Source organism: Sturnus vulgaris, chromosome 15 (assembly GCF_052056855.1).
Source record: "Sturnus vulgaris isolate bStuVul1 chromosome 15, bStuVul1.hap1, whole genome shotgun sequence".
Taxonomy (NCBI): Eukaryota; Metazoa; Chordata; class Aves; order Passeriformes; family Sturnidae; genus Sturnus; species Sturnus vulgaris.
This window is the reverse complement of record NC_142257.1, coordinates 2,862,053-2,934,141: the sequence shown is the minus strand read 5'-3', so window position 1 is coordinate 2,934,141 and position 72,089 is coordinate 2,862,053. Positions and strand designations below refer to the sequence as shown.

General features: G+C 44.0%; 1 long non-coding RNA gene across 1 annotated transcript; it reads right to left on the bottom strand.

The window, feature by feature from the left end:
• Positions 1-59,132: 59,132 nt before the first annotated feature.
• Positions 59,133-63,768, bottom strand: LOC148221949 (uncharacterized). The gene is made up of 3 exons (XR_015807059.1): positions 63,689-63,768; positions 63,289-63,363; positions 59,133-59,434 (listed from the first exon to the last, which is right to left on the bottom strand). It is a non-coding gene; the product is annotated as an uncharacterized LOC148221949 (long non-coding RNA).
• Between the last annotated feature and the right edge of the window lie 8,321 nt (positions 63,769-72,089).

Below are 72,089 nucleotides of genomic sequence, written 5' to 3'. Positions count from 1 at the left end.
GGATCCTCCCTTCAGCTCAGAGAAAAATGTCAACGAAATAAAAAGAAACAATTTAAAACTTAACCTTAATATCAGAATCCAGCTCCTAGTGGTCCAGGATAGACAGTAATTAATTTAATCATTCACATAAAAGCCACTTGGGAGGAAATTAGTCAGGGAGGGACAAGAAGAGATAGCTCTGATCACCCAGAGGAGTGATAGAGGATAAAAACAGCACTTAAAACACTCATCTCCAATTAGTGTAATATTGTCTATCTTTTAATAATGAGAACAACACACCAGGGAGGTGCAGGAGCTTCTAATGACACTCAGTAAATGAGCTGCCTTGCAAAACACTGCTCCTCCTTTTGTGCCTCTAATGGCTCGACAACATTTTGTCCAGAGGGCTCTGAAGTTTTCCTGGCCTGGCCCGTTAATCTTAAAGGCAAATGTTGCTTTTCAGAGAGAAAACTGCTGGGACAGAATCTCCCTGCAGTGCCACAGCCTGAGACAGGGGCTGGGGCAAGGGCTGGCAGAGCCCTGCAGCTCCAGAGTCACCCTTTACAATTGAAATTGAAATGGAAATAATTGAAATCGAAATAATTGAAATTAAAATTCATGAATCTCAGCAGCTTCTGAAAAGCCCAGCCTTGTTCAGGTGTGGATCTCTGGGGTTTTGCTGTTGAGGAGTTTGAGGAGCCTCTGTGCAGCATCATCTGATAAAAAACTCACACTCTGGGCTTCTCTGTTCCACTTGCAGGGCTGTGCAGTAATTTCCTCTTTCAGAGGTGACACTGGCTCTAGAGAAGGTTTTTTTGAGAAATTAAAAAAAAAAAAAAAAAAAGGGAGGCTCCATTTGCAGAGAATATTCCAGTTCTAGATAGCTTTAGAGATTTAAACATGCACTGCCAGATCTGGGCTCTGAGTCCAAATCATGATTCATATGCATTCATGGGAAAGCCCATAATAGCATTGCCCTGGGTGTGTTCAGACTGATAGAAATTCTAATGGATTTCAAAATTAAACTTGACCTACAATCCTACTCCAATCTCAGATCTGTACAAAGGCATTAATTGGACTTATTCAACTAATTACTCGTTATTAAACCTGTGTAGAGACTGTAAAGACTTGGACAGGCAATTACTTTATAGAGACGACAGCCTGAGTTTTGGCAATATTATCTGAACTGGGATAAAAGTTCTGAAACCTTCAGAGGCTGAGCCTGGGGCAGCCAAGCCCGTGGAGCCAAGAGGTTATGCCAGTGTTCTCATGGGGTTCATTTTGTTGTGCAGGATGAAATTAAGGCAGAATTTTGGGTCAGGAGCTGTGTGTATCTTCTGTGTATGGAAATATGAGGCTGCAGCAGCCCCTCCAAACCTGAGCAGCTCTGGGCTGTAGCTCCTCACTCAGTAACCCAAATGCTGAGAGAAATGAGGAGCTAAGAGTTCCAGAAGCAAAGATTTAATTTGTCGAGGGAATGGAAAAAATAATTCAAAAACCCACCCAGCATTTCCAGCTCAGGATCAAGCCAGAAATGTTAATTCTTTATTTTAACACGTGTTAAAATGTTAATTCCTTATTTTAACACGTGCTCACCATGAGCTGCTGACAGCACTCCCAGGTGTAAAATGAAGTTGGTGATTTTAGTTTGTGCTCAGGTAATTCCTCTGGGTGTCTTTGGGGGGCTGTGACTGCTCAGAGGGATGAGAACCAAACCTTTGTTCTGTTGTGGGGCTTAGTGATGGTCCTTTTGTTGAGGACAGCAAGAAATCACGTTTTCTTTTCAAGTGAAACCCTATTTTAAAAGTTAAGTTTTAGCCACTTTAAGGAATGCCCAATGGCCTGTAGAAGGATTAAAAAGCTGAAGGACTCGGCTCTGATCAAATCAACACTGCCCTGAGAGTGGTACAGCTGATAAATGAGACATTTAACTGCACTGATACAACCTTGAAGTGTTTCAGAGCAAAATCTTTGGCAGGTTTTTCCATTCTAAAACAGCAAAATCACTTCCACCAAACCTTTTTGGCTGCAGAGAAGCAGAATTTCTGAGAGAAGCCCATCTCAGCTGAAGGCTGTGTGTGATTGAGTCCTCACAACCCTGTCAGGTTGTTTTCTTCAAAAGCCAAGCAGCTCATAGTTGCTATAAAATTATTTATTGCAGAAGCACATCAGTCTCAAAGCAAAAGTCACAGACAGTAAAATTCATGTTAAGTTTTGGCTCAGAGTCCCAAACAGAAGCAGGAGCTGCTCCTGGTGCTCCCAGCAGGGCTGGTGGAGCTGGGCAGCTCCTTTCTTCTTCTTGGGTGTTGATGATGGCAGGGAGAGAGCAGAACAAAAGCAAAGCAAAGCAAAAGCAATGGCAAAAAGCAAAAGGCAAAATACAAGTGGCAAAACGCACCAGCTCTCCCTAATGTGTGTTCTCATATAGAAACTTTCCAACCAGCTAAGACACAAACTCGGACCACTACTCCTTAACCTGTTAGAAATCTGATTTCTTAGCACACCAGGCTGTGTATAAACGATGTACATGGTCTGTCTTGTTCTAACTGAAAAAAGTAAACAATATTCTCAACTCTGTTATGTCTGAAGCGAGGTTCTTGGAGCCTCCATGGAAATTCTAGTGTCCAGGACTATGTTTTTCAGCCTTCACTAGAACATGTGCTACTTCTCTGGCATCTAAGACCTTTTATTTACTAAAAGCACTTCAAACTTATTCCATTTACTTACTTACTTGCTTGCTTGCTCACTCCTGATAAACCTAAACTTTCACCTCTGCCTTATGTGTGAGTGGCTTAACATCCTTCAATCCATCCAAAGGCTTTAATTCAATCCCTGCACTCTGATCTCTCTCTGAAAGAGTCAGAGAAATTCCTGACTCACTGACTCCAAAGCTGTTCTGCTGCAGGGAGGAGCAGGAGTTGCACCTGCTGCTGACCAACCCCTGCATTTCTGCAGCTCCATCCCTCCCTGCGTGCTCACAAGGTATTTTCTCATTTGGCAGGGAGGAAACTGAGTCACAAAGGTGCTCAGGGATTTTCCTGAGGGGAGCAGGAAGTCTGTGAAAGGGGCAGGAACCCAATCCTGCCTTCCCAAGCTCATTAACTTTGCTCTTCAGAGGGAATGACTTCTTACTAAGTGGACTCAAAGCAGTTTCTGCCTCTCCAAGCCGTACCTTCACTCTGTGTAGGGATCCAGCTGAACAGCTTTTGAACATTCAGAGTTTCAGAGCTCTCTGGCAGGAGTTTTAGACCCTTAAAAATATAAAAATCCACTTAAAAGTGGAAAGCTTTTTTTTTTTTTTTCTTTGCAGCCTCTCTTTCCTTTTTTCCCCTTCTGGAGTTTAACAAGTTCCAAATGTTCTGGGGTGTCTATTTTTGTTGAGTTTTGGATTGAAAGTGTTGTTCTTGTACATTGCTACAGTAAAAGTGTTTACACAGAAAACAGACTTGTCTGGAAAAGTAACAATTTGTTCACAGGATCATATAACATATTTTCCCAAACGGGCTCTGGAGAACGAGAGCAACTAATCCATCATCTCCCTGCAGTGAATTTGCAATCTCTGATTTCTCTTTTCACCCATGAAATCTTCATCCTGCTCCCAGTGCCAGCTATAGCCTGCCCTGCTATTAACAGCAACAGCAATAAAGGCAAAATAAACTCATTTTAGCGTGCAGGGCCTGTGGAGAGCAGTGCAGAGCAAACAGCTCATTATGTTTGCGTGTCAGGAAAATGCTGGCAGCGCAGGGAAAGAAGGAAGAATCAAAATCCCATCAGAAAAATATTCCCTGCTCTGTATAATCCTTCTTTGCAACTCCTGAATTTAGGCTCCTTTATTAAAGGGAAGGAGCAGTGCCCATGCAAAGCTGCCCGTGGTTTCCCTGTTTGTGCATCCAAGGTATGACACAATAAAGGACAAATATCCGGAGGCAGGCTCAGAGACATTGAGTCTAGATCTTTAATTAATAGCTGGGCATCAATTACATAATACCTGAGCAAATAGACACGTGCATTTATTATCTGAAAACAAGAACTCTGCAATTATGGTCATCAAGAAAATGTCAGAAAACAAGAAGCAACAAATACCCATTGTGGAATTAATAAGAGCAGTAGTTCCCCTCCAGTGGTCACTGAGTAAGCAAACATTCTGGTTAAATAAACTGAAATGGAGCATATCTGGGCAACGCACTCAGGTGCTGGGTCAAAGCAGAGGTTAAGTAAAAATTTGTTTTAAAAAGACCCAAAAGAACACGCTGTCAGTCCCTGCCCCACGCAGCACATGCTGTTAGAGCAGCGCCGGGCAGGTCCCCAGCGTGGCTTTGAAGTGGAGCTGTGTGGAAAGCAGGCAGAAACTCGTGTTTTCCCAGGCTCCTAGCAACTCCCCTGCTCCCAACCCATCCCTGGCACCCACGAGGGGTCGGTGCTGGGCAGCCAAACACGAGAGAGCCCTGGCAGCACCATGGTGATGGGTGAGCCTGGCACCGGACACCAGCGCTGGCCTTTGCGACAGGGCAGCTTGGCAAGGGCTGTGCTTGCTCCCTGTAAATCCACCTGAGGTTTCTGAGGTGCTGATCCTTAATTGGTCATTACAATAAAAGCAGAGCAGTAATTCCATGTTAAACTGGTGTCTCAGCACCGATTTAGGTCGCTTCGTGACGTTTTGGGACTTTCAAGTGCGTGCTCGGGTGTCTGCTGCACGGTGAGGGGCACCCAGCCACTGCTGAAGGACTCCTGGTGCTGCATTTGAATAAAAAAATAACACAAACTGGCCTCTAGCAGATGAGTTGGGCAGATTTACAGCACGTCCTCTGCCAGCTCTGTGGTGATTAATACGGACACTGATTTTGGGAGCCCCCAAATGTGAGCAGGAATCACATCTTGGCTCTAGGTTCCCTCAGCAGGAATGATTCACAGAGGTAAGAAAAGGGGGGTTTGTCACCCTGAAAAAGGCTCTGCCCAACCTGAGTGCCTGCTGAGGCTGAAGGGAGCCCGGCTGCACACCGAGGTGTAAATTCAAGTGATCAGCCCTGAAAAGTGCTGTTCTTTACACAGATTTCCCTCTGGGTACCCACAGACATCCTGCACGCATTTACAGACACTGAATCTCTCCTAACTCTACATCTCTTTACATTTCCAATATACTTAACTAATCCAGTAATTAACCATAAAAATAAATGACTTGTATAGATTATGTAACAATAACAAGGCAGCATGAGTCACTTTGCTTTGTTCTCGCTCACTAGCGAGCAACAACCCGGGCTCATTAAGTAGGTACCAGAAGTTCAATATGGAGAAAACTCAGATCTCAAGGCGAGATAATTTGGCCTCCATTTGTTTGCCTTTGTTCTCTTTTGTTTCCAGATTAAAAGGGCACCACGTACTTTTAGTTTCTGCAGGTAAAACAGACAGGGAGCTGTTCCTTCAGTGGCAGCTGAGCAGAGATGGGTGAGAGCCACACAATAGCTGCTCGCCCTGTGCTTGCAGTTTCATTTGGATGGCAGAGCTGGAATTTAATTTGCCTCGGGACAATTAGGAAACTGACCCCACTGACATGCAGACAATGAGAAACTAAGTCACCAATCCTTTGCCACAAACATCCCAAAGCTTTCATGAGCAATCAGGAACTTATTGTGGAAAGGGCACAATCTCAGGCTCTGTGACCACAGCCAGGGTAATGACTGCTCCCAGCTCCGGGGTGAGCTGCCCAGCCTGTGTGTCCTTGGGATTTTGGGAATGGCCCAGACCCTGGCTCCCTCATCAGGAGTGTGGGGTCAGGAGTTTTGTGCCTTTCCATCCTGTTCACACAAGTTTGAAGTAGTTCTTCCCAGCTAAACAACAGCTGGGAGAAGCTGGTACTCAATTTCTGCTAAAAGGTGGAATGGAACACCATTAAAAAACATGAAAACACCATTAAAGCCTCCATTTATTTTCACATCTTGCTGGACTTTGCTTTACTCTGGATGTCAAATGTCAGATAACCACTCCAAATTCCTCTCTGCTCTTAGGGATGACTATTCCAAATATGAAGGCTGAAATATTAATTTCCCTGCTACAACAGGTACAGTTCTTTATGGGGGAAGTCAGTCACTACTTAATTTTATTTCAAGGAAGGCCTTTTAGACAAACTTTAAAGTGAAAAGTCAAGTCTTGAAAGGTCATTGTCTTTCTATCAGGGTAGACTGCTCCCAGCTCTGGGGTGATCTGAGCACATCTGTGTGTCCTTGGGATTTTGGGACCCTGGCTCCCTCATCCCTCCACACCATCCTTGGTACAGGTGGGCAGGAGCAGCTGCATGGACACAGCTCATCCTTCTCTTGGGTGGGGAAAGGATGATTTGAGCTCTTGCAAGTCCTTTTAGGGACTGAATCTCTCATTTGTGGACGAATACAAGATTGCAGAGCCCCAGGAAGACCTGGAGCCCCCAAAGGCTGGCTGGTGCTGGGGAGAGCTGTTGGACAGCAGTGGGACCCTGCAGAGCTCAGCACCAGGAGCAGTTTGGGCATTAACTCCTGTCCTTCCTCTTCCATCCCACTCCTCTTTCCCATCCTGTGGGAATCACCTTCTTCACTGTGCCACAGCAGTGCCTTGGTCATGGAACGAGATCAGGGAATTCACTTGAATTAGGGCAAAAGTGTGAAAAATATGGCCTTTTTATTTATTCCAGTCAAATATTTTCAGTTTCTTGGGAGATATAACTGGGAGGAAGCTGCAAGGCAAAGGGATGAGTGAAGGCAGAGAAGGAGAAGAAAAGGTGTTTTAAGATTTCCACTCAAGCCTGTTTTTCATGGCCTCAGGAATCCTAATGGAGGTTGAAGCTCTGAACATTCCCAGTAAACCTGGCTGTGATTCGACTTCAATTTATATTTGTCTCCCTGCAGATGCTGCTCCCTCAAGTGCTGCTGAGAAGGAGCCTATTAAAACATGAAGCTTATTTCAAAATGAAAATTCCCAACAAAAAGCAATCCCAGAAATCTTTCCTTGGTGTCGCTGACTTAAAATAATTTAATGTTTGCTTTAAAAACCCAAGACAAAGAAGGAAGTGCTGCATTTTCACTTTCAACCAAAATGCAAATTTATTTATATGTAGAGATGAACCAGCTTGGTGATGGTCAGATTAAACACCTGGATCAACTTTCAGTGACGTTTTCAAAGGTCACTTCACTGAAAATGCAGTTCTTAGGACAGGTCATCACCAAGACAGCAGAAATCTCATTTTTAGTTGATCCCACAGGTTTTCCACCACAAGAGGAATCTGATTTTCAGGCCTGGTTTAATATCAGCTATCAAAATCAGGTCACTTGAAGGTATCTTTATTTAATCATCTGGAAATTGAAGTGCCCAAATTAATTTGTTATGCTGAAAATTATTGTGCTTGGAGCTGACTTGGACAGGAGTTTTATTATGAAATATCAGAGTTTGAATATCTAAACTCCAAACCTGAGACAAGTTATCAGAGAGATGTTTCTAAACCTGATGTTTTTAACCTTTATTTCATCTGCACTTCCAGCTCTGTGAAATCTCAGTTCTCTGAATCAGAATTACTACATATTTTATGTAAATGAAATGGCATTATGGTGCCAATTGGCTCCTGAGTCAAACTAACTAGCAAAGAATTTAATTATATCCATTATTAAATGTTTGTGCTCCCCGGATCCAACTCCTTAAAAACAACAGTGATGAATTTACAGATTCCTATTCCCATCTCTCCAAGTCTGGCAGGGGGTGGAAACTTTGCTGAATTAAAAATATTGCTATTTAAAGTCTTCCACAGATTCATTTCCTTAGACAGTGAGCTTACTCAGTGGAGTCTTATGTTCCCTGAATCTTTGCTGGCTGCTGAACTTGGAGCCATTTTCAACCATGCAGTGGATTCTCACAAAATTTATTATTTTTGTTTTTAAGCTCTCAGCCACGGACATAAGTGGGCAATCTTTTTCCTTTTTTTTTTTTTTTTTTTTTTTTTTTTTAGAATGCAAGGCTTGAAAAGGAGAATGGCAGGAGTAAAGAGATGGGAAGAGGTGACTTTGCCAGAGTTTCTGCCTTGGCTGCAGTGTGCAGTTGTTGCCTGGGCGATTTTGTTCATGGGAGGTCTTTCCCTGGCAAAGCCTGCTCAGCTTCACAGGCGCCACAGCTATTTCATCAAAGTTCATTATGCTGGGGAGGGTACCACCAATAAAACGAGATTACAAGTGTCTCCAACCAGCCCTTAAAGACAGAACTCCCGGCTTTACCTTTTGCCACATCCCTGTCTGTGGTCCTGTAATGCACAGAGAGATTTGCACCTAAGATAGGGACGATCCCACAGCTTAATTGAACTGGAAAACTCCTGGAGAATTTCATTCAATTTGTCTTGCGACAGAACCTTCTTTTGTTTTCGGTGGAGACAGAGTTCTTCATCTAAAACAGAAATCAGAACAGTTTAATCACATGTTTTCAGGGAGGTGGGAGTATTCAGGCTAAAAGAAATTAAGCCCAGCCTAGATCTCTATCAAGGCTGATCTATATTAAATGTTGATCAACGGTATTTAACGCTCTGAGCACTTCCAGGGAGGATTCATTCCAAGTCGAGGGGGAATCAATGATCAGGGAGCATTTATGGCTCAGGGTTTGGTGATCACACCTCCACACTTTGCTTTATGAACTGACACCTCCAGCAATCTCCTTCTTTTACGTCTGTCTGAACCCAAGTTCAGGGTACGTTTGGCCTTGATGGAAAATTATGGATACCCAAAGAAAGACAAAACCAGATTTAGTGTGGGGTCAGGAGTTTTGTGCCTTTCCATCCTGTTCACACAAGTTTCAAGTAGTTCTTCCCAGCTAAACAACAGCTGGGAGAAGCTGGTACTCAATTTCTGCTAAAAGGTGGAATGGAACACCATTAAAAAAACATGAAAGCACCATTAAAGCCTCCATTTATTTTCACATCTTGCTGGACTTTGCTTTGCTCTGGATGTCAAATGTCAGATAACCACTCCAAATTCCTCTCTGCTCTTAGGGATGAATATTCCAAATATGAAGGCTGAAATATTCATTTCCCTTCTACAACAGGTACAGTTCTTTATGGGGGAAGTCAGTCACTACTTAATTTTATTTCAAGGAAAGCCTTTTAGACAAACTTTAAAGTGAAAAGTCAAGTCTTGAAAGGTCATTGTCTTTCTCTACCTCAGTTTTTTTTGTGTGTGTTTTTTTACACTCTAAAATAATGAGAAACAATAAACAACCCGACTATGCTGGATTTATTCTGCTCCAAGGTATTTTTGTGTTTGTGCAGAACAGATCTGGCATCAACAGATTGGCTCCCAGGTTTCCCTGGCAAGATCAAGAGCATGATTTTACCTATTTTATGAGCTAGGTGAAAATTTTATCCAGCCCAAGATGTGTAGGAAAACTCAGGTCACACCATCATAACAGCATCCTTTTACCCCAGCTTCCAACAACACCTCCTAGAATTACATGGGACAATAATAAAGAAGGAAAAACAACTTCAGATGGCACTCTCTGAAACACCTCCACTACAATTTATTAACCTAAACTGTGTTTTGCTTATGAACTACACATCTACAATGAAATTTTATCTGAAATACACTTTATTAGAATGGATTGTGCATCTTCTCCAGGCAAATCCATGGAATTTTCTGCACGGGCTTTCCTTCTTTTCCTTCCAGTGCATCAGGCTCCTCAGGCTTTTCTGAGGACTCTGAACAATCACATTTGGACAACATTGGACAATTTATATACATCAGGAAACACAGAAATCTCTGCCCTGGAGGGCTGCTGGTCTGAGGTTGTGATGTGATTAAAGGAAGCTCAGATCTCACCAGCAACTGGAAAATAAGGAGCAGCAACAGCTCCAAGAGGGCACATTTGCTCTGAATGCAGGGCACAGGTCTTTCTCTGAATGACTGGGTTAACCACAGCTATTTCTGATTCCATTCTCACTGCTTCAGCTCCCAAATGCATGTCCAGGCAATGAGGCTGAGCAGGGACACACAGGGAGCTGCAGGCTGCTCCAGTGCATCCAGCAGCTCCAGGAATGGTTCAGGTGAGAATTAAAATTGGCATGAATTCCTGAGGAGGTGAATCACTGCCCTTGTGGGCCCCAGTGGCTGCTTTGAATCATTTGTTTACTAATATTTGAGGCACGCTGGTATTTTCCTTTATTAGAAGGGTTTGCTTCAGGAATGCTTTCAGTCCTGGAGACTTAAAAATGCTGGATGCTCTTTGTTCCAGCAGGCACCAGCTCTCCCCATTGTCCATCTGCCAGGGAGTGGGGATGGACCAAGATACAACATCCCAGAGGTCACCCAAAAATGTGAAAGCTGACCTGGCCTCGCTCTGCCCTGTTTTACCCTAAAACCAGCCCTTCCAAGATGTGGTAAGGCAGGTTTTTCCCTAAGTGTTTGACATTTATCCCATATTTTATCTCATTCTCCACCGGTGCCGTTGGGCAGAGTGCACTGGGTTAAGTTCACAGTTAAGCCTTGTGTTGAACAATTAATCTCATTTTTCGTGTACCAATAGAAGAGAAATAAAAGCTGCAGTGCTGGAACATGTTTTGGAAGGGTTAAGGTAGATTTTACTCCCTTTAGTGCCTTCCCTCTTCCCTTGTTGTCCCATGTCCCCCGAGTTCAGGGAGCAAGTGAAGTTTATTTCCCAGATAAATCCCCAAGATCTCAGCCATGTGACTTCAGGAGTGTGTGTGCAGAAGATGACACTCCCAGACAGACACTAAAACTATTTGTGTACCTTAAAATACAAATCCAGCACTGCCTGATGTCCCAAAGTCAGGGCTCTATTTTCTAAACATCTTGGCATTACTGCCCCGTTCATTACTGGATGATCATTTCTCTGTTTTCTCAATGTATATATATATTTTATTTTTTTTTTTACACAGGCTATAATTATTACAGCCCAGCTTCTTCTTTTTCATTTTGATCCTTTGTAAACCCAGTCATTACCCTGCCTCAGCCTGGCTTCCCGAAATGTCAAGATTAAAATGGGGCATGAAAGCTTATGCAAGAGTGAGTCAGTGGAGCAATTTGAACCAATAAATATCAAAGCAGTCTCTAAGAAGTAAGCAATTCATTTGATACCACATCTTTCAACAAGTCTTTAGAGGATTTTCCTCTGCTGGGTTACACCCTGATATTTATGTCTTGTTCTCTCCACTGTGCAAAAGTCGGAGTTTGCCTCATTAATGTGATGCTCCGTCAGGAAAAACAGTTCTGTCTGCAAAACACATCAGCCCAGCCTCCCCTCCCAGTGCTCAGCACTGCTATCAGCCACCAAAATAAATATCCCACAACGCTGGTTTGCTCCTCTGCCTCTGCAATTAGTGAGATTTTATTAGTTAGTGAACCAGGAACGCGCCAATATCCATTTCTTATGGCACTGGAGGTAAATGAGTTGTCAGGGCAAGAACTCCGATATAAAAGTGCCAGTGAGAGGTGCTGAGTCTAACAGGGCACCAAAACAAAGGCTCTGTTTTCACAGCTATGTCCTGCTGCTACTGCTTTTTTCCTCACTGCTTTCAATCTGATGAGTGTAACAACTCCTGCCTTTGATTTTTTGCCATGGGCTCCTGCACCATTGTCTTTTCCTCTTACGTTATCCCCTTTCCCTGCCAAGGCCATGTTTTATTTTGCTCCTATCCAAGGACCATTCAATAAAAGCCAAGACCCCCTGAAGCAAAGTTGAAGCACTGGAAAATTCCAGCTCTTAAGAGCTCCTCCAAATCCGAATTTCTCAAACGGAGTTGCTGCCTACAAAAAAAGCCCAATTAAACCCCGGCTTAAACTCTGCTTAACTTGACTCAGGATGAGGATGGAAAAATATTGTTTTCCACATACCAATGTCTGTTTATGAATAAACAGACCGTTCACTCAGCACGAGGTGTGTCCTGGGCCTCATTTGCACCTCACAGTCATTGACCTCAGGTGTTTTATTCTGTGTCTCACAGCTTTTACTGCCCTTTATGGGCTGCTCCTCTGCATCTTGAGGTTGGTTCAAAGGGATGACATTTTTGTGACCCCTCCTAATTTCTTTCTGCTTTAATTAATAGACAATGTAAAATAGTCTGAATTGTTTCCTGCTTGCACTTGGATCCCATGCAAGCAAATTACTCTAGATACACATGATATATTTTATAATCAAAAGCAAGGAAGAATTATCTATGAGAAAATCTATTTCCTCAAGTGGAAATGTTTGAGAACTCCTGACACAGGATCCCTTTTGTAATGTGTAAACTGTGATTTATCCCATCTAACAGTATCACACACCTAATTTCAACCCTTTTGCACAAACATTTGCTTAAAAAAAAAAAATCCTATTAAAAAAAATTATTGCAGTGTTTTCCATACCAAACCCCACATCTCATTTAATGCTATTTGTGTATATTGCTTTCTAGAGAAAGACGTCTGCAGTTGCTCTTCCTATGCGTGTTTATTCCTGCATTTCTATTAATTGTTGAACACATGAATTAATTTCAGATATATTTTACAGAAAGGTGGAAGGCTGAAAGGTAATGACCCCCAACAAGCATTGAGAAAGTGGATAACCAGGAAAAAAAAAATCCCTGTTAATAAAAAATGTCAGTGTGAGATTTCACATTTATTATAACTAAAGTCCCCATTCTTAGAAAATGAATTTTTTTTTTTTCATGATTAGAGAACTTTTTGGTTAACAAATATTCCAGCACCGTGAGGGTTTAGGTTTCTTTTAGGATAAAAGAATATTCAATATCCAAGATAAAAAGGTGACAACTGAGTAACCCCTGGAAGCTGAACGTGCCAGAATTCAGGGACAAGTGTCCTGTGGGCACCTAGGAAGTGCAGCCATGGAACACTGGAAGCTTTTTCCCATTCTTTGTTCACTCTGTGCCTCACATCCCACCCAATAATTAGTCCTGGCAGCTTCATGTTGGTGCCTTTGCTTTGCCTCTTTGTTTACCTATGATGATATCACAAAAAACCTGCACATTTCATCCTCTCTCCTTTATTTTTATGATTTGGCTCTGGGCCTGGGGTGCTAACACAAAATCACTAATTGTAGAGTAACAAGCCAAAGCCTTTGAAATGCACTTTGTAATAAAAGAGTTTTATTATTTTATTATTTTTTTTAATCATACAAGCAGAAAGAAATAGAAGAAAGTGATGTGGATCTCTTCAATTCCACAATTCTGATAAGAGCTGCCTGACTTAACAGAAAATGACAGGGGTGGAAATAATGTTGCTGCATTTTAAGAAAATCAATCCCATCCAGGGAAGTTAAATGAAATCTCACCTGAGCAACTCTGAGGAAGGAACAAGTTTCTAAAATCGTGGAGTCAAGGAATGGTTTGGGTTCTAAAAAGGAAAATTTGAAGATAGGAGTCAGTCCTGCCTTGCCAAATGTGGGACAGACAACCCATTGCCCCAAAAATGGGAATATTTGACAGCACTCAGTGATTTCCTCTGTTTCATCACGTGTGGAACAGCACAGACACTCACAGATGTTTGTGCACCAAAAATCAGGGAGTTAAAGGAAGTGTAAATACCTCAGCTTCTCCTCCTAAATGCGCTCCCATCACAAGGATTCTTCAGGATGTTTCTTAAACCTTTAAGGTGAAAAAAAAAAAAAAAGAAAAAAGAAATTATCTGTGCCTGCCTTGATGCTGCAAGGGGCTGAGTTGATTTCTCCTGGCTGAGCACAAGGGCTGTGATGTTCAGAGGGATTTCAGCAGGAACTGGAACCCCCCTGGATCCTGGATGGGCTCACAGCACCAACACTCACTCACTGTACTCTCCTCCCTTCACTGTATTTTTGGAGAGTTTCTTCCATCTGACTTCCCCTGGAAGGACTTGCTGTGAAAACAGGGAAAGGAATTCTTGAAAACAGCAAGTCTGAAGGCAAATTATTATTTCTGCTCTGTATTGAGACTTAAAAGTCATGTGAGAAGTTCAGTGCCTCCCTCCTTCCATAAATACCAGAAACACTTCAAAATCCCTGCCATGAAAATGCTTTTCACTGTGAAATAAATGATTGAACTTGGATGCTTCATATGAGCACAGGTTCATACATTTTCTTGTGCTTGTTAAATCTTTCTCCCTGTAAATGCAGCAATTACTTTTTGATGGCAGAATTAACTTTCCAAAAACTTACAAGGGAAGCAGTTAATCTTGTGGAACTTAAAATAAAGAAGGAATCGATTTTTCAGTAAATTTTGCCTTCCACATCTGACTTCCCTTGTCCAGAAACATTTACTAGAACATTACAGACATTCCCCATTAAATTAAAATTCCTAGAAATCTCACACAAGGGCTATATTTGAATTCATTTTATGGCCCTAATGGTCATTTTTTCCCATGTTTTTCTTAGTAACTGAAAGTTGGTAGAAGCTGCCAAAACAGCAAATACAGAGAATTCCCTCGGGAATGCCCCACGAATTCCACTTCTCAGACTGGCTGCCATTTCCTATTGATCTCAGTCATGATGAAGTATTAATTTGTACACAGTTGAATGCCCATGATTTTTTTAAAAAAATCTGATTCAAATTGCTATGAAGCCTTGGCAGCTCTTAGCAGAGCTGAATTCTTGCTTCCCTCTCCTGTGAACCAGCTGTTGGCATCAGTTGTGTCATGGACCAGGAGAAAGATCTCAGGGGTCTTTTACCTCAGCTCAGAATAGTCACAGGAAACCTCTTAATATAATTAAATTGAATGAATTTATCAATCTGTACCTTAATAGTTAAACTTGTAGCTTCCCCTTTCCAAATAATTCAGAATATTGCTTATTTTCCCTTCTGAAATATTTCAGAATATAAGCTTATTTCAGGATGTCAGTGCCCTGCCAGCAAGGATCCTCCTCACTCAGAGCTAAGTTCACCCCTGGATAATTTATTTCCATTCTTTCTTGTGTTACCATCGTGCTTTAATGCCCTTCCCTGTCTGTAAACTGTGATGTTTATAAGGAACAATCATATCCTCTGCCTAAATAAATCATGCTTGATTTACTCTGATCAAACATAGAAAGTTCTTTGAGTCTTTTCTCATATCAAAACCTAATCTCTTCTCTGATTATCCCAGAGTTTTTTAGTGACAGCAAACGTTCTCTTGAGAGAAAATGATAATGACATTCGATGATGACTTAAAAAACCAGCTACTTCACATGAGAATTTCTTCTGAAGTTGGCAGAGCCAGGAATGTTTGCGTGGAATTTCCATGCCATTAATAAATGTTTTCTTTTTTCTGTAATTTTAACCTTAATTTTGACCTCTTGGATTTTAGCAGATTTGCTTTAGTGATACAGTGTTTTTAAGGCGATTGGTATTACCCTAAATTGCTGTTCTGTAAGGTCAGCCTTAACCCCAATTTAACACAGCTTTTTTTTTTTTTTTTTTTTTTTTTTTTTTTTTTTTTTTTTTTTTTTTTTTTGGCTTGTGAGAAGCAATAATAAGGAACTGACATTTTGCCAATTACAAGAATAATCCTTGGAGATAAACCCTGAGCCAGCCCCGTTGTCTCAGGCCTGGCAGAATCAATTGCACGATTTGTGGATTTCTGTTCAAGAACTTCAGTCTTTGAATTATCCCTGCCCACAAACCATTTTCTAAATCAACCCTGAGAAGTGGAAGAAATCAGCAATGATTTCTTCTTAGCAACACGAGCTCTGTGAGCTCCTGCTCCATCCAGGGGGGTTTTTCTGCTCCTGCCTCACTCTCTGCATTGCAGCATCACATCAAATATTTTCCTTTACAGTGCCCAGGATCTTCTTCTTTCTTCAGCAACCTGCAGCTGAGAGAGGGAAAAGCTGTTTTTATTCCCAAACTCGAGTTTTGGATAGGCAAGATGTGACTTTAGGAGCTCTGCACCTGTGGCAGCATCACTGACTGAAGCTCCATCCTGAGCAATACCTGACAATGACATTTTGGGTGCACGTTGAATGATCTCAGTGATGATGTGGCTTAGAAACAAGAGAAGGGGGTTCTTTCCTGAGATCTGTTTCTTCAGCCACCTTTTCTCAGTCTATTTCCCTTTTTTTTTTTGGTCGTGGCAGGGCAGTGAGGGAAACCTGTGTCTCATTATCTTGTTGTACACTGGCCACCACTGGGGCCTTGATCTCAGCTGGGGCCTCAGGCACCACAGCAGTGCAAATACTAATAGCACAGGGGAGCCCTTTGGTGAATATTTTCTGTTACAGATTCTCTAAGATGCTTTAAGGACTCATTTTCTGATGGGACTATTTTACAAATTTTACCAGCAAATCAAATAAATATGGCAGTAGGGAACAGGCTTTAAAAATGACACCATTGTGGGTAGAGGAGTCAGACAAGCATGTGGCAAATCTGATGCTGCTCAGTTGTAGGATGAATTTGTGTGAATACAATTAGAACAAAGCTGCTTTTTGAACTGCCTGGTTATGAGCTGGTTGTGAGTAATGCAGGCTCGGTGTGTGCAAGAACATTAGAACAAAATTAATCATCAATAAATCACTCAGCAAATAATTCTCCCTCTCTGACATCCCATTCCTAATTACCTCGCTGTCTTTCATTTGCTAATGGCACTTAAAGCTCCAATCAATTGCCTAGCAGGGAACCTAGTGAAGAAAAAAGTATCTGTGGAAAGAGGTTGAGAACATGTGATAGCTGAAAAAAGAGTCTGAGGAAAGTTTTAGTGGCTTTTTTCCCTTCTTTTCACCCTCCGCTTTTTCTGGATTTCAGTGATTTTGTTCTTCACTGATCTTTTCTTTGCTGCACTGTCCTCGGGTGTGAGAGTGGTGGAATTGTAGTGGCAGAAGATAAAAAGCACTTCATGGATCCTACTGTCTTCTCAGCAGTGCTTGAATGTAGATAAGCAAATCTTTTTTTGAGGCTCACTTTTGAAAAGATTGGACTGTCAGGGCAGAGAGGCACTTCAACAGAACGTGGGGGGAATTCTTGGGAGCAGCAATTTTATGAGTGATGCTTCCTGCACCCAACATCTTCTTTTCCTGACTTCATATCACATTGTGCCCTGAGGCTGGATCACATCTGGCAGCTGCCTGCCCCCACCTCACTGGGGCTCTTTCCCTTGAGGAAAGGGGAAAAGCTCTGATTGAAAAGGAGCAGCAATGGCTGTATGTGTGCTCTTACTCTGTTTTCCACACTCCCAAATGCTGCAGACAAGATGCTGCACAAGGCAAGGAGCTGTAATCAAACTGGAGTGGCTTTGCTTTGGGCCAAGCACGTGCTCAGTGCTGTTACACTCATTAAAAAACTTCCCTGAGGATTGAAGGGACTCCTTTGCCATCAAAATATCAATGTGTGGTCACTGTGCTGCAAGGAGAGAGAAAGGACAGCAACACACACGGGGCTCTTTTGGGGAAAAAAGGCCAATTTATTGTACAGCCAGCCCGGATTTAAAGTGTGTCAGTGCAGCCAGGACAGGACAGGAGCTCATGGGACAATTGGGAAAAACATCCTTGGGACAGCACCTCAGGATGTGTCCCACGGGAAAGACACCAGGGGTTAATCTTTATGATGAATTCCACTCTGTTTTTTACCATATTTTTACCTTGGGAGACTCCTCCCTAACTGAAGCTGCAGTCAGCTTGTCAGCCTGGGAATGGAGCTGAGAGTCAGGAGAAATCCAGGCCTGGAGAGAATTTCCAAGCTGGAATTCCCCAGCTCTGTGAACGTGTGTGTCCACATCCATGTACTCCTCCTGCTTCCTCCCTGTATGGCAGGAAAGGCATCCAGCAGATTTATTCTAATAAAAACCCCACTCCTTTCTTTCTCCCCAGATGCAAGCAGCACCTCAGAGCTCTGTTTCCTTTCCAACCCCCTTAGGATGGCTGCCCTGTTTCTCTTGGTTTCTAGGCACCTTTCCACCTCAGCCTGCCTTGCCAAAACCATCAGATATCTCTGTCATGTGAACTGGGCAGCGAGCCAGCAGGTCAGGGCTTACACAATTTGTGGCGCCTACTTAAAGTGTCTGAGATTCTTACCAAGCAGTCTGAACCTGGGGGCAAAGTGTAATTCTTTCCCTCTTGCCCCTATTTATAAAATCACACAAAGGTAAACCATAGCACTGGTGGGTTGCTCTGGCTTTTTATTTTTCTGTGGTGGGGAATTCAGAGAAATCCTGCATCTCTTTGACTGCAGGTTAATCCTTGTTTTGTGGTAAAGGTGCAAAGCAGCTCCTGTGACAAATGTCAAAAAAAAAAAAGCAGGTTGGGTTAAAGGAGCTGTCTCTAGAAACAGTGTATGAGAGCCTTACCCAGGCTTTAATTACTCCTTTCTCAGGCAACATTTTCATTGAGCTGAATTGGAGATTTCCTGTCACCAAAGAATTTTTAGACACGGTGCAATACAGACTGGCTACATTACATTTAATTACAAATATACACATTTTCCTAAGCAGGAATGGTATTACAATGCTTTAACCAAGGTGAAGGTGGAAAAATTCAGTCGTTCAAAAAATGACCTGGGGAGAAAGAATTTTAAAAATAACAATTCTTCCAGTTCCTGATGCATTTTCTTCCTCGTTAGCTGCTGTCTGGCTCCACATAGTTTTGGTGTGCTCCTCCTCAGAGCATTGCCACACCATTCCTGCTCTGACCCAAACACACCCACGCCCTCAGCCAGGTTCTGTCTGTCTTCCCAGCCTGAATTTTTACATTTTCTCCTCTGCAACGCCTACCAGCCCGTTCCCTCATGGCTTGAAAGCAGAATAAAATGAAAGAATAACCCTCTGCCTGCCTGCCATCTTCTTCCACCTCTCTTCTGTCTGAGACCACAGGGGACACTGAACAAAATGTGCTCCCTGATTATTCTATGGCCTCCCTATGGCAGGAGCTCTGTGGATGATACAGTGCAATGCCAGAATTTAGCATTGGTGTTTTATTAAATGTTCCAGGCACATTTGAGCTGGATTTTGGGGCAGCTGGAGCCAGGGTTTGCTGGTGCAGCAGGTTCTGAGCAGCCCCAGCCTTGCTGCTCCCTGCAGATGCTGGGCTGCCCTTCCAAAGCAGGGCTGGAGCTGCACAGCAGCAAAGAAAAACCCCAAAAAATGCACAATCACTCGTCTTTTCTTCTGCCAGGAGCTGCAACACACAGCATGACCTGGGCAGGGATCTTTCCTTACTCCCCTTCCTCCAGGACAGAGCTGTGAGATCACTCTGGGCCTCTCTCCCCATTCCAGAGGCAGCAAAATTGGGAATTGCTGCCAAGGATGCCCCTGGGTTCCCATCCCTCATGTCTCTGGATGGCTCCTTTTCCTCCTGTCCTCACCTCAGACACTTTGGGTGAAAGTGAATTCCCATCTAGCAGCCACTCAATAATTGGAATTTCAGCTGCTGTACATTGCCACACTCTTACACATGCTCAATGCATTTAATCATAAAAAGAGCTCATGTATGGAAAACACATGGATACTGTGGGCAGGCCAGCATGACAGCTCCGAGTGAAAGAAATTGTGGATATACCCCACAATTCCAGGAAACTTTTTCTTTAGGATACACACAGAACACATAAATGAAGTTATAAAAATCAGCTGTGCCCTTTTGCTTCATTTTATGCTTTAGTTGTTTGGGTTTCTTTCACCCACAAATGAATATTTCCCTGGGCCTCTAATAGTTTATCCCTCAGAAATACATTTTTTCCCTCAGCAGCATTAATTTGTGCACCAGAGCTGTGTTAGCATTGGGACACTGGATGGGAGCCACAGCAGACTTGTAAATTGGTTTTTTCAGACATCTGCAGGAAAGGATCACACTTCTTCAGTTTTCTAGGAACATATAACAGCTTTTATGACTGGAAAAAACCACCAGGAGATGGTGAAAGCTGGGATTGAATGAGCTGAATGGAGTCTGGATGAGGGTCAGGGTGTGGGGGCTGCTGCCAGGATGGTGTCAGGGGGAGCAGAGGGGACAGAGCAAATAAAATGGGAAATTCAGCAGGTTGATACCCAGCACTGATGATGTGCTGCATGGTGCTGGTGATGCCACAGCATCACTGACACCTCCTGGTGCCTTTGAGCCCTCCCTGTGCCAGGCTCTGGGGGTACCTGGACCCAGCCTCCTCCATTCCTCCATCCCTGGAACAGCACTGGGAGTTTTGCACCACTCAATTAATGGTTTGTCTCAGTCTCTTCTGCCTTCACTCAGAGCCAGGGTTAACAAAAACACGATGGAAATGGATTTTCTTGTGTTCAGGTTTGGTTGTTTATTAAATTTTATCTAAAGCACAGAGCATTCAGCAGCACTTCCAGCTACCTGCTAGAAGTGAGGAAAATGGAGCAAGATGCTACAACGTCTCTTAAAACTAAACAGTCCAATAGAGAATTAACACCTATATTATTTATCCTTTTAACCCAATAACTAAATTCCCATGACCCTCAGTGTGGCACTGACTGACCAACCAGAAACTGCTGCCTGAAACCCATGAAGATAAACAACAAAAGAGTCACCACCCCAAATCCTCCATATTGTCCCATACCTGTTATAGAAACCTCAAATTTCAAACCCTTTACCATGTGAAATCACACACTCCTATTTACACACCCGTGATTTTAACTCCATCACTCAAATTTGGAGCCTTCTCCAAGGCCTCAGCTCAAAAGCAGTGTTCTGCTGGGGGTCAGTGCCTGACAGCACAGAAAACTCAAAAACCCCCAGGTTTCTGGGATCCAACACATCCCAGCATCAACTGGCTTGGAAAAGATTTACTTGTCTTGTGCAAAGGTGTTGTACTGCCACAGACACTCTGCCCTGAGGGATTTAGGAGGGATTTACAGGTTAATTAATAAGGCTGACTGGTAGAAATGCCAATTTAAAGGCCATCCCTGAGCCCTGGATGGGGCAGAAAGCTGTGACACACCAGGGATGGCTGCACACAGCGTTTTTGGGCTGCTCAGTCCCTCAAGCATGGCCAGAATAGGAGCATAAAGTTTTACTAACTCAGCTACAACCAGAGTGCTCAGAGCCAGCAGTGCAGGCCTGGAGTTACATCATCTACTCTCATGTTTTTCTTACTCATGCCCAGAAGTATGAGGAAATACTCTTCTTCAAAAGAATATTTTGCATCTCAATAAGCTGCTTCATGCAAGATCTCAAAGGGCTCTATATCCAGTCATTAAGAGCAATTCCTATCACACTGATGCTCACAGGGAAGCTGGTAACTGAGCTCAGAAGGATGCACCCAGGAGACCTGACCCCCCTGCACTCTTTCCTAACCTGCAAATTACATTTTCCTTCAAAACAAATAAATGGCCCTAAAAAATCCCTAAGAAGCTTTAGTTACAGAGAGAACAGCGAGGAGCACGGTCTGGGTTAGTGATACCACAAACCCTCACGCTTAGGCTGGAGCTGGTGGAAATATCCAAGAGCCTGGATGGGAATATAACTGCAACCATGTGGCTTTGGGAAGTCATCACATGCCCAGCCTGTTACTGGCTTCAGGAGCTGGGTGCAACTCCTTGAGTGTGTTTATAGAAACAGAAAGCTGGCTGGGAAACAAGGCTGCGTGAATTCCTGGGAGTACAACACTTCTCCAACTTCTGATATTTCCTCTTTGCTGATATGATGATATCTGAGGCTGGAAGCCTGGAAAGTCTGGCACATGGTGCTGGCAAACTGGCAATGTATGACAGTATTCTTTTGATTCTGAATGCAGATACCTTGATAGTGTGGAAGTGTTTTAATCTTCATAATAACTCAGAGGATGGGAAAGCAGAGGAGAAGAAGGAATTAACTGAAGTCAGAAAACTCTGTCTTTTGTTCCAGTCCTGCTGTTTTGGTGGTGGGAAGGAGCAGTAAAATTCCCTCCTGACGAGGCTGGCACATTTGCAATGGAGAGTCTGGGAGAGGAAAAGCAAACTCGGTGTGTATGGCAGATGAGCTCATGCCAGAGACTCCCTGGGACAAGGTGTGCCCACCTGTCAGTGGGACCAGGACACTGACTCCAATGAGCCTGTGTGACTCTGGAATGAGCCCCTTCCAGGTTCCTGGGCCACAGTTCTGAATTTCAAAACTTCAAACCAAGGGTCTGCCTGTGTTATAGTTCATACATGAAGATTGTTAAAGAGGATGGCTGTCACTGCTAAAATTCCTGAAGAACACAGGTAAGAAATCCTCTTTGTGTCTGAGGTGTCCAAGTTTACCTCAGCCATGTGAAGGTTTTGCTCCCAGATCTGTCACCCTTACCAGCATTTGCAAACTCTTTGTCTTTTTGCACATTCCCAGAGGACTCCCCATAAAACAAAATCACCACATTCATGCAGATGACAATCCTGAGCACTTCCAGCTCCTTTGTTTCTGGATTACAGTGGTACCTGAATCGTGTCTCACACAGCAGTGGGGGGATGTGCCATAAAACAGACATAAAATAGACTTCAAACATCTCTGCATGCCTTCTTCAACCAGCACGATGATAAAGGATTTGATTACACAGACATTGCAGAATTTCTATCAAGAAGCTGGGATCCCAAGCCTTACCTTTCCATCCTCAAGGGGAAAACAGGACATTTGTCATCATTTCAGTGCCACAACCCCCCACCATTCTCAGTGAGAAGGCTCAGCTTGGGCACCAAGGTATGAAAGCCATCTCCTGGGCCTGGAAGCTCCACACAGGATTTTGAAATGTTCCTCCTAAACAAAGTCCAGATTGATGTTATGATGTCCCTGGCAGTGTCTGATTTTTCTGATACCTGACCCACTCATAAAATGATATAGAGTAAAAATGTCATGTATAAATCCCAAGTGAATAATCCCAGAACCTGGAAATCCAGGACTTGTATCATGATTCCAAAATCCTTGTCCCAGTGCCTGGCTGGAATCTTAATACTGAGAAAAATGACATTTTTCTAGTTCCACTGACCTTTCAGTGCCCTCTTTGTCTGCTGACCCTGAGGACTTTCTTTTCATTTCATTGGTGTTAGACACAGGTTCCAATCTCATTCTTTCATCTTCCAAACCCACTCCTTAGCATTACTCTATATTCCAACCCAGATTGCTATAAAATACAGTTTTGGTCTTGTTTCTCCCCTTTCTTTTTATTTTTAACTACAAAATTCAATCAAAGCTTGACAAATAAAAGTTTAGCTGCTTGATTGATGCAAAATATGACTCAGTGGCAGATCTTAAAATGAATATGCAATATTTCAAGCAATTTTCAAGGCTCCCCCTTTTTTTTTTAATGCAGGAAACCAGCAAAGAAGCAAAGTGAAATGAAATGGTCCCTTCATAGAAAGACTCCCATCTGAAAATTGTTTTAATTCAGGGCAGCCGTGGGTATAGTTTACATAATAAAAAGCAGTTTTACTAAAGTGTCTGTGGTTATACTTACCCAGTGTAGAGGTCCTGATCAAAGCTGCCTTGCAGCCAAAGTCATCAGCATCCCGACAGCGTGCTCTGCTGAAAAGAACTTTCCTTCTCAGCTGGGATGGCTCAGACCCACTCCCAAGAAACCCAAAGCTAAGCAGAAAAGATGGTGTAAAACCAGACACCTTTTTTTTTGCTGTTTCAGTATCAGGAATTAAAGGCAGGGAGAGCTGGGATGGAGATGTGGGTATTTAGGGAAACAACTGAGTTTCAGAAGCAGAGTCAGGGCTTGAGATCTTGGGGATGGTCCCTGCTCCTCTGGTTCCCTCAGCAGCTGCAGGGAGAGACAGTGCTCAGATGGAGCACACCTTCATTTCAGAGCTCAGGATTTAAAGGCAGAACAAAACCTCCTCATCACAAAACTGACTCGTTTCCCAACCTGGCAGCCTGCTTTCCCTTCCCTCATTTCCCCAGCTGCACTCTGCAGCCTTGCAGAAAGGAAGGTGCACTATTCTGTACAGTTATGGGACAAAGAGAGCCGAGGAGGGGCAGATATTGAGTGTGCAAAGCTTCCCCAGGTGATCCAGGACTGGGCAGATCTCACCCCATAGGAGCCTTTTGGCTTTGGGTTGCCCCTTGGTCTTTTCATGTTTCCTCCCTCCCCATGGTATGTCACTTCTAAACATCAACCAAATTCTTCTCTGGGCACAAAATGAGGCCACTGCAGACCCTGTTCTTTTGAACTGGGATCCAATTTGATTGGCGTCTCCTGACTTTTGGTAAACTGTGTGTTCTGAAGTGTGAGAGAGATCCCTGCAGCAATAATGTCCATATCAAATCATAATTAAAAACAGCAGTGAGGAATGTGCTGAGATTTGAACTGTAGACCTCCCAGGCCTAAAGCCCAAACTGCAAAACAGGACTTAAAAGGCTCATGGAAGCTTTAAACATCAGACATTTAATCACAACGAGTCTGTAGGGATGATTTCCAAAAAAAGAAACAAAATCGCACCACCACAGAGAATAATAACAAGATCTGAGCGTGTGTTAGAGCAGAGAGACAGTTCCTTCACAAAGGGGTCACACGCTGTGCATCTCCTTTTCCATCTACCAACGACAGCTTGAACATTTTCAAAGACATCTGCAGTGGGAATCACATCCAGCCAAACCTGGGGGAGAGGGAAGGAGGCTCTGAAGCAAGAGGATAACGAGCTTGTGATGCAGTGGCAGCCTGCCATGAGTGGGAGGGCTCCACCCAGAAGTATCAAAAATAAATTAACACACCTATCTTTTCTTAGACTTCTTGGAACCTCTACAGGTGCTGCTGTCGACTTCCTCACTTATCCCAAACTGGGTCAGCGAGGAGGTGAATGGATAAAAGAGGTCAAGCCTCTGGCTCTGCCTGGCTCCATGGCCTGTTCCTAAGAGCAGACAGCCAGGGATGGCATAAAAATGGGCAAGTGTCCATGAAATGTCCTGCTCCTCTTTAAAAGTGAATATTTCTGGCTCACCAGTGAGTGGAAACAAAGTGGAAAAATGTTTGAACTGCTATTTTTCTCATGGACCACAACAGGACTTGAGAATCCCCATGGATGGCAAAGCAGGGCTGAGCTTGAAGTGTGGGATTCTGATGAAATGTTGATGACAAAGGAGCTGGGCTCTGAATGGAGTGTTGTCCACAGGTTGTGTGTCTGCTTCACTGACAGGGGGAACCCACAGTATTGAATAATCCCAAATCCATTTCTGATGGGATTCATGCTGCCCAGCAGGGATCAGCCTGACCCTTCACCTACAGGCACAGGTACCTGGCTAAACCCTGCCTTTAACACAGCACTGTCAGTGCTGGAGAGGGATTTTCATTTCTGTGGATTTTTTTCACAGCTCTGCTGATGTGCTTGGTGACCATCAAAGCTCACTGTGACACTGAGCCTGTTTTATTCCACTGATTAACAAACTGATCACTGATTTTATTGTGTGTTATGATAAGGAGTTGGGTTTGTGTGTTTTCCTGGACTTTCCCCACACTATCTCAGCATTGCTGATGGAGTTTTGACTGATTCTTTCTACCAGCAGAGGTGGAGGGTGGGGATCAGGAAGACTCCCTGGTGCTTGTGTTTGTCTTAATACCTAAATACAATGATATTTCTATATTTAAGAGAGATTTCTTTGGTGGTGGCCGTGGTGGACATCTGCTGTCAAGGGTTCCATTGGTGCTGAAGTCAGAACAAGAGTGGAATGTAACTTGGGGGAAATATAATCATGGAGTCAGTCATGGTTGGAATGGACCTTACAGGTCATCTCCACCATCCCACCATGGACAGGGACACCTTCCACTGTCCCAGGTCCAACCTGGCCTTGGGCATTGCCAGGGATCCAGGGGCAGCCACAGCTTCCCTGGGCACCCTGTGCTGAGGCCTCCTCATCCTCACAGGGAAGAATTTCTTCCTAATATCCAATCTGCTCTCTGTCAGTGTGAAGCCATCCCCCCTTGTCCTATTTTGTAGGAAATAGGAAAAAAACTTGGCTCCTGCTCTGTCCCAAAAAAGGAGTGATGGGTTAACCATGGAAATTGTAACTCAGATTTGAAATCAACCTGTAACCAATCAAACACATACATCCTGCAAAAACAGAGTGTGACACCAAGGATTTTGTTGCCCACAGAGAATTTTTTGGTCATTCAGCCATTCTCTGTCCTAGATTGAAGCACAGAGCTCTGGGCATGGCTACATTGAACGAGAATGTGATGAGAAAAGCGAGAGCAGGGATGGTAAAAGCTGACAAAATGGAAGAAGTGGGTCATGGGTATGGCTGTGAGAGGCAGGGAGGGAAAATGGGCAGATGGGTGTAGCCACATTCCTTCTACCTGCTCAGGTTAATGCTGTTATGGGAATCCCAGCTGGAATTTCACCATTTGGGAAAGGGATTTGCAGACCTGCTGGGATTCCTGCTGCCAGTCTCTGGTCAGTGCTATTATTTAAGAATTTATTTTGCTTTCTAAAGGGCTCTCTTTCATGCCCTTCAGCATCAGACCTTCCTCACTGTTGTCTTGTCTTGTCTCACACCTGGCCCTCTGGCTCCTCATGCTAATTGGGAGAAAATAGAAGAAACACCTGCCAGTATTCTTTCAACACCTGAGTTAGGGTCCAGCTGAGAAAGGTGGGACAAAGACAGGAGGGGCAGTGCCAGGACTCTCACAGGAGCTCTGTCATTAATGAGAGGCAGAGGATCTGCAGCCTGATCTCTTCACGTGGAGGGAGGAATGCTACTGTTGGTACATGATATCCCCAAGCACTCATGGGGCAAGAGGCTGCTGATGACATAATTATTGTGCATTTACAGCACCGTGAAGCCACAGCCAAGATCAAAGACAAAATCAGGCTTGTGCTCTTACAGTACAAACAAGCACGAGGTGACAAAGAGAAATCCTTCTCTTACAGGGGTGAGGGGACATGGAAATGGATCCCATGTGTGGCTTCCAGCTCTGAGCAGATGACACTCACCTCCAGCATTCTTCCTCTGGCACCTTTGTGTAGCCGTGGGAAGGGATTTTAACCCTTTAAGTGTGGCAGAAATAAGATGCACAGCTACATGGTCGTTTTTTATGACAGGAAGAAAGAGCCAAGTTTATTCAGAAACACACTTGGTTTTATAGCATGGCTGCAACTCCCAGAGTAGAGAAAAGGTGATTGGTTCAGAGAGAAGACACCCCATGGCCAGGGCCTGGGCACACACCACAACAGCTGTTCTATCTTGTTATTAATTCCTTTTTATTTTGACCAAGTTATCACCCTGGCAGAAATTCTCCCTGGCCTTGAGCTGGACCAGCTCATGGGCTGGGAACAGAGCTGAGAAGCTCCAGTCTGGAATATTTTTTAGACTGTAATTTTTTTGCTTTCTCAATATGTGTCCCTACACCTTTGTGTTGCAGAGAGATGTTTATTTACCTGTGTGTGCCCAAACACTGATGTTTGTCAGGAGGTTTTTGAAGATCCTGGCATTTTCTGATTTCCAGAATTGTGTGCAGCTTGGGGGTTCATATGCCTGTACAGAACTCAATCCAAAGGTGGAGTTTTATGCTGTGTGCCCTTCTCCAATAGTTTTAAACAGAAGTGCTCAAACTGACTCAAACCTTGGATGGCAGGACTGGTAGAACTTCACTGCTGTCCAGCATTCCCCCCTGGTCCATTTGGACTCAGAGAAATGGGATTTATTCAACCAGAAGAGAGGCACATTAAGGGTTTGGGCCAATGTTCCAGTCAGGGCTTTCAGCTGCAGCTTCTCAGGTAGAGAGAGCTCACCCTCCATCCCTGCAGGGAACTGGGACAACAGGATGCCTCCTGTACCACACCAGGCTAAAAATAATCCACCAGGACAACAGGGAGCAGAACAACTTCTGCCAGATGTTCCTGTCCTCAGCTCTTGGCCAACTTCCTTCCGAGGCTGCCACACTGCCCAGCCTGTCTGAATCCCATCTCCAGCTCCAGGAGTTTCCATCTCATCCTGTGCTCAGGCCATGAATAACTGCCTTGTTATGTACATGCAGGGTGGAAGGGTGGGGTGGAAAAAAAAAAAAACCCTCTGGTAGGAGCCTGTCTTGAGCTTGCAGTAAATACTTACCCAACAGAAATGAGATTTGGCAGCCGTGGGGAGAACTTCTGGAAAATCATTTCAGGTTCCTAGGAAGTGAGGGAGGCATTTGGGAAAGGGTGGGGACAATTTTCTTTCCCTTGATATTTCTTGTCTGAGAAATGGGGAAGATCTAATTCCCCATGAGTGATCTAAGGAAATCCCCTGTACCTAATAAAATATCCTTGTCCATGCTTGTCCTGTCTTTAGGGAAGCCCCAGCAGGAGCCTGGAGCAGGGAGGTGCCAGATCTGTCCCTCTCCACCAGTCCAGGAGCTCTGGGACTCACCCAGGCTGCCTGTCTGGGAATGCCAAGCACTGCAAGGCAGAGAAAATCTGTCAGGAGACATCACTTTAAATCACTGGAAGGTTCCTGTTATTCGAAACCTTTTGGCTACTGGGGAATACAAACAAGATAAAGCAATATTTTGTTTTGCTTTTCTCCATTGTGTTCTGTTTTCATCCTTGGCATTGTCCCACTGTTATTTACCCAGCAGGGAATAAAATTTGAGGATTAAAGCTGCTGTTTTAATTCATAATAAACGAGCCTTCAGTGCAATATATTTGTTTTACTGTATAATTTATAAACACCTGGTCTCAAGCTTACAAGGCACCAAGGATTCCTGTCCCAATAAAGGCCATCACTTAATCTGGGCATTTGAATGGTAAAGTACTTAAAATTTATCAAAATTAAAAATTCATTGCTTCACAGATTTTTTTTTAAACCAACAAAGTCCTTCAACACTTAACCACTTGCTCACAGATATAAACATGTGAAGTAATTGTTTCATTGCTGGGACTATGACTTAAGGCAAAATTTGCACCAGCTTGGAATAATTTATGGGAAATATGTGCATCTCAATGATCTGAATGAGCTGGAGATTATTTACATGTTTTGCAAATATTTTTATACATTATACATATTCCCTATATTTTATACATATTCCATTTAAAATCTAAAAATCCAGCTCTATAATGCAGAAGGCCATGAGCGTGTGAGTGCACTCCCTTTCGAAGGAATATTTTTAATATGGAAGTGCTCTATATACATTTTGATTCCTTATTTCACTTTGCTGCATATTTGTTTTCATTCTTGCTGCCACAATTGTTGCTAGAGATGGACCTGAAACAACACATTTGTCTTTGTTCTCCTCCTCCAGCCAGAAAAGTTGGTTGTGCAATCGTGGAATTACCTTTAAGTGATGTTCCACTTGCTTCTTACACCACTGCCACTTTTTCTGGTGTCCCTCCTGGAGGGTGGGAAGGTTCTAAATATTAAAAGCTTAGAAATCAGGAGAACATTGAGAACGTTGTGCCTGTTGTGGGCCTGAGTTCTCCCACCTGCACCAGCCTGTGAGGAGATGAGAAAACTTTGAAAATATTTCACAGCTTGACGCAGCTCCAAGGAGCCAAATCCTTTTGCTCAACAGCTCAGCTCTTCTCAATCTGCAGAAGGAGCTGCACAAATTTTCATTTCAGGCTTCCAGCTGCCCTCTGGGTGGTTGGAGTTTACAGCTCCTCCTGTTTTCCTCACAGCTTTTCTTGCTTCCGTCCTGTTTGCATCCACAACATCTCGCTCTCACGCAGAGGGTGGAGGCATCTCCAGACACTGATTCCTGTAAACTGATGGCTTTGATTAGTTTAGATGAAAGAGGCTCTTATTATAAACCAGCCCATGCTGGGTGCATGTCTGTGGGTGGATGGTTCACCCCGAAATGGGAGAGAGAGGCTCCAGACCCAGGGCTGGGGTTTGGTGCTGCAGGAGCTCCATCTGGAGACTTCCAATATCACCCCTGGCATTCCATCACCTGCCTCCTGCAGCTCTGATAAAGCCTTGGAGGTGAATAGGAACAGCCACTTGGATTTGGCCATCCCAGAAGTGATTTTGCCATCAGCACACACTCCATCCTCCATCCCGTGCTTGAAGTCTGGGGATAACCAAACCACCAGGCAAATTCTGTGCAAATATAAGCGTGGGACACATATTGAGAAAGTAAGAAAATTACAGCTTGAAAAATATTCCAGGCTGGAGCTTCTCAGCTCTGTTCCCAGCCCATAAGCTGGCCCAGCTCAAGGCCAGGGAGAATTTCTGCCAGGGTGATAATTTGGTCAAAATAAAAAGGAATTAATAACAAGATAGAACACCTGTTGTGGTGTGTGCCCAGGCCCTGGCCATGGGGTGTCTTCTCTCTGAACCAATCACCTTTTCTCTACTCTGGGAGTTGCAGTCATGCTACAAAACCAAGTGTGTTTCTGAAGAAACTTGGCTCTTTCTTCCTGTCATAAAAAACGACCATGTAGCTGTGCATCTTATTTCTGCCTCACTTAAAGGGTTCAAACCCCTTTCCACAGCTACATATAAAGATCTTTATTTGGAAGGCTGATTAATTTATTTTTCCCCTCCTATTTTTTTCCATCTTAGCTGTCACGAAGGAACAGAAAACGCAGACAATGCTGGGATTATTGATTATGTGTGATCTTTTGGGGAGCTGTACAAGTGGAACCTTCAACAGGGGGACCTCCAGCAGGAACGGGAGCAGGATCTGACACTGTGCTCCTGCACAGAAGGAGGGGTTTTTTCTGACACAAAAGAGGGTTTTTTTCTGACACAGAAGGAGGGTTTTTTGTCAGCTGGGTAATAAGGGAGTAAGGCCATGTCATGCTTTAATTGGTGTGAGCAGAATGTGTTTAGACTGGGTGAGGAGGATGTTTTGGCACTGGGTGATGAGGATGTTTGGTTAAGCTGCTTGATAAGTTGGGTAAATCTGACATCAAAGACTTTGATAAGGTATTTCTAAGATCTTTGTGACTTCAGTGATGTTGTTAGGATAGAAATGATACAAAGATAAATGAACTGACACTTCACCAGCTAAATGGGTTCCCCCCAAGTGTATTGTAGGGTGGATCAGTGCACACAGCTCGGGGTGAGCTGGGGAAAGGAATGGTTTCCCAGAACTCTTCCTAGCAAATTGAACAACCACCTGCTGGCCACTTCCTTCTGCTGGGCAGGAGAGGTGGGTACAGGAAGGACAATGAGCTGCAATGAGCTCCTCTCTGGCAGCAGAAATCAGGAGACTCACTGAAATCAGCGTGTGATGACTTGCAGGGCTTTCACCAGCACCAAACCAGCAAAGGCAGCAGGGCTGTAATTAGATCTCACCTAAACAGGAGCCCAGCAAGGCCCTTGGGCAGCAGAGCTCCACCAGGGAGCTACGAGGAGCCCCAAAAAAACGCAGGGATGGTGTGAGAGCCTGGCCCTGAGAGCTCTGCTTGCTGCAGAGAAATCCCTCAGCGTCTCACAGTGGGCTGCAATCCAAACCCTCCGTGCCCCCCTGGAATTCCTGACTCATGGGGGACACTGGGGGAGCATTGATGGGGCTCAAAGCTTGAACTTGTCCTGGAAATGAGCAAGTTATGGGACACAGCTCACAGGGAATGGGGAATGCCCTTTCCAGAGGACTGAGCAGCAGTTTTATGCCCAGACAGGGTGGAAGGTTTGTCCTCTCCCACCATCACAGGAGATGAATCACGGGGCTGCTTTGCTTGGCTTCCAGTGGTAGATGATTGCACTCAGCTTCAAATCCTTTCCTACCATTCCTTTTCCTACCATTTTCCACTACAGGAAAAGGCAGTGATTTCAGTGCAAATAAAGGCAGTGATTTCAGTGGAACTGAAGGCAGTGATTTCAGTGGACAGAGGAGGCCAGCAAGGCTCTTCACCCTTAGGTTTGAATTCTGCCCCAGGCAATCTCCACTGTGCTGGCTCAAGGCTGCTCCAGCTCCTGCAGTTGTTGCCCACCTTCCCCAGGACCTGGCCAAGCAGCTCAGGCTTGGAACCCCCCCAGCTCTCCCCAAGGTCTCTGAGAAGACTTTCTTTCATTCTTTCATCTCAGTGGGTATTAGAGCATGAAAGCAGCTGGAGGGGCAACCCTTTTTGGTGTTCTTCACTTAATTTTGTCCTAGGATCAGTTTTGGATGTAGGTTTTTGTTCCAAAGCTGTGACTGGTCAGGGAACAAGGGTGGTAGAAAATGAGGAGAAAAGGAGTCGTTCTAAATAGTAAAAGAGATTTTCTGCTCTGAAGTAAATCCCTGTGTCCTTTCTTTTCCAAGGACTCAATGCAAAACACGGGCCAAACCCAGCTAATGAAATTCTATTTATCTTAATGATCCTCTGGGCACAGGAGATCCTTGATGATCAAACTGAGTTGACACCTGCCACTGTTCAGTTCTGCTCCTGAAAACTTTGAGACAATCCCAGCAGATAAACAATACAACATGGTTCCCATTATAATATCACCATAAATCCAGACAGCCTCATGTTTACCCCATAAATAATTAGTCACCAGGCAAATCAGAGAAAAAAAAAAAACAATCCTACCATCACCTTAAATTACCTGTCAAACATTTACCTCTGTTTGTCTTTTAGGGCATTTATTTTTTTGCAGTGTGGTCCTGGTCCTTGATTAATTTAACAACCCCCCTGCATTTTGACAGCAGAAGAAAAGAAGAAGTGATTATTACAGTTACTGCTCTTGCTTTGCCTTGAAAGTCCATTCTAAAGAAGGCATTAGAAGAGGCTTTCTTGTGGCTGAGAGATCAGATTACCACAATTAAAGCAAAAAGGTGTGGTGCTATTTACTCTGCATGTTATGACACATGAAAGAAAGTGATTCAGGCAAGAAAAATAATTACACATTAATTTGTGTTTGGCAACTTCGTTTCATATACGTGGCCCACAGAGCTTAGATAAAAAGCTATTTTGTCCAGCTTTGTGTAAACTGGGAGGAGGAGTTGTCTGTGTGTGAGTGGGGATGAGGAAATAAATAATTCCTCCTGATCCTACACCACGAGGCCCTAGGAGCCCGCTGGGTTTCACACAGCTGAGAAATGGTCCTGCAACCCAGAAACTCAGCCTGGCTTTGGCAAAAGTTCTTGAAAATTTGAGAATTCCTCGAGGTTTTGAGCAGAGCCTTGTGTAGAATTTAGTGAGAATCACACCACAGGCACAGGGGGGGATTTTTGGGGTGTCCTGTGCAGGGCCAGGAGCTGGAGTTGGAGCATCCTTATGGGTCCCTTCCAGCTCAGGATATTCTGAGATTCTGGGAACTCTGAAATTACACCTGTGGGAGCCCAAATTCACACAGGTTTCTGTAAACTCGGGGTGACTGCAGTGTGGTCTCAGCACAGCTCAGGAGGAAATTCAGCCTTTGCAGCTGAGCAAAATGTGTGCAATAAATTGTGTGGCAGCTCCTTTTGTGCCTTGAAAATATCCCCTTGATCATCCTGGTGATGACACAGGGAAGAAAACACAGGGAGGAAAGCTCCAAAACACCCAGGAGGGTTTCAGGGGTGTCTTAGAGAGGCAGGATGTTAGAACTGGGAAGAATTATTCAATCTGAATATGACCAGCATGACCACAGTCCTGCTCCCTTACTGTAAATGATCCCAGCAATAAACCCTTGACTAACTCTCAGACAGTGCAGTTTCTGTGCTAGGCAGATGTTAATTTTACAAAAAATGATCTCAAACTGGCATTCCTGCAGCTTTCCATAAAACACAGACATTTGAATCGGGTCTGTGAGCACAAGAACCTCTTCGCTGGGGAAACCACCTTCAAAAAGGGAAGAAACAGCCAAAGAAGCTTCAAAAAGAAGGTTTGCCATCTTATTTTCATTTGATATTTTCAGAAGAGCTCTCTGTATGAAGCTGTGGAGTGCTGTTGACTTCAGGACAAGCTGAAGTTAATGGGGCGATGACAAGAGCAGAAGGTTTGGCCCTGGGGAGAATCTCCTCATATCCCTGCAGTAATTACTGAGCTCAAGCAAACAGCAGGAATTCATAATGTGGAGAGGACAAATGCATGAAATGCAAACCCACAAAACTCCATTTTCCCACAAAGTAAGCTTTTTGCATAAATCATCATTACCCATTGCAGGGAGGAGGTTTTAATATTAATGAAAGGTTGGCCGTCCTTGTATCAATATGTATGTTGGACTGGCTGCCTGGGTATGGAAAGGGAATGTATTTACATTAGTAAATAAAATAAAATTTCTGAACCTACAGGGGGAAATCCAGCCAATGGAATTGTGTTTGTTTCCTTATAAAAGTTTGTGGGACATTTTTTATAGCGCAGTCTGAAATGGTATCATTTATTCTGCGTGCTGATTAAAAATTATATTGATTTAATTTGGCAGTTATTGTCCCTTTTCTTCCTGCCAACCTATTTTTAGCCTTCCAGGCGAGAGACACTGAGCTTTTTTACATACCACTACAAAGCATCAATTCTAATCTGTGAGCTGCAGAGCAAAGGGAATGCAGGATCCTTTGCAAAATGCTTTTCTTGGCATGGCCCTGGCACGGCTGCATGACTTGCAGAGCTGTCAGTGCCTTCTGTAAACTCCACCAGCTCCTCATAATCCCCTGACACTTTTGGCAGTGGTTTATTCTGGGTATTGTGTGGCTCAGTAACACCAGCACAGCCTCACCAGGTGAAATTGGAGTTTTTTTTTTTCCTGGTTGTCCATCCCCAGCTCTGCTCAGCTGCAGATTTTGTGGATTATTCCCCAGGATCTGCTCCAGCTGTTTGTGGCTCAGGGGTATCACCAGCCAGAGCTGCCTCCTGCCAAACCAAGAGCTCTCAGAACATCAAACATGCAGAAAGGCACTTTCATGTGCAGGACAAAGTGTGTTTATGCAAAATGTCCATTCTGAACCACCAGCTGCTCCTGAGAAGAACAAATCCAAACATTTCTCTCTAGAAATAAACACACAAGTGGTGCATCCCTTTCTGTATTTACTGGCAGGTGTCAGCACTAAGAAACATAATTAAGGTCTGGGTAGTCCTGGATCAGAGTGGCACCTCTGCTTGGGAGCTTCAATTCCTTAACATTCACTGCCCCAGGGCACTTGGAAGGTGGCCAGAGCCATTGACAGGTTCATAAAATGTAGGTGAACCCTCTAAAGTCTCAGAAATGCTTTGAGAAAAAAAATAAAAGTAAAAAAAAAAAAAAAAAAAGTGGTGTTTCCATTGTGCTTCAGAAAACAAACCCTTCAGGAAGAAAAAAAAAATAATGGAAACATATGAAACGTAAATTGGATACACTCAAAGTTAATGAAAGGAAAATCTTTTTTCCATTTTAGTTAATGTCTTAAATTAGAATTTTGGTATAAAAGCTGGAAAACAGATGGAGAGGATATATTTTTTTTTCAAAGAATAATTTGTTAGTGAATTTGAGGCTTGTGAATGAGAGTCCCTAATAATAGCATTGGCTTGAGCAGCCCTTGGTGTAGACTGCAGCTACTTGGGTTCCTGCACTGGATTTCTCCCACTGCACTGCAGGAATGTGTCCCTGTCCTGTAGCCACATCCAGCCCCTCCTGTGGGTCTAATTCAGCCAAAAACTGCTCCAGCTCCACTTTCCCCCAATATTCATGTCTTGGATGACATCTTCCTTTGTTTGTGCCTCCATTCTCTCCTTGGACCCCATTTCTGACACTCTGTGTGGAGATCTGATGCAGCTTGCCTTGAAAAATATTAAATTGTCCTCATCTTCTGCCCTTCCCAGTTTTTACCCACCTTTACCTGTGTGCATCCTATCATATTATTCAGATTTTCCACTTCTCCTTCCACTGCTTTTGGCAAAACTCATCAAGCTGTGCATTCGCAATTTACACCAAAAAAAAAAAAAGAAAAAAAAGAAAGTAATGAATCCTCATTTTGAAATTGCCCATTAGATACTGTTTTTCTTTAGAAAAATATTTTTAAAATCCTCTTTTTCCATCCCACAGAGCTTCCCATGTATTCCTTCCTGTGTGTTTATCTGCCATCTTGTTTGCATAGCTGCTCCCCAAGAGATTTGTCACGGCTGGCTCACAGCACACTCTGCTGATTTACAGCAGCAATTAATAATTCCACATCTCCTGGGAGGGGATGGATTTCTATCTCACGAGGATGAGCAGCAGATGATACCCACAAAATGCTGATGAGCTTTTTTTTTTTTTTTTTTTCTCAGTCAGAATCCAAACACAGGGTTCAAGCACAGGTGACAAGGTGGGGATGGAGGTGTTGAGTCTGGAGGGATCACAGCTCCAGGTAGAGAAGTCCCAGGGGAGTGGGGCTGACATCCTGCCCTGACTCACTGGGGTCTGTCCCTCATCCCCTGTGGGTCCAGCTGGCCCTGTGGCCACCCCAGGCCAGCAGCTCGGGAGCTGGGAGCAGAGCTGTGCAATTAAACTTGCAAAGCACCAGCCCACACTCAGGCAGCTCTATCTGATCCTCCAGCAGCAGCCAGGCTGACACACACCATGGATGGCTAAGCTGAGGGAAGGCACAAATGACCAGGTTTGCTGCTTTCATTAAAATCATTCTAGAGCTGAGTTTTTTTGGTCGCTGCCCTTCTTCTCATGCCACCCTCACAAAGGGGAATTTGAGCCAAGGGGAGCTGCTTTCCCTGCAGGGCAAAACCCAGGGGTTTGCACCAGCACAAAGCAGCAGGAGACCCTTCCTTCACCCTGGCCTTTGGTTGCACTTGTGGGCATTCACTCAGCTTGGAGAGCAGCAATTTTCTCAGACAGTGGAGTGTGAAAAGCTGCGAGTGCAAGAGGCACATAGACCCCATCGATAATAACAACGAGCTCATTCAGCAGCCGTCCATAAATTGTTCCTGCCTCAAACACTGTTTATTCCAACCTACCTGGCTGCTCCTTGGCAACAGGAAAACTGGACATCTTAAAGCTTCCAGGGCTGTCTTTGCCCTGACCTTGCCTGGCATTTAAACCCCTTCACAGCTTAGCACATTTTTGACCTTGCCCCACGTAGGCTGCACGGCTTTCCCTTCCCTCCCTGATAATCCCTCCACTCTCCTTTCCCAAAGCTTTCCCACAAACACACTAAGCCAGGCTTGGGAAGCAGCAGGAACAAGAAGACTGAGCTAAATCTCCAGGTTCAGACCAGTCTCTGTGTTGTTTAGTTTTTCAGGGGAATGTCTATCAGATCAGGACAATCTTTGGGGTTTTGACTGTCCAGTGCTCACAGACACCATTCAAAACGAAACATCAGCATTTTCCTGGGTGTTCCTAGGGATGAACTGGAACCTTCTGGAGGCACAGGCAAAGAAGGAAGGCAGAAAATCTCCCTGGGTTGCTTTTAATCATTTGAAGTGATCCTAAGCTGAAGGCACCACAGCTCAGGCCTGGAACGTTGGCTTTGCACACACATCCAGATCCGTTTAATAACCTGGATGTACACAATTGCCTTTCAACCTAGAGCATTATATAACACTTCACATGGTTTTGCAAGGAGTGTACCAGGGAGTATTTGCAAGGAGCTGAGCCAAGAAGCTGTACAGACAGCAAGGCGTCTGTGTTGCCACTACAAAGTGGATGTTAATTACCTAAAACAATACATGTAATAGGCGAAGAGAAAAATGCTCTGCGCTGCCTTGCCATACCCACTCATCTAGTGCATCTCTAACTGCACAGTTATTTAGCCTGCAGGGATCATAATTAGCTGCTTCATAAATTAATAAGGGAAAGGAGGAGGGAAGGGGGAAAGCTACCAGTGCAAGAATGGTGGGAAACTTTAGATAGGATGTTTCTCGAAGAATGTCGTTAGCAGGCATAATTGCTTCATTAAATAAAGGCACAGACAAATGCACAGGGATCCTCTGTCCCTCGAGAGAGAAGGGTTGGGAGGGTTCCTTGATAGGCACTGCGAGGATCTGAGCTGAAGGACACCCTGGACGTGCCAGGCAAGTGCCACCCTGTGCCCAGCACGACAAAACCTTCCCAAAAATCCATGAAAAAGTGACCAGAGTGACCAAGTGCGTGCCAAACAGCGATTCTACCACCTTCCATCCACGGGCACTCAAACAACAATCAGGGAAGTCTTGCAGGGCTTGTTCTGAGCAGGGTGAAGGCACTGTCCCTGTTCTCAGATGGAGAAACTGAGGCAGGCAGTGACACATCCTGCTCCCCGTCCCCTGGCGGGTCAGGATCGGCTGCACCCACCAGCCTGGGTAGAATGAACCCATTGGAATCCCATTTTCATCGCTTAATTAATTGTGAGTTCCTAAAAACAACGGGCTTTATTTCTTCTATTATGCAAAGGATTTACAAGGTGGGAGAAGCTTGTCCCCGCCGTGCCATCGGACACCAGCCCCATTTCGGTAATTAGCTGGTTCCAGGCTGCATTCACACATCATCTTCATGCCTGCTTTGGAACCTGAGCCTCTTGTGAGGCAGTGCAAATATCTCCAAAAGCCCAGGAAAAAAGAGACAAACTCCATCTGACTGGAGGTGCTGCACCACCTTCCTCCTTTTGTGAATTTTATCTTCACAGACTTCCACACTTTTAATCTCTTAATCCACTGCAACTCTTCTTGCATCCAGAGCCTGCCTTTACTGGCTCTTTCTGCATATTTTTTTTTTTTTCCCTTAAAAGCCAGGCTTCTTGAATCACAGGGAGGTGAGGGATGTGACTTGACTGTGCTCCAGCAGCAAGTCTCAATGATTCAAAGTCAGGAGTGGAATTCAGCTCCCAGGCTTCAAGGAAAACTGGGCCAAAAGGAAACTCTGCTTTTCCCATTCTGCCTTGGCCAGCCAGCTAAAAGTGAGGCAAATAGGAAGCATGTCCCACCCTGAGCAATGTGGAGGGAGTGCTTTTTAAAACTGCAGCTGCTCGGCTTTGGTGGTGCTCAGCTTTCTCCAGGAATATGTGGGATTTTGAGAGAAAGGCATGTGGAGTATTTTCCACTTGATTCTGAAGTATCCCCTGTGTGTGCCTGTTTGCATTCATCCTTGCTAAACACCTCATCTCCTGAGCTTCCTCCTCTTCCCTCAGTGCTGGAGTTTTTTGGGGTTTTTTTTTTGCTGTTTTCAATTCTCTTTATGCTCTTCCTCCCTTTTCCTGGCCAAGGCTCTGGCAGTTTCTCTAATGAAAATGGTTGCTTGCATGCAAAAAGTATTTTTGCTGTGCATTAAAACCTTACATTCTTTCTTCACTCCCCTCCAGAATGCCCATTTTGGGATTGAGTGTCTCTTGCTTTATTTCCTGAGCTCCCCACGTGCTGCCCCACCATTACTTGGTTTTATCCTTCCACTTTTTTCTCAGTGTCTAACCATGACTCTGTTCCTGACTCTTCTTTTCCCCTTTTTTCTCCCTTTTCTTGGAGTTTCCTCTGCCTTCCCCAGCCCATCTCAAGCTTCCCATTGCCCTGTAAACCCAGGACACATCCTCACATTTTTCTTTGCCCAGAAAAGGAAGTTTCTTCCCACGTTACTGAATTCAGCAGGGCCACTGGGATGTACCAGCCTGGCCATGACTTAAACCTGTGGAAAGTGAATGCTGGAATCTTATTTGAGGAAATTTCTCAAAGTGAAATTTCTGAATTTCTGTGTCTGACTCTCCCATGGAGGGGAAAGGAGAAAGGAGGGCTGGAGAAAACCTTTCCATCAAGGACTGAGCTGGCAACAACAAACCTCATCCCTCCCACCCTTTGTCTCATTATAAATTTCCATGGCACAATAAAGCATTTTCCAACCAGTGCTGAACACACTGACAGAGCTGAATATGTTGAGCCCTTTAGATTTGGGGTTTTCTGCTCCATTGGCTTCCTGAAACTCTTGACTTCCAGTGGCAAAGTTCCCAGTGACTCCTTGGATTTCACCCTGGGTGTGGCTGGAGCATCTCTGACCCTGCCTTGTGTGATCAAGTTCTTAAAGGTAAACAAGCACAAGTGGCAAAATAAAACTTTCAAATCACTCCATCTATAATAATGAAGTATTAATTTCTTACAGTGCTGTAAAGTGTATGGAGTATACTCCTTAAAATAGATTTTCATCATCTCATTGATGTTTTTCCATAAAGAATCTGCTTTTTGCCCTGAGGATATTCAATCTCAGGCCTTTCACCCACCACAGAAGCAGAGCAGAGAGCTTTATGATAAGCAGGAATTTTTTCAAGATTTATTCTGAGTCCTTCCTTGATAAGAAACCTGTAGTTTTTAGGGGTTAGAAGATCTATATATGAAAGCCTTGCAGTGGTTTAGGTCTAAGCAGCTCAGATTCCTGACTTCAGGCCTCATCTTAATTTCATATATTGAATTTAATTGATTTCAGTGGACTTATGATGACTTGCAGTGGGGGAGGTGGGTCAGGCCTCTCATTTCTGTTTTGATGGTGCAGTGAGATTCCATAAGCACCCAGATAAATCCAGTTCTGTGTGTGTGAGTCACTCCCTGCCTGGTGAGCTCTGCTCTTCTCCTGCCATTCCCTGCGTGCCAGAAGGGAGCTGGAACGAGATCAGGAGCTGTGGCATTGCACCAAGACAAAGGGAAAATGGAGACACACGTGGGACACTCCCCCAGGATCACCAGAGGACAAGAAATGACTTTTCCTCACCTGTCCCGTTCCTTCATCCACTCCTGGAGGAGCTGGGGATGGCTCTGACCTGGAACTCCCTCAGGAAAAGTGTCAGCTCAGTTCTCCAGGGATAAGAACAATCCCATGGGGATGGCTGCCATGGTCAGGCACCACATCTTAACCTTAATCTTAATTGATATTAACAATTATTAATTCTGGTGCCCACATGCATGAGACATTTGATTCACTCTCCAGCAGTGGGGGGGATTTCAAACCCCTTTTTCTGTGGTGGCTGATGGCCTCAAAATCCTCTCAGGTCCAGCCTGCAGCAGCTGCCAGTTTTGGATCCCAAAAGCTGTAGCTCTTTACTCAACAACATCCCAAGTACCTGAGCAGCACTGACCTTATCACTCCAAAAATCACCCAGCAGGCAAAGCCTCTGTCAAATATAAATTCAAATTAATTTCAGGAACTATGAAATATAGACCTATTGGACTCAATTAAACCCCAAGTATTTAATTTGTGCAAACACAGGGGTAATTAACTCTTCCAAGTCCCAGGTTCTTGTGTGTGCAGCAATTCCAGTTGCTCTCGAGAGAGCCACGTGTGTGGTGACTGTGCTAAAAAGAGAGAGAAAGGACAGCAACACACATGGACATTTTTAGGGAAAAAAAGGCCAATTTATTGTACAGCCAGCCCGGATTTAAAGTGTGTTAGTGCAGCCAGGACAGGACAGGAGCTCATGGGACAATTGGGAAAAACATCCTTGGGACAGGACCTCAGGATGTGTCCCACGGGAAAGACGCCAGGGGTTAATGTTGGTGATGAATTCCACTCTGTTTGTCACCATGTTCTCACCCTGGGAGACTCCTCCCTAACTGAAGCTGCAGTCAGCTTGTCAGCCTGGGAATGGAGCTGAGAGTCAGGAGAAATCCAGGCCTGGAAAGGAATTTCCAAGCTGTAATTTCCCAGCTCTGTGAATGTGTGTGTCCACACACGTGTAATCATGGATTTCTGCCTGCTGAAAATGCTCCTGGAATGAGGGAAGTGGGCTTTGATTGCAGTCCTGGTGCTGCTCAGGGTTTGCAGTCCCCTTCTGTCCCCCCTGTGCCCTTCTTCCATCCCTTGCAGTGCTGCAGAGCCAGAGCTTGGTCTGAGTCCTTCCCCCTCTGCTGCCTGCCTGGGGATGTCAAACCTGGTGATGTTTCATTTGGTGACATCCCAAAACACTCCTGCAGTGGGAGATGAACCAGGGACTGAGACCATGACAGAGAATTCTGCACTTTGGGAGCATTGGTGCTTTCCCAAAGGGAAAGGCTGTATCCCATTGTGTCTGGGATAATCCTCAGCCTTTCCACTGGAGAGTTTTGTGCTCTGCATCCCTTTGGAGAATGAGCTGCAGGATCAGGAGCTCTGCCAGCACGGCTCTGCTCTCAGCACAAATGTCAAATGTCTCTTTGCACACTTCAGAGTGACCTGCTGCCTCTGAGATCACACAAACCCAGAGCTCTCTGCATTTCCCTGCTGCCTCTCCTCGGTGTTTTCGAGCACTTTACAAAGCTGCAGGAGGAACTTTCAACTCCCCCTCCCCAGGAAATGTATGCCCTGCACTGCTGAGGCACTAAGAAGTGAATTGATTGAATTGAAGTCACACCACATCCTTGGCAGAGCTGTGGAGGGAACCCGGGAGATCTGGGGAGGGAAGCCCTGCTCAGTCTTGGGGGGGTTTGAGGGGCAGGAGATTTCAGCAGCACAGAAATGTCACTGGGCTCTGCTCATAAACAACTTTTGCATCTCTCTCGGGACACCCAGCAGATGACAAAGCTACAAATAGGGATGAGAATCTTGTGGAGGAGGGGATTTCAGTAATGCCAAGTGGCAGCTGAGATATTGGGTGATTGTATTGCAGAACAGGGGGTTTGTCCTCGATCATCCACGATTTTCCCAGTTCACACAGTTAAGGGCTCCGTGTCTCTCCCTGAAAGATTTTGTCTTATAATTCAGAGAGTGGATAAAAAACCAGAGTGGGAGACCAGAAAAAGGGAAATGATGCATCTCCCCTCATGGAAAACAGAAAACTTTGCTTTTGTAACAATTCTTGTAAAAAAGGGAAAACAATAAATAAGAGAATTGCAAGGCTGGAGAAGACAAACTTAAATCTGAATCAAAACTTGAGCATGCAAGACTTGAAAGGGAACTTGTTTCTTTTTTTTTTTTTTTTTTTTTTTTTTTTTTTTTTTTTTTTCTCTTTTTGCCTCCTGGAAAGATCTTGAGTAAATAAAGCCTGGCACAAACCCTCCTGCTCCAGAAACACGTTTTGAAGTAGGATGAAATCAACACGTTGAGGTGCTATTTATGTATTAATTAGTCAAATTAGCTGAACCAGAAGGAATCATACAGCTCAGAATGTCGTTTGTGGCTTCCTGTGCCAGCCATGGGACACCTGAATTTGACCTTGAGCAGCCTCACACAAGGCTCTAAAAGGGAAAATAACTTCCTTTTTTTTCCCTTTTTTTTTTTTTCCTTTTTTTTGTCTACTCTTCCCCCCCCCCCCCATTCTTTTTTTTCCTTGTTGCCAAGATTTCTGACTCACAGCACATGGAGATGGAATTAGTCACAAACTATTCCCTGTTTTCCAGATAAACTCACAGGCTGGGGCTTCATGGTCAACAGCACAACCAGGTGGAGTGCAGGGTAGATGAGAACCAAGCACTGCCATAAAACCTCCACATCACTGCTTGTTTTATCCTCACTGGCATCTTTTTGTGTTGTTTTCTATAAAGGAAGGGCATTATTTTAAAGTTCTTTATATTCATGGATTTGTCCCCTGTGAGTTTTCCCAGGCCAACACACCAAATGTGCTGCTCCTGGGGCAGATTTGATCCTCAGCTGGGAAAGGTGAAGCTCCTGCCTTGTTGCAAACCTCTCAAGGTACAGGAGGCAGCCAGGAAAGGTTCAGAATCATTTCCTGCAGCCAGGGCACCACCTTTTCTCTGCCACACCATTCCTGGTGGAATGTTTGCTTTCCCCCACTCAGGGAGGGTTTCTGTCCAGCCCTGTGCCCTCAGCTGCTGCCAGCTCAAAATCAGGTCCAGCTCAAAATCAGGTCCAGCTCAAATTCAGATCCAGCTCAAAATCAGATCCAGCTCAAATTCAGATCCAGCTCAGAAGGCAGAAAGAGAATTCCATCCCCATCACCAAGGAACCTGTTTGGTTCAGAGAGACCCCTGAGCTGCAGCCAGAATTGCCCTGAAATGGATCCCATATGGGATTTTATGGGTGCCACGTGAAGAGTGGGCACTGAACCCATTTGGGATTTTATGGGTGCCAAGTGAAAAGTGGGCACTGAACCCAATTTGGGATTTTATGGGTGCCAAGTGAAGAGTGGGCACTGAACCCAATTTGGGATTTTATGGGTGCCAAGTGAAAAGTGGGCACTGAACCCAATTTGGGATTTTATGGGTGCCAGTGCAATGTGGGCACTCCAGGCTGGATCAGCTCAACTCCAGCTCTTCTCCTGCTCCCAGCTCAGCTCTGACCTTGTGGCCAGGCTGGCAGTGCCCCAGGGCAGCCATCTCTGCCTTGCTCAGATTTTGGACACAAAATCAAGACTCCCTGAGCTCCTGCTGCTCACCCAGGCAGGAGTCCAGACCTGGACTGGAATCCAGGCTGTCACAGCCACCAGCTCCAGAGGCAGCAAAACCAGAGCTCCCTCGGGAGCATTGGCACCTCTGACTTGCACTGGGAGCTGTGGGGAGGAGATGTTGGCCCTGATTTATTGCTGTGCATGTTGATAGCAAGCCTGTGGTGCTTTCTTTCCAAAATACCTTCATTTTCAAGTGTACTGGCACACGTGTCCCCACCCTTGGAAGTGCAGCTGGCTCGAGGGGGGAGAAGATGTTGCCGTTTTCAAGCAAGTTGCAGCATTAAGCAACCACCTTGGATAAGGAGGCAACAAGATTTAACCTAAAAGGAACTGCAGGAGATCTGAAAGCAGGAGGCAATTATGCAAATTGCAATTGGAACGGGATTACTCGGGCTGGAGCCATTTAGTGCAGCACAGGCTGGGAAGGTGGGATGTGCCAGGGGCAGTGGGGCTGGACATTCCTGGGATGTGCCACTGCCTGTCCCTGGAGATGCCACAGCTGCAGGCACAGCACAGAGGGAGCTGGCAGCTGGACAGGGCAGCACCAATCCCTTGTGATCCCCATCCTCATCTCCTTCACCGTGGAAGGACAAAGGAATTCCTAAAAGTGCAGGACAAGAAACCCTATGGCAAGAAGAGAAAGAAAATGAGCTGGATTGTTGCTGAGCCAGCCAGGACTTGGCTTATTTTTGGGAAGGAAGGTCCCAGAATGTTTTCATGGCTGTGCCCAGGCAGATTGAAAGGGTTTTGCACCATCCAGCCCTACCCAAATGTGCTGCTGGATATGGAGGAAAAAGCTCCACTGGAAAGCTGGGTTCTTCCCAGAAGGAAAACACCCTGGTGGTTGTCATCTCTGGATGTTGTTTTTGGGATAATTCACCCAGCATTCCCAGAGCTGCCCACTTGGGCATTCAGGCATGATGAATCTTCCCAAACATCTCTGGGTTTTGAAGAGAAAAAAAAAAAAAATCAATGAAAGGTGACTTCATAGCTCCCTTAAAATAGAAGGAATGGATAGCAACTCGTTAAGCTCATAAATATGGGATAATATGTGCTGAAAGTAATTGTTATCATCAAATGTGGTTAAAATTAGTCACCAGCAAGTTAAAACTAAGCCTTACATCCAGGTTCCTTGATGAAATGCTCTTGCTACTGTGTGAAGTGCAGAATAAGAGAGTGAGTGAGTACAGGATAAAAGGTCCTCAGTGGTTTGGCTTTTTTTGGACAATGCTAACAGAGAAGGGAATTTCACACTCAGGCATCAGCAAAAGTCAGTGAAACTTCAGCTTCTGACCTCAGCCAAAAGCAGGGAAAACAAAATTTAGATTTTCAAATCTCAAAATGCTGATGGCAATTGGGCTGTTCAAGCTATCTCTTTCTGCCTCTGCAATCTGGGGTTCTTTTCCAGAATCACAGAATTATGGAATCATTTCGGTTCAAAAAAACCCCTTAAGCTCATCCAGCCCAAGCTGTAACCCAGCACTGCCACTGAAGTGTCTCTGAGTGCCACAACTGCCCAGCTTTTGATCTCACACTTCCCTGGGCAGCCCATTCCAGAGCTTGACAACCATTTCCATGGAGGAATTGTTGGTAAACCCCAATCTAAAGCTCCCCTGGCCCAGCCTGAGGCCGTTCCCTCTCCTCCTGTCCCTGTTCCCTGGAGCAGATCCCCATTCCCTGGCTGTCCCCTCCTGTCAGGGACTTGTGCAGAGCCAGAAATTCCCTCCTGAGCCTCCTTTTCTCCAGTCTGAGCCCCTTCCCAGCTCCTTCAGCTGCCCCAGACCTTTCCCCATCTCCCTTCCCTTCCCTGGATCCAGGATGGGTCACCCATCACAGCAGCTCAGAGCTCGGTCCTTGGCGTACCAGCTGCAAAAGGGACACGCAAAATCATTAGAAAACAGCAAAACTGACTTTTAATTTTTCTGTCCAAGACCTTTGCGAAGATCCTTTGTGTTTTAAGGTTTCATTTGTCCCGGATTTCTGTGCCTGTGAGCCGTGCACGTGCTGTGGGACGTTGGCTCTCCCATCCCCTGACAGACCTGGGCACACCTGAGGCTGAACTCACTGGAAAATGAGGTTTGTTCTGAACTCTCCCTGCCAAAGCTTCATTAAGTTAAAAGAGGTACAATTATAACTTGCCTTGCACCAGGAAGGGCAGGTACAAAGCTTCATCCTGCAGTGTTTTGGACGGGATCCTTGGAAATCTCTAGATTCTGAGTGGAAATGACTCTTCGAGCTTTTCTAAGTAGTTTTGCTGTAAAAGAGTGATTTGCACGTAATCAAAGCCTCTTAAACACCCAGGCTGGCTGCCCTGAGGAGACTCCTTTAAGCTGCTGGTTTCATACCCTGCTCAGGACTGGGCAAAGCAAACCCCCAAATGATGAATTTAGTGTAATGTGAATATTGACAGACTGCTAATTATTCATGGGTGCTTGTCATGTGGGGCTTAAAAAACCCAAAAACCCCACCACAAACTTGATTTCCCTCAGTCCTCTCCTGACAGAGAGTTTTGTCCTAAGTGAGGAACGACTCCCCAGCTGATTTAAGGACTCCCACACAACCAAGGAAAATCGCTGAGGTTTTGTGATAAGTTCCCTCATGCTGCTCCCTCCACTGAAAATCAGTGTTTGCAGTCCTAGGAGTTGGCACCAGTTTTTCCCCCTGCAATTCCAGTAGCTAAAATTCTGTCAGACTCGAAGCACTCAGGGCAGCCACTGAGTGAGGGTAAAATAAAGGTCAGAGAAAAGCAGATAAAGCCTCATTTTTAACCTGCCCTAGGAAAACTGGGACCCCCTTAGGAAATACATCTCTGAATTCTGCCTGTTACACTCTGGTTGTGGCAAAAATCTTCTTAAACTCACAAACCCACTCAGAGCCCAGCAAGAAAAGCAACATGGTCAGTGTGTGATGGATAATTTCAGAGTATTGGTTTTGTAGGTAGCAATTTGCAGTTGTACACTGGAGTTATACAAGTGAGAAAAATGTTATTCTTCCTCTCCAAAAATAATCTTTTGCTACTTGGGGTTAGGTCGGTGTAGTCCTGAATCTCTGTGAATGTAGTTGCAATTCCTGTTTAATAAAACTCCAGAGGTGATCTCGTTTTATCAGCCTTCATCTGTAATTAAGGCATTTAATATTCAAACTCTTTGATGTCATGTCATCTTTGAAACATAAATAAGAAGTTTGTCTCCATCTTCGAAATTAAGATAAATGAGTTGGAAGGGCAAGTCCCCAGAGAAAATTTTAAAAGCTATTTGAGTATTTTAATAGCTACCAAAAAGAAATAAAAAAATAACAACACTGGTATTAAAAAAACACATTAGTAGAAAGCTTAAAGGAGTTTTATAGGAAGTGAACAAGACAAGTTCCATCTGAGCAGAGGAACCTGGGCACAGGCAGGGTTATCACTGTTTGTTGTTGGGGGTTTTTTTTCTGGTCCAGGTGATTTGTTTGTAGTGAGGATCTCAAAGCACTGCAATGAATTCCCAGTCACCCTCCCCGTTGCTATCAGATGGCAAAACAAGTCCTGGCACCCCATGGAGCTGTGCCTGATGTGCTGAGATCCCCAGGACAGCCCCTGTGGCTCTGCCCTGATGTTTCATAAGGAAATCAGTGGGAATGGGGCACCCACTCTGCCCCAAATGCTGGCTCTGGATGGGGCTCCACAGGGGATGTCTGAGGAAAAAGGGATCCAAGGTGGGGCAGAGATCATCCCATGGGATCTGTGCTCTGGGTGATGCCTGGAGAGGCTCCCTGGAACTGAGGCTGGGCAGAGTTAAAGGAATAAAGCAGGGATTTATTAAAAACCCTTCAGAGGATTCACCTTGGGCAGTGCAAGAGCCTGGACATGGCTACACCCAAGATGGACCCCAAATCACGAGTTTCACACTTTTATCAGTTTGGGTCCATTTCCATTTTGGGGTTCAGTGTCCAATCCCAGCTCCAGGTTCTGCAGTCCCATCCTCCCAGATTCTCTCCTCCAGTCGCTGCTGTTTGCACTTTTTGGGGCTGGAGCTGCAGCGTGTCCTTGGTTGTGGGGCTGGAAAAGGATTGTTCTGTGTGCCTGAGCTGGGAGGAGAACTTGGAACACTTGATATGGAGTTCAGAGTTCTATCCTAGTGCACTGCAGAGCCTGGGAAATATAAAAGCTAAAACTTCAGGCATCATGGGGAATGCTCTCCTCACTCCTTTTCTTCCCCTCAGCTGCCCCTGGAGTGAATCCCCCCCAGGTCCAACTGGAATTTGCACCAGCAGAGCCAGGGCTCCAGAGCTCGCTGATGTCAGGGCTCAGCCACACCACTGTCCTTCAGTCCCACTCACAGCCACTCAAGGATGTGCAGTGTCTTTCCTGCCATCACTCTTCCCTTCAAACTTGTCAGAAATCTCTCATGTTCTCCTGGCTCCAGGCCCACTTCCAGCCTCTTCATCCCTGTGCTGGGATCCCTGGATCTCAGCCAGCTGGGATGGGAGCTCTCCTCCTGCCTGCTTATAATTAGAACGTGCACACGTTGAAGTTTGTTTTCTTCCCAAAGCCTTTATTGGAGGCTTGGTGTGTAGGAGGGCAGGCACACAAATCCTGTTATTTGTAGGTTCAGAGCGCTGCGTGGGAGGAAGATACAGAAATCCCATTAGTCATTAATAAGATTTTAGAACAGATTCCTTAGGCAAGACTTGGAAAAGCTCTTCCTGGCTGCCTTCTGATGGTATTTAGGTCTTCCATTGCCCCACCAGCCCATGTCCAGTCAGGCTGAGAGTGCCCTCTCCTCTTCCTCCCTTGCAGCACAGACTTTCTTTTTATTTCTGCTTTGAATCCTGCAGAATTCTTCCCAGTTTGCAAAAATTTGCCACCACTGTGAATTATATCAAGAAAATGAAGCAGCAACATTTGCATTAAGGCCTTGCTTTGAGCTCTGCACTATGGTCTGCACAGACCCTCTTTCAACCCTAAAAGATGAATAATTCTCCCTGCCCCAAACTTTTAATTTCCAGGTGTAAACTGGAAAAGTTTCCTGGTCTAAACGAGTTCTTGGAATTAAAGGTAAAAAAAAACCCCAACAATATCCAGAACTTTTGATCCTGTGAGGACCTGGCCTCTTTTAGATGTTTTTGGCTGAATTTCTACGTGACTGTGCATTCCTCTCTCCTGGACACAAGCCAAGGTGATTGATTGGAGCACTATTAATCACACAAGACCAAGGCATGATCTCAGTGAAGTTCACAGAGGAGCTCTGAACAGTAAATACACGAGGAAGAACAGGTCAAGTGCCAAAGAGATGAGTAGAGCCTGCCCTGAAGTGATTGTATTCCAAAGGCACAAGGGAAGAGGGGAAAAAAAAAAAAAAAAAAGCCAGACAAGACACAACACATCCAGAGTGGGAAGTGGGTATTCAGGCTTGAATGTTTCTTGAAATAGGTGGGGTGTCAGTGGCAGTTTGCTAAAAACAGTGTGGGAGCTTGGCTCAGAGCAGAGCTCCTCTTGGCAGGTGGGGCTGGGAAAGGCTGCCAAGATTTTTGGGTGAAGGAGACACAAGGATTGGTGCCTGATCCTTGGGCAGAACTGTCACCCAATGGCTGATATTCCATTTTCTCCAAGCCCATTTTGACACCTGTTTCTTCCTGGGTTGGATTTTTCTCCACTTGCTGGATTAGGTGAGGCTGCCCAGTTATCTGCAAGCCTGGCTTTAACACGACACCTTCAGCAGCTTTCCCCTTGTCTAAAGGAGTTTTTGGGGGCTTGGACCAGCTCCTACCTCAGGATCTGCAGCTTTTCCTGTCCCCTGGGACTCGGGGGGCTCCAGGGAACTCCTGGCAGGATCCCCTCCCAGCCAGGAGACCTCTCTGCTGCCTGGGATGTGTTTCCCATTAAGCACCAGATGAATTTTCCATCTTTTCTCAGCAGCTCCTCTAAACTGGGGGATTCAAATCCCCAAATTCCCAGCTCCAGAGCCCCATGTGAGCAGGATTCAAATCCCCAAACTCCCGGATCCAGAGCCCCATGTGAGCAGGATTCAAATCCCCAAACTCCCGGATCCAGAGCCCCATGTGAGCAGGATTCAAATCCCCAAACTCCCAGCTCCAGGAGCCCATCCTGGAGTGCAGAGAGCCTCGTGTGGGTGGCAGTGGAGTTGTTCCAGTGTCTGCCCCGTTTGTTTAAACAATTGCTGCATGGCTGGTTTGGAATTTACAAGTATTTAGGAAGTTTTGAGATGCCCAGACTGGAAATGCTGGTATCTCTTCCAGCCTCTGCCTGAGCTAAGGTGTTGTTTCACAGCCATTCAGGTGAGGGAAAAGGTTCCTGCTGTTGTTCTGCTCCTTTGCTGGTTTTTTTTGCCTGGGAGATGAAGAATCCTTTTAGACATGGAGCCTTTCATGCTTTGCTTCATCCACTTGAACCTTTCCTTCCAGACTTCAGGCATACAAGAAAAAACCCAGATGTCTTAAGAATAAAAAAAAAAAAAAAAGCCCCCAAACCCCCAGCTTTACATGCACTTGGATCTTTCATTTTATAAAAACAGTCAAGCCACAACCACAAGATTTCACAGATAAGAGAAAAAATGTGGATTGTACTTAATTCAATATTATAAAGAAATGCTCTTACAGGGAGACTGCAAGCTGAGCCAAAGCCAGACCAAGACTGCTGACTGATCTGAAAAATGTGAATATTATTCACACTGGGACACCACATCTCATAATGCTCCATGTGTGCTATAGTATATAATTATGAAATGTTTGCATTAAGTAACTTGGGTGCCTAAATACAGATGTTCCTTATTGACATTAATTGGACTTGACATATCTTTGGCCTGCTTTCTAGCAGTCACCAAAGCATGCATTTCCACTTTACCGTACATATTCTAAAGGAGCTCTGTTCCATATCCAGCTTATTAACAGAGAAAAACATTAGTGCCTCAGCTATCTGTCACAGAGCTCAGGTAAAAATGCAATTGCTTTGGGTTAGAGAGTGTGGTTGCTGGGGACTGACCACAAACATTAATTTCTGCTCTTTTTTTATTTTTATTTACAGTGAAAGCTGTCCCTGAGACTTAGAAAGTGATTTTTTTTTTTCTTTCCAGAGCTGTCAATGCATTGTGGTGCCTTTTGCTCGGGTTTTTTTATTGCTGTGGCTCAAATGTCAAGTTTCTGAGGAAGAAAGGAAAGAGAGAGAGAAAGAGAGAAAGAGAGAAAGAGAGAAAGAGAGAAAGAAAGAAAGAAAGAAAGAAAGAAAGAAAGAAAGAAAGAAAGAAAGAAAGAAAGAAAGAAAGAAAGAAAGAAAGAAAGAAAGAAAGAAAGAAAGAAAGAAAGAAAGAAAGAAAGAAAGAAAGAAAGAAAGAAAGAAAGAAAGAAAGAAAGAAAGAAGGAAGGAAGGAAAGAAAGAAAGAAAGAAAGAAAGAAAGAAAGAAAGAAAGAAAGAAAGAAAGAAAGAAAGAAAGAAAGAAAGAGAAAGAAAGAAAGAAAGAAAGAAAGAAAGAAAGAAAGAAAGAAAGAAAGAAAGAAAGAAAGAAAGAAAGAAAGAAAGAAGGAAAGAAAGAAAAAAAGAAAGAAAGAAAGAGAGAAAGAGAAAGAAAGAAAATGAAAGAGAGAAAAAGAAAGAAAGAAAGAAAGAAAGAAAGAAAGAAAGAAAGAAAGAAAGAAAGAAAGAAAGAAAGAAAGAAAGAAAGAAAGAAAGAAAGAAAAAGAAATATTTCCTTATTTCTCATGTAAAATATAAGTGCCTTTTGCACTTGTTAGTTTAACTGTTTTGCATTACTCTGCAGTGATGTCTCATCCCAGTATCTGGAGAAAAAGCTGAAATATTAAATTTAAACAAGGGTGCTCATAGTTGTAAACTTCACCTGGCCAGTTCCAAACAGGTTCTCCAAAAGAGAACCCAAAAATCCAGTTTTTATCCTTTGAGAAAATCCTCAGATTGAGAGCTCAGTTTCTTCATGGTCCCTATGGAACCTTAGGTTTGGACCAAACCTTTCCAAACATTTTTTTTTTTTTTTTTTAAGGAAAGATCAGCTTGGTCTTGACATTTCCCTCTTCATTTGTAACTTTCAGCTGCTTTGTGGATGAGTGGGAGGTGTTGCAGGGGAAGTTTGTGCTTTTAAGTGAATGCAGAGATGAAAAGACATTTGAAGTTCAGTCTAGAAATTCAGACATGAAAATTTATTCTCCTGATATTGAGGAGAAAATTCCTATCCCTATCATCCCAGGCAGTTCATGGAGCAGGAGAGTTCCCTCTTGGAAAATCCTGGTTAAAATCAAGAAGAATGGAAATGAAAGTGCCCAGAGCAGAGTCTGAGATTACTCAGATCCCTCCTTGTGAGAAAGAAGAAAATCTTGCCTTTAGTGAACCAAACAGTGAAGGTACAAATGTTTTCTGACTTAAATTCAACTTCCCCAAAAGAACAGAAATCTCCCCTAAAGAAAAATACCTGCTCTTTCCCATAATATAATAAATAGATAATATATTATATATCTTTATTATATCAATATATCAATAAATATATAAATATAAAGATATATTATCTATGATCTTGTATATAAATATAAAAATAAATATATATTATAATATATATTCTATATATTATATATTCATTATTATATATTATATATTATATAGTATATATTAATTATATATTCCTAATTATATATTCATTATATATTATATACTATATATTTTATATATTATATACGATATATTTTATATTTTATATTATATAAGGACAACTTTCCACATTAGAGGATCTTTTTTCTTCTAAAATAAAAAATGAGTTTAAAGTGATTCAGAGGTTTTGCTGACTGAAAAAGAGAGCTGAGAGCTTTTGCCTGACTGAAGGAATAACAAGGAATAACATTACTCTCCTTTTTAGCAAAATGCCACTTTCCATCCTAAAACTGATGGTCTATAAATAGATATTAATTAAAAAAAAAAAAAAAAAAAAAAAGCATTTTCTCTTTGATGCTGCCATTGCCAATTATCACAACTCCAAGAATCTCCTGCTTGGGATATGAGATTAAAAGGGAACTTCCCAATTGCAAACACTGATTTAAAGGGAAAATGGCAAATCTGGGAACAGAGCTGAAAAGCTCCAGCCTGGAATATTTTTCTTTTTATTTTCTATTTATTTTCTTATTTTATTTTTCTATTTATTTTCTTACTTTCTCAATATGTGTCCCACACCACTCAGATTTGCCTGGTGCTGAGTGGGAATTCCTTCCCTCTCCTATAGGCCCTTCCAAATGGCCAATCAATTCCTGACAAAATAATCTACAGTTCATCTCAGGAAGTTTTTGTCCAGGCATGTCCATTAATGGACTGATGATTTGCTGTCATTTATGAATTAAGAAAAAAAAAAAAAAAGAGCTTTTTATGTTCAGCCTGCTTTTAAATGAACAAAGTGACAATTCATAACTAGCAATGTGCTAAAACCTCAAAATCATTCAATGGCTCAGGTAAGCAAATGTTCTGCTCCAATTTAATTCCTATTTTATTTACTCCAAACCTGCCCTTCTCAGCCCATCCCTGTTACTGCCACCAGCAAAATTCTACAAAATTCTACAAGCAAACACTTCCACAAGCTGCTGGTTTTTCAGCAGTGTGTCTCTCTATGAAAACAAATTTTATTTTCTCCAGGGCTTTTTCCTCTGCTGGAGGTTAATTTTTATTTTCCACCTTGACGATGGGAACCCCAAGCCAACCGAATGAACAGAATTTCTGTCTGAATGTCTTCACACAGAGGCACAGTTAAGATCTGAGAGAATGCAGCTGGTAATTAGTTCTGACCACAAGATCTGCAGCAGTAAATCCTGTTCATCTCTGACACCATTCCAGCCAGGAATTTTTATACAAATCCATGAAAGCAAAAAGGTTCTTTAAGGCCACAAACAGCACATGAATAAAACAATTCCACTCCTCTGTGAGGCTGCACTCAATTTATTTCCAGTGCTGGGCTGCCTTGTCAGGGAATATCAGACAAAGGAATTAGGAGACAAAAAACAATCTTTGCCTTCCAAGTCACTTATCCTCTCAGAGCACACCCTGATGTGCCTTGTGCTGGATTTTACATTCTGGGAAACCACCACAGATTTGGGTAGAGCAGGCAGAGTGCCCAGAATTCTTTCCAAGTTTGGGGAATGGGCCCAGAAGTCTTTAAGTGATGAATCACCTCAAATTCTCTATAATGGCCCTGGCAGCAGCCAAGACACAAAGTTCACCTCTCCTTGTCCTGCAGCTCCAGGGTGCCAGGAATCAGGAAAATAACGCAGGAATCACAGCCAGATAAACTGGACCCCCATGGATTTGGGAGGGAAAACACAGGGTAATTAAAAGATCAAGGTGACCCGAGTAAATCAGCTCAGTTCCAAGGGCTGGGACAGGTTTCCCTTCCTGCAATCCTCCTGTCCTGCCCATCCCAAGCTGGGGTGGCTCAGCCTCTGCACCAGGGCATGGGCAGCAGAGCAAACAAAAAATTACATTTCTTGCTTTTAACCCCGAATTATTCCAGTCTGGCCAGTGGCTTTGTTGTCCCTTGGCCATCCACCCCTCTGGGCAGCACAAACCTGCAGGGGGGCAGGTGAGGGTTTGTCAGAATTCAGCAAAACCCAAAAAGCAAGTGAGGAATGCTGCAGCCAGGTCCTGGCTGCAATGTTTGGAGCTGTGGATGTGCTGCTGCCATCGTGGCCCTGGTGAGAAAGATGGGCTAGAACAGAAAGAATCTATGGAGCAAATAACCCAAATAAACCAAAAAAAAACCCCCAAATAAATCCAAATAAACCTCGGAGGCAGCAGCACTGAGCCTGCCACGGGCTCCCCCTCCCACAGGTGATTTCCAGGTGGATCTGCAGCCCTGCTTTGGTGTCTCAGGGGGGCCTGGTGGGAGCACAGGCAGCTGAGATAACACAGCCCCTCTGTCTGGAAAAGTTCTTCATGTGTGCATTCAAAGCCAGAGTCAGGGAGGGTGGGAAAGTGTTTGGATACATTTGGGTTCAGGTAGTTTCAAAAGGCAGTAAGAAATCAATTTATTGCTCGTTTCTCCTCCCCTGGATGTATCCTGGGGATCTGTCAGCAAACAAATGACAACTTTAATGGCCCAGCCTGCCTTTATTCCTGCTAAAACTGGCATCACAGGCACCTGGGGATGAAGGCAGTGAGTTAAGAAAATGCTAAATTTCTCTAAAATGCTAATTTTTTTTTTTTTTTAATACTAAATGCTGCAGATTTTGCAGGCCACCTTTCAACTCCACACATTTTTAAGGCTTTCCTTTCAGAGCTACCTGTATGGTGCATTTCTTATTATTATTGATATTATTATTGATGATATTATTATTATTGATAATATTATCTCTGATACTATTATTATTATTATTATTATTATTATTATTATTATTATTATTATTATTATTATTATTAATGCATCACAGTGGCCAGCACTGAACACTTTTCCCTTTTGCAGGAGCTCTGAGCAAAAGCAGTGTCAGGAAGGGAGCAGTTCTGTTTTGGCCAGAGTTTATTCAGAGCAAACAGGCACTGCTGGCCGAGGCTGGAGAGCCCAAATTTCCTGAGGAGAAGAATCAGAGCAGCTCTCAGTGTTCTGAGCGAGGTCAGGCAGGTGCCCAGGAGCTGCAATAAGCTCAGGAGCTGGAATGAAGCCTCTGATGCTCAGGAAGTAGAAGAGGCAACTCCCAAAGGTGTCTATGGACAGGCTCTCCCCAGGACAGCAGCTGGAGCATGATTTGCCCAAATTATTCATTTTGGGGCTGCTGGGAGTGATGGAGTGCAGAGCCTGGGGCTCACAATGACAGCAATCACAATTTCCAGTGCTGGAGGGGGGTCCTGGGGGTGGCTGCAGGCTCACAGGGAGGGGGTGTGGGGCTGTGAGCTGGGCTTTGCACCACTCATCAGTGGTTTGGCATCAGTTTTATTTGGTTTTCTTTAGAGCTGGGATTATCAGAAAGGTGATCGAGATGATTTTTGTGTTCTGGTTTGGATGTTGATTGTATTTTAGCAAAGAATTACAAAAAGTGTGACAGCACCTCCAGCTCCTTGCTAGAAATGGGGAAAATGGCTCCAGCTGAGCCTTTTAAAGCTAAACAAACCAATATAAATTTAACACTTATATTATTTATCCTTTTGACCCAATAATAGATTCCCACAACCCTTAGAGTGACATTGACCAACCAAAGGTCACTGCCTGAGTTCTGTGAAGAAGAAGGAAAAAGAAGAACAAAGAAAAAGACACCACCCAAAATTCTCCATCTTGTCCCATATCCACCACTATTCTATAAAAACCTCTAATTTAAACCCCATCACCCAGTGAAAATACAAACATCTAACCCACTGCACATTTGTGATTTCTCACTCATTATTCACATTTCCTAACTCATTATTTATATTTCCAAGCCTTCTCCAAGGTTCCAGCTCCAGAGCAGTGTTTTCCAGGGGGGTCTGTGCCTGGAAGCACAGAAAGCTCCAAAACTCCACATTTCTGGGATCCAACAGAGGTGGGGTTGTGTCTCCAGTGCTCCAGAGCTGCTGCTGTGTTGGGACCCTGAAGCCTGGGAGTTTGGAGTTTTCTGTGCTTTCTGACACTGCCCCCCAGCAGAACACTGCTTTTGAATTGAGGCCTTGGAGAAAGCTCCAAATTTGAGTGATGGAGTTAAAATCACTGGTGTGTAGTTAAAATAGAAGTGTGTGATTTCACAGGGTGAAGGATTTGGAATTTTGGGTTTTTATAATATAGTAATAGGTCTGGGGCAAGATGATAGTTTTTGGGTGTTGTCTCTTTCTGTCTTCTTTTTCCTCCTTATTCATAATTTTCAGGTGGTAATTTTTGGTTGGGTGGTTAGTGCTGCACTGCAGGCCACAGGAGTTTGGTTATTGGGTCAAAAGTATAAATAATAGAGGTGTGAGCTCTTTATTGGACTGTTTAGCTTTAAAAGACCTTGTAACAACTAAATTCAACTTCATTTTGCTCATTTTTAGCAGGTAGCTGGAAGTGTTGCAGAACTCTGTGTACTTTAGATAAGATTTAATAAACAACAAAGTCTGAATGAGAAATTAATCTCCTTCGTGTTTTTATCCTGACTCTGAGTGAAGGCAGAAGGAAATGAAGACAAGGCACTAATTAGGTGGTGCAGTTACCCCATTTACACTGCTGTGCTTCCCACTGCCACTGGTCACCAGCTCAGGCAGCAGCAGAGGGCTGGAAAAATTCCTAAAAAACTCCTAAAATCGCTCAGACAGCGGAGACTGCTGTTAGAGCTGGGAACAGCCAGCTCCCTTCAGTCCTGCAGCCACTTCTCCCCCAGTGCCAAACAGCAAAGCAAGCTTGAAGCACCTTTTTAAAAAATTTTTTTATTTTTTTTTAAGGCAGTATAAGTTTTCAAGGAGAAAAAAAAAAGGAAATATTGCGGTGGGAAAAGATGCTTATTTTGTTGGTTGGAAGGGAAAGTCTGGGAGGCAGCAATTTAAAAGGATATTGAAGGTACTTCGTGTCTGTCTCTTCCTGAATTTTCCTGGATTTCAGAAAAGGAGGGCTTTGTTGTAGGAGGAAAAAAACTAATGATCATTCAGCTTCTCCAGCATTTTACCTGCAGAAATGTCTGAAAGGAACTCAAGTCCCTGCCTTGCTCAGTGCAGGAGCCTCCAAAGGCAGAGGTGGAAGGGAAGGACTATTATAATTAATTATTTCTATTTCTATTTCTATTTCTATTTCTATTTCTATTTCTATTTCTATTTCTATTTCTATTTCTATTTCTATTTTATTTCTATTTCTATTTCTATTTCTATTTCTATTTCTATTTATATTTATATTTATATTTATATTTATATTTATATTTATATTTATATTTGTATTATTATTTTTTTTATTATTATTATTTTCCTGCGTTTTGACCCCATCCCACATTCCAGGCACAGGTCAAGTGCAGCACTTTATCTTCACTCCAGGGAGGAGCCTGAGCTGCTGTCTTTGATCTGTCCTGGGGTGATGAGCCTGATAATGTTTCCATCTGAGAGCACCAAAGCAAGTCAATAAATAGCAAAGCACAAAATTCCACCTCTCAGAAGGGTGGGAAAGCTCCAAGTCCCTGTTGTGTGGGTTTTTTTTCCCCCTTAAGAAGCAGCATTATTTAATGGGAGCATTAAATACGATTTCCACTTAAAAACTCTTTATCCAAATGCTCTGTCTTTTGATCAAAGGGGGTCCAAATAAGCACCAAATTTAGCTGAGAAATCCTCGTTTCCAAATTTTTCCTTTCTGCTGGAGTTTCTGGAATCAGGGTCTGCACAGATTTTTTTTTCCTCTGCAGAGTTTGATGTGCAGAGTGAAAAATGAAGTCAGGAGTAAGAGGCTGTCTCCAGACTGAATTCCTGATTTCAGGCTCAATTACAAACCACAGGAAAATCTGTTTCATCCCTGAAGAGAGGGGATGATTTTCCTTGGGCAGCCTCAGGAGCTGATCATGGACAAAGTGTGGCTTCCAGAGCCTCTGCTTGGATCCAGCAATAGGAGAAAAGGTGTTTGGAGCAGCTCTTGGATCTTTAGATATCTCTTAGGGAAGGTCTTGTCTGTATTTTGAATTTGTGATAGTGGAAACTCATAGGGAATTAATGGATCATTATTAATGGATAATTAATTCAACGGAATTAAAGGATAATTGGCACAATAGCTCCAAAAAGCAAGGCAGACCAATAAGACCTTAAATTGCTTCAAGAATACAACCCCAGACAGAAGCAGGAGGAGTCACTTCCCCTTGGTAAAAGCTTGTTGTAATTAAATTGCTTTCCTATAAAAAGCTGCACTTATTCTTTGTGAAACTGAGGATCCAAGAGAAGAAGAGAAAAAAAAAAAAAAAAAGAAACAAATCTGGGGCAGCTCCAGCACTTCCTTCACCCTTATGGAGGCGCCCAAACCTCCAGAATTCTGCTGAACTGTCTCCAGGCAGGCAAATAAAAGTTCCCATCAGCACATTTGCACAAAACGGTGCAAAAATGGAACAACAGCAATTTCCTATTGCACAATTCCTTTCTCAGAGCGCTCCTCCCTCCCTCCCTCCCTTTTCTCCTGCAGCTCTGGACCTCGTGCAGGGGGAGTCTGGACATTTTTAATCCCAGTGTCCCCCTCAGGACTCAGCCTTACAAACATTCTCTGGTCCCCTGTGAGCAGGAGAACGTCTTGGGCTGTTTGTTTATGCCACTCTCTAATTCACCCTCGGACAGAAACCAGCTCCAAGGGATTTTATTTTATTTTATTTTATTTTATTTTTTTTATTTTCCCCCACTCTCCTTGTCTGGAAATCCACCATGACCTGCAGGTCTTGCTGCTCAGAGAGACGTCAGGAAAAGCAGAATATTGGCCAGTAGAGGAATGGTTTTGCTGGTGCTGGAGGGGAGAAGGGCTGTGAGTGTGTGCTGTGCTGCTCTGGGTGAGGATGGAACCAGCTCTCCTTTATGTCCAGAGTGGCTGAACCTCTCCGTGGCTGCTCAGGATCCTGTGCTCACATCTCCTGCTGCTGCTTCTCCCCCTCTGATTTCCTCCTGCAGGACAGCTCTGCCTGGCAGGATGGTGGCTGAGTGGAAAAGGCAGAATTCTGAGGCTCTTGTGAGTCAGCAAAGGCACCTCAGCAATAAAAATAACGCTGAGAAGCAGCAATTTGCTTACGAGGGCATTCCCACTCGGGAAAGCGTGAGAATTGGGAGGGAGGAAAGCCATGCAAATAATAAATACCCAGCAGAAGGAATGCATTCATGTTTGGGGAATATGGGCAATGCCTGGCCCTAAATCTGGCATTCACAAGGGAATGGAGAGACACAAAACACCTACAGGTCTAAAGAAATAATCCCTGAATTACTCAGGGACACCAAAGGAATTTGGACCTGGAACTCTCACGGATTTCAGCATCGTTCTAGGTGCAAGTTAAACTCCTCTCACAACTTTCCCCAGCTGGAATTCAGATATTGTGGATTAATAATTCACTTAGGGTTTTGTTTTTGTGCAAGCAGTAATGAAGCACTTTTCTGTCCCGATAATTAAAGTACTAAAAGATGTTAGCCAACAATAAAATCTTTCTGTTGGGCCCTAGGAAGGCAGGAAAACTTAATTTATCTGCACCTAGATCTCTGTACTGCTCTGTTCCCAATTAAAAATGTATTTTGGTTGAAAAATGTGGAGATTTTTTTCCCCACCACCGGATTATTTCTGATTTTAATGATGCTGTACAATCATTCTGTTTCTTAGTAATGTATTTATTTTTATTTCTCAGAAGGAAAGTAATGGACAGTGAAGCAATGTTTATCCCAAGGGCATCATATTAACATTTCTTGGAGCACTGAATGTTTGCAGCTCTCTGATAAACAGCCTGATTTTTTCCCTTGGCAGCTAAAAAAAAAAGGCAATAAAACCTTCTGTGGGCAATTGGTTGATAGACCCAGAGCTCTTGCATTTACCAATGGAAGAAGCAGCAAAATTTTGGGGGAAAGAGAGGTGATTTGTTAAAAAGGATATTGGAGGGTATTCAGTCGATATTGCTGCTGCAGAAGCAGGAGGGCAATGCCCTGGGCTCAGAGGAAATTGGGAATTCCTCAGCAGCCCAGAGTGAGAGAGGCTGGAAAAGGCTGATGCAGGTCCTGAGTGCTGGGTTTGAAAGTGTGAACATTCTCCCAGCTTTATCCACGGACTCAGATAAAACCCAGCCAGGTTATTGCCAGGGAATGATGATTTCAGTCTGGAAGCTGGAATTCAGGGCACAGCTCTCTCACTCTGGGCTGCTGAGAAATTCCCAATTTCCTCTGAGCCCAGGGCATTGCCCTCCTGCTTCTGCAGCAGCAATATCGACTGAATACCCTCGAATTTTTAACAAATCACCTCTCTCTTTCCCCCAGAATTTTGCTGCTGTTTCCAGTGGCAAATGCTCTGGGTTTATCTATTGCCCTCAGCAGGGCCAGGCTGGAGCCTCTCCCTGCTCCACTGGGTGCAGGATCTGGGTGGGATCTGAGTTCAAGCATCTTCCCCTTCCTCTGATCTCGGGAACTGACATTTTTTATAATTTAACTTTAATTTTACGAATCTACAAAGACCAGGGATGAGGGAACAAAGTTCCCCAGCTCCAAAGCTCCCTCTGGAAATGCTGCTTGGTGGATTTATTTCCCCACCAGCAGATCAGCTCTTCCTCCCTCCCAAACACTTGGGTTGGAAGGTGAAACCGTGCAAGGTGAATTTTTGTTCCTGCTGTAAATGGGCCTGTCCAGCTCCCAGCAGCACAGGCACAAGGCTGCTCCTTGGTATTTTAACCTGGGCTTGCTGTGGAGCAGCCAATGGCTCTTAATTCTGTTTGTCCATGTGCCCTTTCCAGCATGTGCTTCTGTAAACATATTCAGAGCTCATAAAGCGTTAATTAGGAATAAAATAAAATAAATAAGGCAATAATCTGAGCCTTGCAGTCCCTTTTGGCCCAGAGGACGTGCTTGCTGTTAACTATTTCCAGGCTGTTCACAAACAAGCAAAAATTTACCAGAACAAGAGTCCTTATTCAAGACTTTTTTTTTTTTTTACGATGCAATATAAAAAAAAGAAAGAAGCACAGCCCAGTAAATCATATAATTAACACAGGCTTGGTGCTCGGCGTGTGAAATTAACCCAGGGGATAAACAAGTGGCTGGGTTAATCCCAGCAAAACTCCTGCTGTGCTCCCAGCAGTGCTGCCTGTGCAGGCACAGGGACGTGGCCTCTCCCAGCCTGGGGCAGGGTGGTGGCCACTCTTCCCTGCCCACGGGGATGGACATGGCTGAGCTGAAAATCCTGGAAGGTTTTGGGCTCCTGTGTGGATGTTTTGGTGTGATCACGGCCGTGGAATTCATGGGTGCAGAATTTGGTGTGAGGTGAACTCTGTGCTGGGGGGTTTGTGGTGGGAATGGACCCAAGGGAGTCACAAAGGGAGACCCAGGGGAGAAGACAAAGGAGAATGAGGGAAGGATCAGAGAATAGAATCAAGGAGTTGTGGAATGGTTTGGGTTGGAAGGGACCTTAAAGTCATTTCCACTGTCCCAGGCTGCTCCAAGCCCTGGCCAGCCTGGCCTTGGGCACTGCCAGAGATGGGGAGGCCACGGCTCCTCTGGGAATTCTATTCCAGAATAGGAATTCCACTCTCACAGGAAGGAATTCCTTCCCAATATCCCACCTATCCCTGCCCTCTGTCAGTGGGAAGCCACCCTCTGTGTCCTGTCCCTCCACCCCCTGTGTCCTGTCCCTCCATCCCCTGTAGTTTCCTTTGGGGAGCACCAAACCTTCCAAAAAACCCATCCGTGGTCACACACACACACAAACACCTCCCCAGCCAACAAACAGCAGCTGCTTCTGAACAGAAATGACAAATGCTTTGCACCTTACTCTCAGTAAATCAGAGCTGAAAATGAGAATATTGAAGTTAACACCCACATTTAATATTTTATCAAAGGTGCATTCATGATGTCGGGAGGATTCAGTGTTGCACTGAAGTGGAAATCAGTTTCTGAAGAGCTGGAGGAATTAATGGAAGTCAATGATTTGCAGCCAGCCAAACTAGAATATTTGTGAATCAGCATTCAGGTCTCTGCCTGAATATCACTGAAAATGTGTTGAGTTTGTGGCTCTTTTTTAACCTGTTTGTAAAGCAAGGGAAGGCTCACCTCTTACTGCCAATTTTTGGTTGAGGACTTTGCTGTTCTTTTAAACATCATTATAGAACACAGTGGTGTCCTTGGGGGCTCTTGACCCATTTTTTGAGCTTAATCTAATAAAATCACAAATGCTGAACCTGTCCTTGGCTTCTCAGAACTGATCAGATGAAAGTTTCAGTGCTCACTGAAATGATTTGAAAGACCCCAAACAACCAGGCTCCTCCACTTCAAATCATCTCGATTAGACCAATATTGGAGCTGATATGGGCAGAAACTTTCCAGAGAAAACTGCTCTGAAGGATCCCTGTGCAGTTCTGTGGCACTGGAGCCTCAGTTCCTGCTGCCAGCCTCAAGTCCTGATGTAAAAGTGCCTGCCCCAAATAAAGGTTTATCAAATGCTTGGACAGGCTGGGCTGGTGATGGCTCAGCTGAAGTTTCGTGGTTTGCTTTTAAAATAAACCCTCTTAGTCAGGCAAAAGGAGTAAAAGTTGGTCTGTAATTTACCCCACATTAACTGGATTCTAAAGAAAGACTTCTGCCTCAAACCCAGGTTCCTGATGGGCATCTATCACTAATCTCAGAAAAAGGGAGACTGAATTGTCTTTTTTTTTTTTCTTTTTTTTTCCCCTGAGAATCACGAATCACTCTCCATTTTCTGCAAGGCTGCAGGAGCAAACTCGGAGCTGCAGAGTCTTGGGTCAAACCACAGCAGCAGAAGCAGAGAAGTGAGAGAAAAGCACAGGGGAAAGTTGATTTTCTCATTACTCACCCTGGTCTTTCTGCATGGACAAACTGCAGCACCAGCAAGTATCCACCAAAAGGCTTCTAAAGGATGAGCAAATGTCTGTGATGAAATGTTTAATACAAAGTGGCTGTTAGAAAGAAGGAAGAAAGAGAAGAGAAACCACACATAGACACACATAAAATCCATTTCCACAGTGAGTCAAGAAATGTAAGAAGCTAACTAATTTAATGTAGTTATTTGTTTGTTCTCTGGCTCAGTTTCTAATATGAGGGATAATAAAGAAAGGTTTTCATGCAATCCAAAGGGGAAAAGCTGGGATCTGGACTGCATGAGTGCTACCATGTACAGTAAGGTCATTGCAACCAGCTTCCCTCCCATTTTCAGTGCAAAATTTCAGGCATTCAGAGGGAGAAAACAAACCCACCAAGGGAGCAGCCATCCTGCAAAGAGTTTTCTGCATTGCTGTGGAGCTCAGTGTCCTCCTCAGCATATCCACCACTTTCCTTTGCTTTTTTTTTTGTTTTGTTTTGTTTTGTTTTGTTTTGGTTTTTTTGTGGGTTTTTTTTTTTTTTTTTTTTTTTTTTTTTTGTTCCGTTTCCTCCTAAGCATCCTGCTGAGAGCTTATCTTCAACAACCTTCTAAAAACAGAGCCCCGGGGATGGCAGGGATGGCAGCAGTCAGCACTTCATCCTCCACATTCAGCCCCCAGGAAAACCCTGGTGGGGAACAGGACCTGGGTGTGCTCTGGGAAGGGCTTCAGGTGCCTCAGGAATTGGGGAAGGGCTGTGGAGGGCAGGGAGGTGTGTGCAGAATGAGAAGTGGTGCCCGGTGAGAGGCTGCAGACATCAGGGGCCAGGCTTTGCTTTCCTGCCCTTGCTGAGCTGATTTCAGGTAGGGCTGGGTTGGAAGGACTGACTGCAGGCAAGAGGAATTCAGGGTGAAAGCCTGGCTCAGGCAGAGCTGAAATTATTCCACTCCTAAACTCCACAGAGCAGCTTTTTAAAAATTCTGCTGCATCCCAACCATCCTGCACAGGAGCTCCAGCCTGGTGCCCCCACTCAGCTCTGCCTGCCCTGGGAAAAGCCAGGATTAGGGACCACAAAATGGGCTGGAATGCTGGGATCCTTTGAGAACAAACAAGGCTTAAAAAAAAACCCAAAAAACCCAAACAGATAAAAAGAACACAAAGAAATTGCATTATATGATGTAAATTCAGGCAGATCTGAGAGGAGTTTTCCAGCTCTTGGGATGCTTGTGGGTTTGTAAAACTCCAGCTCCTGGAGCCCTGTGATTATCTGAGAATTACAGATGGCATTAAAAAATAACAACAATTAAAAAAAAAAAAATACAAGAGGTTTGGAGACAAATAGTAATGCCCGAATAACAAATATTCAGGATTCAGAGAGCAACAAAAATAATCCATATTGAGAATTTTGGAACTCCTTTGATTTCCATTTTGGCGACTTGTGTTTTCTGTCACATGGGACAGGTATCCCATGAATATTTTGCTTGTATAACTCCCTTTCTCCTCCCTAAATTCTCAGGCAAAGCCATTATTCCTGACACAGAGAAGGAATACAGTTGATTGAGATGTATAATTCCCAACTTGTTTCTAAAAAGGGGGCAAGGCACGATATTGTACCTTTTAGAAGTACAGCCTGCACTTATTTATAAATTAGAACTAATTACAGGTAACCTGTCTTTGGCAGGAGTAAAAAGAAAAACCCAATTTTCCATCCTTGGCAGATGTTTCAGTGTCTTCCCATTATGATCTCAGTTGGCTTTATCAAGTGATACCACATTATAATTAGCTGAGGTAAATGCTACAATTCAAAGGAGGATGCCCAAGAGCAGGAGCTGGAGCTGCAGAAGCCTCAAGCAAAGAAGCTAATAAATGATCCTCTTTCAATTAGGCAATTATGTGTGAAAGAGCTGAGAGAGCTGGACTGGAGACAGCATTTCTTAATGGGTTGTTCAACACTCAGGGCTCTTAAGCAAGATGTATCCTAGGAAAAATGAAAGTGTTTTTTGGTCTAGGAAAAGAATTTTCACTGAATTTTCACTGTATTTTCCCATAAACCACTATAAGTGTGTCTGGATCAACCTTTTCTCATGGTTGCTTAATTTATTCTTACATTTTTACCAAAAAAAAAGAGCTTTCTTAAACTTTTTTTTTTTTTTTTTTGGAAACAAGGTCGACATATAAGAATAAACATCCATATTACATATTTTAATTGCCTCATGGCTCAAGAACATTCGGCCTGCCTGACAAAACAGAGACATTTCTGAGACAACTATAAAATCCCAAAATATGGAATCTTTACTCATTCCACAGCACACTCCTGACCTTTATAGGAACAATTTCTAAGCTTCAGGATTTTAAATGCTTCATGTAAGATTATTATTGTTATAAAACAAAGCCAAACAGGCTCTTGGAGAACATTTAAGGGGCTAGAATAAACTCGTTTCTGCCATAAAATACCTGTACAAGTCCCATGTCCACCTGAGTAATTGGAACTTGTGTATCCAGGTTTAGGCTGGGGAAGCATCCAGAGGAGTGGACTCTCATTCCTGGCTTTTCACCATGTCTTGCTTGATGTCTTGCACTGAAAAAATGAGAAATTGCTGAGCTGCCTCTGAAAATTTCAGATATTTCACTCCCCACACAGATTTGATGCCTCCCTGCTGACACTCCCAAAAAGGGATCTCAGGTCTTGAGTGTGGCTGCTCAGAATTATTGCTGCTGTCCCTTCAATGAGTACGGAAATATTAATTATGATGGCTGTGGAAATGGTAATTAAAAATAATCATGTGTACAGGGCATGGTCTTCATGGGGGAGATTCTCTTAGTGGCTACAGCCTTTTAAAGGAGTTCTGTGATTTTTGGGTTGTTATTCTCGTTGGCTGGAGCGTGTCCAGGGAAGGGAATGGAGCAGGGAAGGGGCTCAGCCTGGAGAAAAGGAGGCTCAGGGGGGATTTTGTGGCTCCCTGACAGGAGGGGACAGCCAGGTGGGCATCCAGGAGGAGAGGAAATGACCTCAGGGGAGGCTCAGGGTGGAGACCAGCAGGAATTTCCCCATGGAAAGGGTGGGCAGGGATTGGAACTGCCCAGGGAGGTTTGGATCCCCATCCCTGGAGGTGACACTCGGTGCTGTGGGGACAAGGTGGGGATGGGGCACAGGTCATACTCAATAATCTTGGAGGTCTTTTCCAACCCAAACGATCCTGTGATTTAAAACAAAGTTGGTTTTTTTTTTTTTTTCTGGCCAGAGAATGCATTTTTCTCCTTTTCATGCAAAGGAAAAGCAGGTGGGAGCTGCTGAGCACCCTCAGCAAGCACAGCTGGGGCTGCTCCCATCCCTTGGGATGCCCTTGGGTGTCCTGAGGTCCTTGAGAAAAGCAGCAGGGCTGCAGAGGCTGAGCCAAGCCTGGCCTGTTTGCACCTCATTTTTGCACCCAAGAAAGAAGAAGGACCCCCAGGTATCAGTCCAGGGCCCATTCCAGGAGCTCTGAGCTGCCCTCTGGAATTCTCTCCTCCACTCTCCCAGCAGTATAAGCAGCAAGTCTGAGTTAAGTACCTCAAGAGAGATGGCAAAAACAAAAACGCTCCCCCTGCATCTCCTTTCAATGCCCCTGAGCCAAAACGTTCCCTGAGATTTAATCTAAACTGAAATAAAGCCTGGCTGTGTGATGCTATAAAACAAACGTGGCAGCTCCTTGACAAGACTAACAATAGGTCAGGCTTATTTGTAGAGAGGGAATGCTAACATTAGCTTGGGTCTGCAATAAACTGCTTTATGAACAGCTACTTTTCCAAACTGATTGTGTTTGAAATGCTGCAAGTTCACTTGACCTCCGTCCTCTTTGGGGTTAAGTACATCCTTGGGCTAGAGTTTAACACAGCACTTTGGGAATGTAAAGACTTAGGGTGCCTTTGGCCTTTCTACCAGCCCCATAATCTGCTTACAAGCTCGTCCTGAACTTTGACCCTTTGGAAAAACGTTTGCTCCACTTCAGCAGGGACATTCTGGCTCTGTCCTGTGAGAGCCAGAGCCATGGCAGAGCTGCTGATGTTGGGAATTTAAGGAAACAGAGAAGGACAGCGAGGTTTTGCCTGGCTGCAGGAGCTCTGATTCCCCCTAGCACGTAGGGAATATTATCAGTGACCAAAAACCCTACAAAAGGTGGGCAGTGGTTCTGCTCCAGCAGGGTACAGGGGCCAAGCTCAGTCCCCTGCTCTGATGGGAACCAAAAGCTCACAGTGCAGCCCAAGAGAAGAGACATTTCTGAGGCCACTATAAAATCCCCGAATATGAAATCTTCACTCATTCCACAGCACACTTCTGGCCTTTACAGGAACGATTTCTAAGCTGCATTTCCCAGCAGACAGCACAGCACATCTCCCTCACCCCTGCCTTTCACACTGGCATTTATTTGTTCTCCACCTGCCTGTACCTGCTGTGGCACAGGAAATGCATCCCAGGTTTCTCTGCACTGCAGAGGGAGGCATTGATGTGGGAAATGGGAGAATTTTTCTCAGCTTTTGTCTGAACACAGTTGGTGTTGGTCATTTCTCCTCTCTCATCATCACCATGGGCTGTGCCTGTGAGCTGCTCCATTTTGGGAATGGGTCTCACTGCTGGGCTGGTGCTGGAAGGTCCTTCTGCATGTTCTCCTAGGACCTGGAGAAGAATAAACAAGGATTTCTGAGAGGTTGGAGTGAACTGTTTATTTTCCACAGGTTTCTTGTTGCCAGGGATTCCCACCCCAATTTCTCAAGCAGCTTGTTCCTTGTGATAGACAAGTAGGCAACCTGAGATTGCCCAGACTGTATTCCCAACTCACACACACACTTCTGTATCCAAATGCCACTGGAATGACAAAACCCAGAGAGCATTCCTGAGGCAGCTTTTGTGCCATGGCTGTGCTCAAGAACATCAGAAATCTGAGCATGGGGCTGGCTTCCTGCTCCATCCCAGCTGCCCCCTGTGCAGAGTGTGTCATCTTCACCACGAGGGATGTGATTGAAGAGAGAAAAGTGTAAAATAGCTTTATAATCACCACTATTTATTTTTATTCCTGCATGGCTTGGGAGCACTTACCATGGACACTTATTCCACAGAAGGCCTTTGCCCACAAGGCTTTACAGGCTGAGTTGTCCCATTCCATTACTAAAATCCCTCTTGACCTCTGGGCTGAAGAATTTGATACAGATTCTTTGGGGAGATTAAAATTTGGAAAGCCACAGCCCTGTTGTTACAGCTGGAGTTAGCTACAGCTCCACTTCAGACCACTTCTGTTTTCCATAGCATTTGATTTCTCTCCCTTCTATCACAGCCAGGGCAGAGCTCACAGAGGGTAAATCTGCCTGCATGGAGCTCACTGGGGAAAGCAAAGATCAAAACCCCAGAGAATTTCCCCACAGAAAGGCCAAATAAAGCAATATTTTAACCATCACCAAGTGCAGTTCTTGGCACAGTTTTTCTCTGTGTTGAGTTTGCTTGGTGAGATTTTGGGATCTCTTTGTCTTCCCTGTGAGGGCAATTGCTCAGTGAGCTCTTCCTGGCCTTATCTTGATTTTTTTTATTACATTTTCTCTCCCCTGCCCAGCTCAGGAGGGGAGTGTCAGAGTGGTTTGGTGGACATTGGCATCCAGACAGGGTCAACCATCACATTCCCACTTATTCCTAAATTAACAATTATTTTTGACACATCCTTTAGGAAAGCTCCATGCTATAATTCCCTCTGTGGATAGAAATAGCTCTGTGATGACGGTACTGGGAAATTCATACTGGGAGCACTGGGTCCTCTGAGTTGTCCAACCCAACATTCCTGACAGGTGAATCCTTGCACAGATATTGATATGAAAGCTAAAAATATTTGAGATGCTTTGCAGCAAAATCCATCCAATTCCATCTACCCTGCTCTAAGTCCAGGGACAATCTGGAATGCTGGGAGCAGGGGAAATATTCATGGAAGTTCCCAGACAGAATTCCGTATTCTATGATTGGAGTATAAACCTGTCCAGAAGACAAAAAATTAACTTTGAAACCCAAGAAAAAATCACTTCCAGATGGCAAAAAATTGGTATTCCACCTATAAATGAACTGCCAGCTCCATCTGATGTTTTGCATCCCTCTCTGCTAAGTGTATCTGACAAGACAATACATAAAATAAAGTGGAATTAATGTATTCCATAAGCTGCCTGCACCTCCCTCTTTTACAGGAGATAGCCTCCAGGAGTTTGGGTGTGCCCAGGAAAAATAAAGAGAGAAAAATTGTTCATTACTCCATATCAAAAGGATGTAGGGCACCCTTTTTTTTTTTTTTTTTTTCCCCTCTCAGGATGGCAGGCACACATATAATAATATAATATAATAAATAATTCCTATTTATTCTTCTCCTATGGCAGAACAATTCCATCTCATTGGTATCACAAAAGGCAGCAGTGGTTCCATTCCAAGCCTCAGCTTCTCATTTATCTCATTTGGTGGCTGGTGAAGATAATTTCAAGGCAAAGTCATGCTGGCCAAACTCAGCAGAGACAACTTTCCACCAGGACCCAAAAGCTAAATATTTCCACTGATTTCCACAAGAAACAGCTCTTTATGAGGCCCAGACCATTCACTTTGCAAGAGCAATGGTGGAAACATTTTTAGTTGCTCAGGGTCTGTGCCAGAAGCCCGTGATGGACAGGTCCCAGCAGTGTCTAGGGCTGGCTTGGCTTCCTTTGGCTGCCACCAGCCCATTTTCATTTGTCTTCATTTGGGTTTGGCTGCAGTGCAAAATTCGACATCTTTTCCAAACCTCCTGCATCTCACAAAATAAGCAGACGTTTTCCTCAAATAGACTCTTGTACAAGGAGAAATGTCAGTATGGTTTTAGAAATGACCCATTAATGTCTTTTCAAGTAAAATCCTCGCATTCTTTTCAATTACACTCCCAATCCATCTCATTTGTTTCTTGCAAACCTTTCTATGAGCTGCTGCTGAGTGAAGAATATCTGGGAAATGCACCCTGAGAACCTTCTATGGCTGCTTGAGTAGAGTTCATGCTCCACTGCAGTTTAATTTTGAGATTTCTTTTTCCATTTACTGTCTACCACTGCTTGATCAGAAATAACTTCATTTTTCATCATGAACAACAACTATCCAACAGCAGAAATATACATTAGATGTAATACTGGTAGAATAATAGTGGAAATATATGTTAGATATAATACTAGAAGCAAACCAATGGAGAAATGTCCTTGCCTACAAGATTTAAGCAGTTCTGGGAACTGGATTTGTGAAAAATGAAGATCTAGGAAATGTTAGTTCATAATCACCAAGACAGGACTAACAAGGAAGTTGTGTGATATGAACTGGTGAGAAATGCTTTGCAGGATCTCTAAAAACACAGAAAAAGTCACATCAAAGCTACAGCAATCCCCACTCCTAGTTCTCAGTGACTACTTTGTATTAGAAGGAGTGGGAAAATAATTCTTCCCAACGACTGTTGATGCCAGCACGAGCACTTTGCAGCACCTAAGCTCAGTTTTCCCTTGATTTGCAGCCTCTTGGTGAAACACAAGCCACCGTGAGATGAATTTTTTTTTACTTGCCAAACCCCAAATCACCCCACAGGGACCACACCACACCGTGCAAGCTCCACCATCCCATTCCCGAGGCTGGCTGCAGGGCTGTGGTGTCTCTCCTGCCTGCTAAATATCTAAATTACTGGAACAATTTGGAATATCTCAGATGTAGCTGCTCAATTAATCTTCCCAGATTGTCAGACCAGCCCGTGGCAGAACATCTTTGGCACCAAATTTGTCGAAGCGACAGGGCTTTGTTTCCAAGAGCCAGGAAGGAGAACACGTTAGCAACAACAAAAGGTGAAATATCAAAGGTTCTCTCGAGTTAGCAGCTTTAAAGCTCTCTCATAAAACCATCCTGTGACCCTCCAGACAAAATGGTGATGTTTCAATCATGTCATTACCTGAGGCAGATTACAATTTTTTTTAATTATTCTTCCCCTCTGCTTTCAAAAGGGTTGTTTTCAAGTAGGAGGAGAAGAGGCTGAATAGTGGAAAGGGTGTGTGCAGCTGTTCCATGAAAAGTACATTTCAATGCACATAAATACACCCAAAAGCTTTCTAAACGTTGCAACATCCCAGACACGGCTGGAAGAACAACCCTAAATCAGATAAATCCCACAGTAAATCAGGCTCAGGGGAGAGGAGAGGGCAGCAGACTCTGCTTTAGTCAAGTGCTGGCAGTCAAAAGCAGGGAGTGGGCTGGGAACCAGTTCTCCTGTCCCTGCAGGGCCCTGCTGGCTTTCACCCTGGGTGGGAAGGGGAGACACATCCAAACCCTCCTGTCTGAGCCTCTTTTTCTCCCATTTGTGGTGAAGTTAATTCCTAATAGCCAGAATTATTCCTGGTCGGACAGGCTGTCCATTTCCATGGAAGTTTGGGGTTCAGGAAACTGGCAGTTTCTCATGAAAAGCACCCCTAAAATCCTCAAGTCCATAAAACTCCAACATCAGCCAGGAACATATTTATTTTTCTTCTCTCTCTGGCATTGTGATCTCCAGCGAGTTCATTTAATTGTCCTTGGGTTTCCCCAGTGATAAAAAACAAGTAATAACAACAATAACATTCACTTACTTCTTTGAGGTCCTGAAGAAAATTCACTCTGCAAATTAACATAATTTTCCTGACATTTTCTGCTATTTAGGTTGGGTTTTTCCTTGCAGAGAGGTTAACTGGGGCTGCAAGCACAAGCTCTGACCCAAACCCAGCAGAAAACTTTGCCCAGGTTGCATCAAATCTGCACCAGGAG